Below are 72,089 nucleotides of genomic sequence, written 5' to 3' on the forward strand. Positions count from 1 at the left end.
CACACTGTCGTTTGCATTCATTATTATTGGTTTATATTGGGTATGACTTGACTGGATCTCTTTTACCATGAATTAGAATGTTTTGTCAGTCCTTGATCTTTAAAGGTGCTCTGCATTTATGTTTTGCGGTCTCAGAAAGGGCTAGCGAGATACCATTTTGTTATATCATGTTATGATTATTTTGAGAAAGTGTTGTCATTCGAGTTTTGCTATTATAGCTCGCTAGCTGATTATGCTATTGATATGAGTAATTGTGCGACCTATGTGTCATTGTGAGTACGGTTAGTTCATAATAATTGTTGAAACTTCAATGCTGGCTTTTCATGTTTACAACAACAAGAGCAAACAGAGTTTGTAAAAGTTTTTCTTTTTTCTCTTTCAGTTTGTCAACTGAATTGCTTGAGGACAAGCAAGGGTTTAAGCTTGGGGGAGTTGATACGTCTCCGTCGTATCTACTTTTCCAAACACTTTTGCCCTTGTTTTGGACTCTAACTTGTGTGATTTGAATGGAACTAACCCGGACTGACATTGTTTTCAGCAGAACTGCCATGGTGTTGTTTTTGTGCAGAAAATAAAACTTCTCGGAATGTCCTGAAACTCCACGAAACACCTTAGAAAAAATAAAGAAAAATCCTCGCAAAAGATGAAGACCAGGGGGCCCACACCGTGCTCACGAGGGTGGGGGGCGTGCCCCCCTACCTCGTGGGCCCCCTAGTGGCCCTCCGACACCAACTCCAACTCCATATATTGGCTTTCGGGGAGAAAAAATCAGAGAGAAGAAATCATCGCTGTCGGTGTCAAAGCCGGCGGATCTCGGGTAGGGGGTCCCGAACTGTGCGTCTAGGCGGATGGTAACAGGAGACAGGGGACACGATGTTTTTACCCAGGTTCGGGCCCTCTCGGTGGAGGTAAAACCCTACTCCTGCTTGATTAATATTGATGATATGGGTAGTACAAGAGTAGATCTACCACAAGATCAAGGAGGCTAAACCCTAGAAGCTAGCCTATGGTATGATTGTTGTATATGATCTATCGACTAGCCTGGCCTCGGTTTATATAATGCACCAAAGGCCTAGGATAACAAGAGTCCAAGCCGAATACGCCGGTGGGGGAGGAGTCCTTGTCTTGATCGCCAAGTCTTGCGGAATCTTCCTTGTATGCGACAGCTGTCCGGACTGGCCCATGAGTATACGGCCATGGGGGTCCTCGGCCCAATCTAACAGATCGGGAGATGACATGGTGAGTACGCCCTAGTCCAGGACACCGTCAGTAGCCCCCTGAACCGGTCTTCAAGTTAGGGACGCTCCTCGATTCTTCCGAACCGTTCTCCATCTTCAGTCGTCGGTCTTGAAAACTGGTTCAACAAATCTTCTCATCTTCGATCTTGAGGATCGCCGAAATGCATTCAACGAGTTTACACGTCGGGTATCCGAGGAGCCCCTTTAAGTTTCTGGCCTTTATCAATACCTTGTTATTTTTATGCCACACCTCGGGTTTGAAGTTGTTTCTGGGAGGCAGTGTCCTCTTGCGTCCAAGCTCCAACGCCGGACTGCATTCGAGGTATCTTTTGCAGCCGAGCACCAACGCCGGACCGCTTCCCAGCTCTAATGTCGGAATGTATCCGAGCTCCAACGCCGGACTATGTATCCGAGCTCCAACGCCGGACTGTATCCGAGCTCCAACGCCGGACTATGTATCCGTGCTCCAACGCCGGACTATATCCGAGGTGTCGTAAATCACCTTGGTTCAAAGAAGTTTGAAGGAGTTTAGCCGAGCTTAATGCCGGAAATGCCCTCTATGGAGCCAGCCACTAGCACCCGAGCTTTATGCTGGACTGCTTCCAGGGTGGTGCACTACCCTGAATGTGGGCCGATTTTTGTCAATATTTTTGATTGGAGCAATTTATTCTCTGCCTAGATACATAGTCAGTAGCCCTCAAGGTGAGTATCGGTCTAAAACCCGAAATGCACATGAAGGATGACATAAGACCGCTGATCCCCGTAGCCGTTGACACTCAGGTTGATTTGTAAAATCGGTCTGACGATCAAGTCCTAGCTCGGCAGAATACTTCGGGACACAAAAAGCGGCGTGCTCAGTCCTCGAGACTCAGGTTGGGTGCGGCCGACCAACCTGAGGATCAAAATCTCCTCGGAAACTGCATTGCACTTAAAATTTTCTGCATTGGACAGGCAATGCAGTAGCTCCCGAGACACTGGTCAGGTGGCAACACCAGATCAGGGGATTGATGTGCCCCTTTAATATTTGTAAATAATGAGCCCGAAGCCCAGTAGCCCCCGAGCCTTAATGCGGGCACGGGAGGCCGAGTTAAGGATCGATATCCATAGTAAAATCACAAATTATGTGTAATGACTCTATGTATTCAAGTACTTTACGTCATTAATGCTCGGATCCGCATTGTACAAAACTTTGTTGACCGACCATCGGCTTCCACCTCCTCGGCCAATAGCCGAGGAGTGTTTGTCCTACTTTGTAAAGCCTTTATGAGGGCAAAGATTTACAACAAACATGGCAATCTAGCCATACGGTTTTATAAACAAAGGTACGCGGTGAGACATGTTATATTACTGTTTAACAGAAGAAATGTCTTCCAAAGAAAATAGTCCCACTATCGGTTCCTTTCTTTGGGTTGTCATGCTAAGCATGATGACGAAATCTCAGCTCTAATGGAAGAGCAAAATATTGAGGATTTGGTTTGGGAGGCCAGTTACTAGCCCCCGGTAGTGTTCGGCGATAGTGGAGGTCAAGACATAAACACTTCGGCCAATGTTATGAACGGCCCATCATTTAATTTAGTCATCGGATCGCTGACCAGTTTACGCCTATTGTGATAGTCAGTTTTCTGCTTTCTCCACTGAGGTGCTTGACCGTGCGAGCTGGAAGCACAATCACAGTGGTTCTCTCTTGGCACACCTAGCCGAGCAAAGCGGAATGTAGGCGGCGAATACAGGAGCCGGGCAACCCAACTATTGACCGAAGACACAATTCGAAACCGATGCATATATAGCAATATCCTAGAATGTTTTTGCCGAATCTCTAAAGGTGTCCGGCGTTGCACTGCGAGAATTGTTCTGAAAACACACAAATAGTTTAAAAAGTTCCATAAGCTTGGAAAACCAAAAAACGTCAATAAAAACTTGACGTCCGAACGAGATCAAGTGTTCGGTGCCAATCCGAAAATTGGCCTTAGCAAAAGAAGTGCGTCTGTCGTGCTTTAACATGATACATCCTATCTCAAGACGTCAAGCGGGTCAGCCTACGGCTTCAACCTCCTGTCCCGAGGGCGGAGTACTTCTCATTAGGCCAGTTTTAGCGAACTAAACTCTAGCGGCTTTGAGAGAGAAATTAGGCTCCCCGGTTAGTGACCACACGCTCGTGTCGAAAAAAGGAGTGATAGATAATAATAATAATAATAATAAAACTTTGCAACGACTAAGAAGAAGAACACTTATCATAAAACGTCTCATATAAATTTGAGAGCCCCCAAGTGACTTGGGTAAAAGAATGATTGCATGTACCGAAGTACTTATATCATATCTATGTTCAACCGAACTTTAAACGCGTCATAACCGACCGTTGGCTTCTCCCTCTTCGGTTAAGGACCGAAAAGTGTTATGTACTTCATCTGTCGAGAATATTGACGGTGTTTCCAATAACCAGGCAATCAGGCCATAAGGCTGTAACAGACAAAAAGCGCTCAGGGAACTTATGCTATATTACTGCAAAGTGTAAGAAGCATCTTCGAAGAAAATAGTACCCCCACCGATACCTTTCTTTGGTGCTCATTGTTATTATGAGACTTGTGCAATAGATTTTTTGTACTCATGAGTTCCGTTGTGTGCCGACCATCATTGAAAACTATAAGAGCGCTAGCTTTCGGCTTCACCCAGTCTGAGGTCCGGCTCGGATGAACCGATCGTGACAATCGCAGAGGTGCTCCCTTTACTCCCTAGCCGAACAATCGGGAATGTAGGGGTAAACACAGGAGCAAGGCAACCCAGCTTGCAAATCGCTTAAGTCAATATGGTGCATATTGTGGCGTAATACACGAACAAGGAACGAAGCCATACAAGTATAATCATATGCAAGAGGAAAAGCTTCATGAAGGAAGTCCCCAAATGAATTGGGTGTTTGAATTTATGCGTCACAAACAAAGTTTGGACAAGAAATTTTTTACAAGCAACATTTTTCCAAAAAGGATAATGCTTGGTCGAACTGAACACAAGTTAGAAATTAAAGCTTTGAGCATGAAAGCGACTTAGCTGGTTAATGTGTTCAGTATTGATGACGCGGTCCGAGCTTGATACGGGACAAGGTTCCATCCCCCAAGCTGGTACCGAGGTGGCGGAGCGGAGAGCTCGACACGCCGAAGTGGTGACATAGCACGGTCAATGCAGACCGACAGAGTGATGCCGAAGTCCCGGGATCATTTTCCTGTGCACAAAAAATGGTGTAAACCGGAGATAATAGTAATAATGATAAAAAAATTGTTGCATAATAAATAATTTATGCAAAGTGAGTAATAAAAAAATATGGCCTGGCACCGAAGTCAATGTCGATGCAGGACGGCGACGTGATGCGGTAAAGGCATGACAAGGCCTGCATTCACAGGTCGGTTCGAGTTCCGGATGCGGCATTCGCCGGACTATGTACGGAAACTGACCGAACCACCGTGCGATCGTCGTTAATGCGACCACCATCTGATAGACCTGCGTACATATGATAGACATACCAGAGTAATAATTACTTTGGAAAAAATGAACCCAAACAAGCAAAAAATACTAGGATTAATAGCACCTGGTTTATTTGTTATAGCAATCTGAAGAAAGGTGATTTCCAAAATTGCGACTCGATCCGCACACCCATTGCCTCATGGGCGATAGAGCGACGGCATGGCAATGCTGGCAAAGGTAGGCTTGCCGAGGCAAAGCCCTCGGTCCAGCTAATCGTGACGAAGCTGGTCGGCCGGTGACGCCAAAGTCACCGGAGTAGGTTGATGAAGAGATGGCGAAGCCCCCAGTCTAGCCGAGACATCGAAGCCTCGATGTCAGCCGATGAGTCGAAGTACATCGGCGTGATGGACACCAGCTTGAAAAAGTAATAGTGCGGCCCTGCTGATGCAGGTCGTGATGTGGTCAACGTCGGCTTGATGAAGTGACCGTGCGTCAATGCCGATGTGCCCGCTCCATGTAATCCGTGGGGCGGCGATGTTGATGACGATTTATCCTTCGCGATGCTGAACTCTTGTTCGGCTTGCCGAGATGATGATCCAAAGAAGTTGAGCTCGGCTCAACAAAGTGACGACGTGTCTAGCGCAGGTCGGCAGCCGTGGAGCAATATTGCCGGACTGGTTAGACACCAGCATGATGTTGAAGATCATGTTCGAAAGATTTTAAAGTCAGTGGGATGTGTTCGGGAACAAAACACAATACTCCATACAAAACTTCCTTCAAAAAGGATGTCCGAAATCACGTTCGAAAAAAGACGAACTCGGGTCGGATTCGTTTTCGCACAGAAAATAGATCCGAAAAGTGATGCACTAATCGGAAGGTTCCCGGAGTATGGACGGTCGGATCGAGCTGAAATTTTGAAGGGGGGTAGATATAGGAATTCCGCAGCTGATCAACGGTTGGATCTTCCAAAGGACGTCCGAGCTAGAAGCTGGACACCACGCCCTAAACTCATCCAGATTCTCATCCAGATTCAATACGGCTCCGGTATAACGGAGATTGCCGGAGATTCCTCCATCGAAACTCGACCAAATTTTCCAGGGTTGTTGTAGACTTAATTCCACACTATTCCACCGAAGCAATCGTCGAACCGACGCTCGAGGAGGCGGTGACGGTGGATACAAGTTCGCTGTCTAGAGAAACAACACGGTCGCCCGAGGGCAATGTTGGGGTTGAGCTCCCGGGCTCCCTGGATAATTCCTCCACGATCTTGATAGAGATCAGAGTTGATGTTGATGAAGGCCCTCATCCGAACATGACGGTCGGAGGTAGGGCGCAGTCCTTGGTCGAACCAAGGTGACCAGTCGAGCTGGTGATGACGATGCCGAAGTCGCAGTTGATCTGCAGGCGAGCCATCGACCTTTTGCCGAACACACAGCGGGACTCTCAATGAAAGCACCAATGTCGGTCTCAAAACTGGCGGATCTCGGGTAGGGTGTCCCGAACTGTGCGTCTAGGCGGATGGTAACAGGAGACAGGGGACACGATGTTTTTACCCAGGTTCGGGCCCTCTCTGTGGAGGTAAAACCCTACTCCTGCTTGATTAATATTGATGATATGGGTAGTACAAGAGTAGATCTACCACGAGATCAAGGAGGCTAAACCCTAGAAGCTAGGCTATGGTATGATTGTTGTATATGATCTATCGACTAGCTTGGCCTCAGTTTATATAATGCACCAGAGGCCTAGAATAACAAGAGTCCTAGCCGAATACGCCGGTGGGGGAGGAGTCCTTGTCTTGATCGCCAAGTCTTGCGGAATCTTCCTTGTATGCAGCAGCTGTCCGGACTGGCCCATGAGTATACGGTCATGGGGGTCCTCGGCCCAATCTAACAGATCGGGAGATGACGTGGTGAGTACCCCCTAGTCCAGGAGACCGTCAATCACGTTTTACGATATGAAGCCGCCGCCAAGCCCTAATCTCTCTCGGGAGGGCTGATCTGGAGTCCGTTCGGGGCTCCAGAGAGGGGGATTCGTCGTTGTCATCATCATCAACCATCCTCCATCACCAATTTCAGGATGCTCACCGTCGTGCGTGAGTAATTGCATCGTAGGCTTGCTGGACGGTGATGGGTTGGATGAGATTTATCATGTAACCGAGTTAGTTTTGTTAGGGTTTGATCCCTAGTATCCATTATGTTCTGAGATTGATGTTGGTATGACTTTGCTATGCTTAATGCTTGTAACTAGGGCCCGAGTGCCATGATTTCAGATCTGAACCTATTATATTTTCATGAATATATGTGTGTTCTAGATCCTATCTTGCAAGTCTATAGTCACCTACTATGTGTTATGATCCGGCAACCCCGAAGTGACAATAATCAGGACCACTCCCGGTGATGACCATAGTTTGAGGAGTTCATGTATTCACTATGTGCTAATGCTTTGTTCCGGTTCTCTATTAAAAGGAGGCCTTAATATCCCTTAATTTCCAATAGGACCCCACTGCCACGGGAGGGTAGGACAAAAGATGTTATGCAAGTTCTTTTCCATAAGCACGTATGACTATATACGGAATACATGCCTACATTACATTGATGAACAGGAGCTAGTTCTGTGTCACCCTATGTTATGACTGCTACACGATGAACCACATCCGGCATAATTATCCGTCGCTAATCCGGTGCCTACGAGTTTTCCATATACTGGTTTACACTTATTTACTTTTCCATTGCTACTATTACAATCTCTACAAAATACCAAAAAAAATTACTTTTACTGTCTTACTTTTGTTACCGTTACCACCACTATCATATTACTTTGCTACTAAACACTTTGCTGCAGATACTAAGTTTCTAGGTGTGGTTGAATTGACAACTCAGCTGGTAATACTTGAGAATATTCTTTGGCTCCCCTTGTGTCGAATCAATAAATTTGGGTTAAATACTCTACCCTCGAAAACTGTTGCGATCCCCTATACTTGTGAGTCATCAACCGCTATCCAGCATGCATCTAGAGTATTAAGTTAAAGAACAGAGTAACGCCTTAAGCAAGATGACATGATGCAGAGGGATAAATTCATACAATATGATAAAAACCCCATCTTGTTATCCTTGATGGCAACAATACAATACGTGCCTTGCAACCCTTTCTGTCACTGGGTAAGGACACCGCAAGATTGAACCCAAAGCTAAGCACTTCTCCCATTGCAAGAACTACCAATCTAGTTGGCCAAACTAAAAAGGATAATTCGAAGAGACTTGCAAAGATAACTCAATCATACATAAAAGAATTCAGAGAAGAATCAAATATTTTCCATAGATAATACTGGATCATAAACCCACAATTCATCGGTCTCAACAAACACACCGCAAAAAGAAGATTACATCGAATAGATCTCCATGAGAGAGGGGGAGAACATTGTATTGAGATCCAAAAAGAGAGAAGAAGCCATCTAGCTACTAGCTATGGACCCGAAGGTCTGAAGTAAACTACTCACACTTCATCGGAGGGGCTATGGTGTTGATGTAGAAGCCCTCCATGGTGGATGCCCCCTCCGGCGGAGCTCCGGAACAGGCCCCAAGATGGGATCTCGTGGATACAGAAGGTTACGGCGATGGAATTAGGTTTTTTGCTCCTGTTCTGATCGTTCGGGGATACATAGGTCTATATAGGAGGAAGGAGTACGTCGGTGGAGCGTCAGGGGGCCCAGGAGGTAGGGGCGCACCAAGGGGGCGTGCCCTCAACCCTCGTGACCGCCTCTGGCACTGCTTAGAGTAGGGTCCAAGTCTCCTGGATCACGTTCGGTTGGAAAATCACGTTCCCGAAGGTTTCATTCCGTTTGGACTCCGTTTGATATTCCGTTTCTTCGAAACACTGAAATAGGCAAAAAAACAGCAATTCTGGGCTGGGCCTCCGGTTAATAGGTTAGTCCCAAAAGTAAAATAAAAGTGGAAAATAAAGCCCAATATAGTCCAAAACAGTAGATAAAGTAGCATGCAGCAATCAAAAATTATAGATACGTTGGAGACGTATCAACCACCGTTGGACTTGTGACGAGTTTTTGGTCCGGAGCGGTTCTTCCGCTGTATTAGCCGTGGTAGTACCGCTCTGGAGTGGTAGTAAAAAATTACATCCGCTCCTGTCCGCGGTAGTACCGCTGCAGCCTTTTTAGAACACGAAAACTGCCACAACTTCTGCAAACGGATTCCGAATTTGATGAAAACAAGTTTGTTGGAAAGCTAGCGACAAGGGCTAACACAATCTTGATATAAATGACAATAAGAAGGAAATTAGAAAAGTCCCAATAGAAAATGTGATAACCCTTCCTCGAATAAGACCGGTAAAACCTCCAACACTAAAAACAGAATAGAAGAGGCATATGAAATCCGTTTTCGAAGTACGAGAGCTTGTCACGAAGATAACCACAAGCTCTAAAACCTCAAAAGAAATACAAATAAGAATCAAGAAAGATGATGCAAGGATGCAATGGTTTGAGCTCTTGATGAATGATACGATCAAGCTACTCACTTGAGAGCCCCCCTTGCTAGTATGACTATCGATCCTATAACCCGGGCTCCAAACTATCACCATGAGACCGGTAAAATATAAAACCTACCAAGGGCAAACCTTTTCCTTGCACGAAATCCACTTGAGCTAGATGATGACAATCTTGACTCCCTCAAGTTGGACCACCTTTCTTGATGGTGTTCGCTCGATTAAGACTAGTTGATTGCTCCCCCATACTCCACTATGGGTGAGCCAATCTTTGGCACATCTTCACAAGTCCATTTATACCATAATGGACGGCAAGCTGCAAGCATGATTTCTTCGTGATGCTCCACTTGAACTTGCACAACACAACCTTGATTTGATGTCATCCTCCATGGGTTGTATGTGATCTTCCTCTTGACGCAAGCCCGTGGAAGCAAACCTAAACCCACATAGAACTCTCACAAAGACCATGGGTTAGTACACAAAGCACAATTGACAGTGCTTACCATACCATGAGATCACTTTATCCCACTTGGTGTATCTTCTACGCTTTGTGTGATGATCAACTTGAATCACTCTCTGTACTTAGTCTTGACCAACGTTGACTCTTTCCAACTCTCTTCATTTGGATGATGTCTTGAAGGTAAACATGAATGATCACACAATCTTCTTCTTCAAGACATACTTGCAATAAGCTCAATACTCACATGACCAATCTTTGGATAATTCCTTAATAGCACCTTGGTCAAGTCATAAACTCCTTGAAACCAACACATGTACTTCAAGAAATGCCTATGGACAAATCCTTCAAATATAACTCAATGCAACCATTAGTCCATAGAGAATGTCATCAATTACCAAAACCACACATGGGGGCACCGCATGTACTTTCATCATCCCTCTCTGCCATCGACACCAGACAGCATCGTCCTCTTGCACGAGTTCATCGCCACCCATTGGATGTCGAGTCTCCACTACACCACTACTAGGGAAAAGGCTAGCAGCAGCGCGGGTTTTAGATGTATCAGTAGCGCGGGGATAGGCGCAACTCATAAGGCGCTATAGCTAACTCATAGCAGTAGCGCGCGCCCACAGGCGCTACTGCTACACAAGTGTAGCAGCAGCGCGGTTAGAGGAAGCTCGCTACTGCTAGTAGCTCTAGCGCGCTTTGCCTGGACGCGCTACTGCTATCGCGGCGCTGCTGCTAACTTTTATACACTCGCTACTACTAATTTAAGTAGTTTTTTTTGGCATATTTGTTTTATATTTGAACAGGCTTTGTAGAAGGATCTTTAGCACATAGAAATGTCATCATGATACACATACAAATGCCTGCGAGACCACAAATGTAATCATAGCATGTACATACGAATAGTCTCATCATAATCATCATCCAACACAAAGTGATATCTTGTCATCATCTCGAAAATAGCGATACATGCAAGTCTCAAATACTTGCAACTACAACAATGTCATCCATCTAAACAAAGGTATATGCAAGAAGTGCTATCACTATGAGTGAGAGCGGAACTATGCAGTACATGAGGTGGCGGTTACGAGTCCTCTCTCGCACTAGCGTGAACCTCAAGTAACTAGCTTCTCCTTCTTGTCTGCTTTTGAAGCCTTTATGGCTAGCGCCCGTGAACCCATTCACTTGCGCCTGACACTCATGCCACTCGTTGTACACCCCCGGAACCTTCCCTTTGTACACGACATAGCAATTCCATCTCGCCATCAAGAAACTAGGTACCTGTTAGAGATGCATGTTCATGAAGAGGATGTACAATCATATATATGCAACAAAATATACTAGAGCAACACCGAAAAAGAAAGGGTTAGCAACTAGATGCAACATACAGTACGCAAATTAATTAACTAGAGGTACGCAGGTTATCGTACGCAAACTAACAAAGTAGCGTTACGCAAGTTCGGCAGGGACTGTGGACATCACAAAGTTTCATCGCTACAAAAAATATACAAGTTCAACCGACACATATCATCATCATCGGCATCATAAATCACTAGAAGTTCCATCCTTCCATATCATCGAAGACGAACCCTAGCTTCTTGAACAGCGTGAGGTCTAGACGTTGCATGCCTATGCGAGTTCGGACGTCAGCTCGCGATATAGGGCCGTGGTGGAACATCCCCTTCTCATCGACGACTTCTTTCATGATGATCGTCGCAATGTCGCTTTGGATGCGAAAGAAGTCATCTCTAAGTTTATAATCCGCTTCTCCATGAGATTCTAGCCACTTGTGGATATGATCATCATTTCTGCTATTAATGTGAAGCTTTTGGTGATCCGTGTTGAACTGAATCATGAGATGGACGATGTAGAATCCATCCTTCTTGCTTGGTTTTGGGACATGGATGCAGGAGAAGTTAGTTTTATACGCGAAACCCATCTTCTTGTTCCTTTGTTTCCTGATCTGCACGTGGCCACCTCTAAAGCTGAAGCCTTGGAGAGCATCATCTAGAATATTCATTATGTGGGTGTAGTCTTTTTTCTCGTAGTCTCTGGAAGGGTCAAAATACACGGTGTGGGAGACTTGCGGGTAAAGAACGATAAGGACGGCGCGCCCGTTGCTGCGGGGAAAAGACACCTCAAATTATTCCCCATATGAGAGAGAAGGAATGATTGAAATGTATGAAAGGGTTGTCCGGAACTGACTTACTTTGGATGATAAGGCATGAGGACAATTTCCCGGTCCTTATTCTGTACCATGAAGTTTTGGAGGTACTCCCTAGCAGTTTCACGCTCAAAGTCACCGAGACTCAAGAAAGACTCGTGCATGTAGTACGGATCCGCCACACAGATTTGCGAGACTTCTTCACTCTTCATGAAGGAGCTCATGTATATGTAGCGCAAAAAGGCAGACGATAGTAAAATCAAGCCGCCTTGTTAGAAACATCTCAAAGTTATGGTCAAACCGCAGGAAGAACACATCCACGGGCCGTGTGTCGACATAGCACTTCCCCTCAGGCACACGAGCCGCGTATGTAGGATATCCTGGATCCTTTGAGGCTAGTAGGCTTTTCTCAGTCGACAGCACATGGTCGTGCAGTCTCCTGAGATCCCCTGATAGTGCCTCCAGCGGTTTTGGCGGTAGCATCGGCTCGCCCGTGAGATGGAACATGACCGCACCTTTCACGGGTACACGCTCTTCAGAATGCATCATCTGGCTGTTATGTGCTTTGGCTTGTTTGGAGGCAGTTACCTTCCCCGATCTCTTCCTCTCCTTTTTCTTGGGCACACCTTCCAGACCCTTCCTTTACCCCTGCCTCAGTGTTCCCGGGCTAAGTACTGTACGACCCTCGCGCCCGGCTAGTTGAGCTTGTGTTGAGGCGGCATCTTCAAGCATGTCCTGTGAGGATTTCATGAAGAGAAACTTTTTGCAATCCATGGTACGACCCTGCCCGGGCATATCATCCATATCCTCATTAGCAAGCTGATAGCCCAATTCGTCATATGGTTGACTCATCATATCTATGTCATAGTCATACGCGTTTGTATTGAGGTAATCCATAGGGCCGACCTCCGTCTCATCATCCATTCTCTGTTCTACAGGAGAAATTACATCAGCCAGTACTATTGCACCCCCTTCATCATGTCGTCCGCCGCTCTCACCCGGCACTACAGGAGCTGGTAATTGCGTAGGTGGGGTGGTGGTCTCCGCACATGCTTGTTGATGTGTGGTAGTTATTGGTGTGCTCTCGGCCGGCTCCAGACGAATAAGATTCTTCGGCCATAGCAGCACCCAATTCTTGCAGCTTCCAATCCGCGGCGGGGTCTCGTCGTCCGCTCCCACATGCTGTACTGGAGGAGGCAAATCCTCGTGCCCCGATTTCACACTGGTCAAGCTAACCCTGAAGTGCCCAGCGGGGATCGGCTGGTTGTGGAACGTGCGTTGAGAGGGGTCCATTATCATCCCCTTTCCCACGTCCACCTTCTGGCCTTTAATCAAGTCTGTGGCGTAAAACAACCGAAAGGCAACAAAAATGGAATATTATATATATATATATATATATATATATATATGTGTGTGTGTGTGTGTGTGTGTGTGTGTGTGTGTGTGTGTGTTGGTGCGACATGTAATTACCGTCACGGCGTCGAGCTCAGCCAAAGACGAAGGCCCACCTAGCGCGCCTGAGACTGAGGACGGGCTGCTATGAGCAGGAGCGGCTGCGAGAGGAGGCCCGGTTGCTTGAGCAAGTGATGGTGCGATGGTGTTGTTGTTCATGGAGTTGCTCCCGACGAAACTGGGCATCGAGAAATCATGTACCGTCCTGTCTGGATTTTCCTTCGCCCAGTTGATGATAACTGGAACCAAGTTAGTAGCAAAATCATTTCTGCAGGCAATTACAGTTGCATTGACTGCCTGCTGTAGCAACTCATATTTGTCCTCGGCTGCTTTTTTCGCGTCCTCAGCTGCTTTTTTCTCGACCGCAAGCTTCACCTTCGCGTCGATGTCCGCCTGACTAAACTTCTTTTTCTGCTTCTTGGCCTCCGGGCCGTTGTTGTAAAACACCTTCCACGTGGCGCCGTCTCCAGCGCCGTGCACACGACCATATTGCGGCCGCTGGTCCAAAGGGAGTCCCTTAAGTTCGTTCAAGGCCCGGTTGAGAGGGGTGTCCCACTTGGGCCTCATCGGAGAAGTAGGGCTTTCGGCTGCAAGCCGGTGTTGCTTCTCCAGTAGTCTAATCAATTTCCTCGTGATCTTGTCCGTGTAAAAAACCTTTTTCTCCTTGTCCCACTTGTAGCGGGCCCTGATGAAGTCATGGGGTTGGTGAACTTCGCGAAGGGGTCTGGGAGACCCGCGGCTTCACGTTCCGCGTCCTCCTTATCCCATATGGGCCTTTTACCGAGGTAGCCACGGCTTCCGAGGCGATGCTTCCCTGTGTTCCTTTGCTGAAGGCTTTTGAATTTCGCAGCCTTAGCCTTGGCTGCCTCGGTAGCGCAAGTGTCCTTGAACTTTTCGAACTCCTCTTCCGTAAGTGTCGGATTTTCCTCCAGAATCTTGGACAGGGGTTCATCAGCCTCAATAGCTCGTTTCACCCTCCCTTTCCAGGAGGCCAAATCATTGTTGAACATGCCCATGGCGTGATTGTTAATCTTTTTCATCTTCGGATCATCCCACGGTTGTTCTATGTTATCATCCCGGTCGGGGAACTTGAATCTCTTGTGCAACTTCGTTAGGAGCAACTGCGTCAAATGTTCTTTACTCCTTAAGTCATCGTCATTGATGCTCGCGCATTCCCGTAGGATGCATCCTACTTGGTTCCCATAGCACTTGCGAGGTTCTTCCGGCTCTAACGGCTCAAACTTGCCAGGTGCCATCCTTGTGATCACAAGTCGTCCAATCCCTAGTTTGTTAGGTTTTCGTATCCTCTACTTCTTATGCTTCCTCTTTTCGGAAGCGGCATCGGGGCCGGTACCTTCCCTGCCGGTACCTTCCCCACCGGTCTCGGTGCCGCCATCGGTGCCGGCGCCGTCGGTGTCGATGTCGGCGTCAGTACCATCATCGAGGCCGACCTGCAAACCTTGCTTAGCATTCAAATAGTCGAGGTACTCTTGTTCACCCTCATAATCCATCTCGTCTGCATCTTGGTCAGAAGGCCCAGTTTCCTATGATTAAGTGTCCTCATTTATTTCTAAAAGTATGAATAAATGAGAAATGACATAAAAAGAAATCTATGTGCCAACACTCGATATGCCAACTATGTAGCACAAATCATGCCTTTATTCACGGGAAATTTTGGCATGACCTTTGCTAAAAAAATGGACATATCGAGCGCCTGAAATTCACCGCAACAGAAATGAATCAACATTCCGGCGTAACATAGGCCACTCGGATCATTTTCCAAACATGACATGTCCAAAACATGACATATGCACGTATCACATGTCCAGTTCAATTTTGCATATAAATTCAGCTAATTATGAAACCTAGCTAAATTCATAACTAAATAGATAACCTAATTAACATAACCGAAGAACCCTAGCAGAGAGAGAGGGGGGGTTTACAGAGGGTGTAGGGGCGAGGAGGCAGGCCCGACGACGGCCAGGAGGGGAGAGGAGGGAGGCGAGGGCCGACGGGTCGGGGGCGAGCGCGCCGGGGTCGGGGGCGAGGGCCGGGTCGGGGGCGAGCGCCGGGGTCGGGGTCTAGTGCCGGCACCGGGGTCGGGGTCGAGGGCCGGGTCGGGGGCGAGCGCCGGGGTCGGGGGCTAGCGCCGGCGCCGGAGTCGGGGGCGAGCGCCGGGGCCGGGTCAGGCGCGGCGGTGCGACGGGGGAAGAGAGTGGGAATTTGGGGGGGAAAGGCGGGATGAAGCAGGGCGAGTGAGAATTTTGGGTTAAGTGGACGTGCAGTAGCGCATTAGGTCAAAACGCGCTGCTACTAACTTCAGTAGCTATAGCGGTTTAAGCAAAATTCGCTACTACTAACTTCAGTAGCTGTAGCGGTTTATGCAAAACGCGCTGCTACTACCGTCGCTACTGCCAGTTTCCCTTTTTCTTTTCCTTTATTTTATCCCACTTTTATTTCCCGAGGGCAGTGAACGAAGGGAGGGCGATATATATTGCATCATTTGACGGTTAAATATGTATGCAAAATAGGAACATATATATTACACATCATTGGACCCATGCATAACAATGGCTAAGTGTGTATACAAAATAGGAACATATATATATATATATATATATATATATATATATATATATATATATATATATATATATATATTACACATCATTAGACCGATAACATACGTTTCCTCAGTGCTGACGTTTTCGTTTTTGAGTCAGCTTCTTTCCCTTCTTGTTCGTCGAAGAATAATTGAGCCCCTCATTGTGACTTTGCCTTTTCCATGGAGTATGATTTTTCTTAGGTAATGTAGTATTGATTCTTCTTTTGACGTATACTTCATCGTCATCGTCATCTTCCCTCATTGGGTTGCCGTACTGATCATAGTCTTCCTCGTTGGCGACTCCATCCATTCCAATGATGTTCCTTTTGCCTCTCCTCACGACAACACGGCTGGGATTGCGCGGGTCAGTTATGAAGAAGCATTGTGTCACGTGCTTAGCGTGTACCCATGGCTCGTTTTTTGCAATAGCGTTCACGCTAGCGCTCTTGGCGTCGGGTATAGTCATGGTAGTGAAAATCCGGCTTTCTCTTTCGACATTCTTAGCCCATCTGGCATGGAACATCGTCGTGTTGTGCAGTCCAGAGTAGTCAAGCTCCTAGATTTCCTCGACCCTTCCATAAAATCGTTCAGTTGCGCCGTTGTCGCTGCCGGTCATGCATTCCATCGTCACCCCTGAGTTCTGATCATCACTGTCCATATCTTTGGCCTCCGTGTAGAACGTGTATCCGTTGATATCATATGCCTGATAGGTTATGAGGTTGGGCGAGGGGCCATGTGCTAAGGCGTATATGAGCAATCCGTCCTTAGAGCCCTCCTCCGGGGGATTAGCAATAATATGCGCTTTGAACCAATGCAGGAAAGTGGAGTTGTGCTCTCTAGTAACTTCGGCGTCCGTCCTGCATACCCCCCGGTCACGATACTTCTTTGCGATAATTTCTTTGTGCAGTGCCACGAAAGGATCTACCTCGTCTAGGTGTTGTAGCACTACCAAGTTTGCTCTGTCAAAGTTTTTGCGTCGATCTGAGTATGCCACGTGCAGTTCCCTGCGACCGTTGCAGTGACCATCTCCTTCGAGCCTCCCATCGTGCTTGTTAACGGGCAAACCAACACTAACACCAGGCGGCTGGTCTGCGCCATATAGAAAATTCTCACAGAAAGAGATGCACTCTTGTGCCAAATAGCCCTGGACGATGCTTCCATCCGGACGGGACATGTTACGAACGAATCCTTTGATGATCCCATTCATCCTCTCAAACAACATCATGTTGTGCAGGAATGACGGCCCCAGGTCTATTATGTCATCCACAATATGGACACACAGATGCACCATCACGTCGAAGAACGCGGGCGGGAAGTACATCTCAAGCTCATTCAGTATCACAACGAGCTCTTCCTGTAGCCTTTGGAGCTGCTTCACACTGATCGACTTTCGAGAGATGACGTCGAAAAAGTTGCAGAGACCAATAAGCGTGTCACGGACGTGCTTGTCCATTATCCCTCTAAGGGCAACAGGTAGTATCTGCATCATCATCACATGACAGTCATGAGACTTCATCCCGCTGAACCTTTTCTTGTTCGTGTCTAGATATCTGCTTATCTTGCCACAGTAACCGGAACTAACTTTGACTCCGGTAAGGCACTTAAAGAATTGATTGATCTCAGCCTGACTTAAGGTGAAGCAAGAAGGGGGGGCAATAATCCTCTTTCTTTATTTTCTTGCCCTTCTTCTCCCGTGCCTCTGTCTCCGTCTCTGTCTCGTCTGACATTTTACGGGGCGGCATGTGCAGATCTTCCCTGATTTTCAAATCTTGCAAGTCTTTTCTTGCCTTCGGCCCATCCTTGGTCTTATCCGGCATGTTCATCAGTGTTGCGAGCAAGCTCTCAAGGACATTCTTACAGATATGCATTTGATCAAGGCAATGAGGTGTATCGAGTTTGTGCCAGTACTCCAAGTCCCAGAACACAGACCTCGTTTTCCATACCTTCAGCAGCGGCTCCGGCGCCTTTCTCATCGTCTTTCCCGGCGCGGGGCACTCCTTCCAGTTTTTCAACAGCTCATCGATTTCGGCACCGCTCCGCTTACGTGGAGGTCCTCGATGCTCAGCGTGACCATTGAATAGATCTCCACGGTTTTTCCATGGGTCGTCCTGTTCAAGCCATCTTCGATGCCCCATGTACACGATTTTCCCAGACCCGCCATCTTTCCTTGACGTTAGCTACTGAGACGTCGTATCATCCATGCACCGCGTGCATCCGCAATATCCATGGCACACCTGGCCTGCCACATATCCGTAACCTAGATAGTCCTGCACTGTCGTGATCAGCGCGGCTCTCATGTTGAAATACTCACTTTTGCTGGCGTCCCATGTCTTGGCCGGTGTTTTCCATAATGTGTCTAACTCCTCTTGAAGTAGCCCCAGATACAAATTAATATTATTTCCTGGTTGTTTTGGCCCTTGAATAAGCATGCTCATGTGAATGTACTTCGATTTCATGCACAACCAGGGGAGGAGGTTGTACATCCATACAAACACGGGCCATGTGCTATGGTTGGTGTTCTGGTTGCCAAACGGATTCATGCCATCGGTGCACGCACCGACAATGATGTTCTTTGCATCACATTCAAAATACCGATAGAAGCTGTTCAACGCTCTCCATTGGCTTCCATCCTTCACGTGTCTCAGCTTCGGATCATCTCCATCGTCGGGCTTATTCCTCTCCGCGTGCCAGTGCATTAGCTTAGCTTCCTTGGGATCTACAAAATACCTCTGGAGACGGGGAGTGATCGGTAAGTACCATACAACTTTCTGGGGACATTTCTTCCCGGCCTTCTTGTATCGAGAAGCATTGCACACCGGACAGCTTGTTTTTTCCGCGTGCTCCTTCCGATAAATTATGAAATCGTTGATGCATGCATGGTATCTAACGTGTGGCAGATCAAGAGGGCACACGATCTTCTTGTCCTCATCAACACTAGTAGGAAATAGATTACCCGCGGGAAGAACATCCTTTAGGTACTTGAGATGCTCATCGAGGCTAGTGTCGGTCCATTTGTTTTTAGCCTTCGTCTTCAGGAGTTGGAGCGTGAAACTCAAGCGGGTCACCTCAGGATTACAACCATCATACAATGGAGTGTTTGAGTCTACCACCAGTTGCTCCAGCTTAGCCTCCTCTCTAGAAGCAGCTCTCTCAGTACTCGTCTCCTTGCGAAGCAATGCTTGAACATGAGGGTCCTGCACAATTGAACTTAGTACCAACGAACTCTACTGCGTGGAGTCCATGTCGTTCTCTCTGCCGCCATGTCCGCCCCCTTCTCCTCCGCCATGTCCGACCCCTTCTCCGCCGCCATGTCCGGCCTCTTCCCCGCTGCCATTATCGATCATCTCTTCGTCTTGCCCCGTGTCATCATTGCCTGCCCTGTCGGCATCCTCAACATCGCCATCCTCATCTTCAATTATCCACCGAGTATAGCCATCCATGAAACCAGTCATGAGCAGGTGCGCTTCGACACGACCATCATCATGGGGGTCGAGCCAAACTATTCCTTTGCATTTTTGACACGGACATAAAACCTCTGTCCGGTTATTTTCTTTCATGTCCTGCACCGCCGACCGCAACCACCTGTCCACCATCATTCCATTGACCATCGTCAACTCTGCACGGTAATAATAAACAAATTGATTATAAAAATGCATGCATGCATCAAAGTCATAAAAAAATTGGCATGACCTTCCCTAAAAATAGGACATATATGGATCTAGAGTTTGCCCGGAATTCACCGAAACGGAAATAAATCGACATTTCGGCAAAACATAGGCAACTCAAAAGCACAATTTGGCGTCAACTCATGCCACACACACAATTTCCACAAACATATCACACACACATAAACATATTTCCATTTTGCAAACGCATGAAATTTTCATCACCTCTATCTCGATCGAGATCGAGCACACGGTGGAGATGATGTTGTAGGGAGATCAAAAGTGCACAAAGCTCTTCTTGACAAAGATAGATCTAGTTAGGGGGCAAATAGGTCACTTAACTAAATCCTACATCTACCTAGCTACCTAATTTGGGAGGAGACAACTTCAACTAATGGAGGGGGAAGGAAAAAGAGAAAGGAGATGCATTAATGGAGGTGGTGTAGTTAGGTAGGAGTAATGAAGAGAGAGAAAGGTGGATAGAAGAGAGAGAGTAATGGGGGAGAAGTATTGAGGAAGAAGAAGAGTGAGAGTGGGAGCATGTGGGGGAGGTAGGGGGAAGGGAAGAGAGGAGGGGAAGGGGGAGGTAGGGGGAAGGGAAAGAGAGGAGGGGGAGGGGAGGGACGGGCGGGGAAAAGGTGGTGGGTTGGTGCGGATTAGCAGTAGCGCGGGATCCAAAACGCGCTGCTGCTAAGGAATTAGCAGCAGCGCGCTTTGGGATATGGCGCTACTGCTAACTGGGACAAAAAAGTGTGGCAATTTGAAATTTAGCAGCAGTGATCTCAGAAAAAGCGCGCTACTACTACATCCTTAGCAGTAGCACGGTTCGCGTGACCGCGCTACTGCTAAATAGAGTTACGTGAACACCGCCGGTCGAAATTTGTAGCAGCGCGTTTTACGCCGAGCGAGCTACTGCTAAAAACTTATCAGCAACGAGTTTCCCGCACACGCGCTACTACTAGTTAGCAGCGCTCCTTTTTGAGCCGCGCTGCTGCTAAGATTCTGTGTATAGGCTTTTCCCTAGTAGTACACCACGACGCCGAGATCCACCGCCATCGATGTGTAGGATGAAGTACCGATCCACCGCCTACCGACGCCGAACCACTAAGCCGTCCACATGTTCGTCCAATCGATGAATATCTCCAAAGATGATGCCTCCATGGGGGTGACGGTGAAGACGTGGCCATCATACGATCCAGAAGGCCCATCAACGCCACCAACGAGGGCTACAACGCCCACAGGCGCGGCCGTCAATGGTAGTCTCCTCTTGATCTGAGGTTTCCCTCGGAAACAATGGAGCGAGGGACGCCCCACCATCGCCTCCAACGAGGGCTACAACGCCCACGGGTGCCGCCATAAATGGTCGCCTCCTCTAGATCTGAGGTTTCCCCGGAAAACAATTGTGTGAGGACGCCCTACCATCGCCTCCAACGAGGGCTACGACGCCCACGGGTGCTGCCGTCAATGGTAGACTCCTACGGATCTGAGGTTTCCCCTGGAAACTATGTAGCGAGGGATGCCCCACCATCGCCTCCAACAAGGAAAACGACACCCATGGGCGCAGCCGATGATGGTAGCCTCCTCCAGATCTGAGGTTTCCCCTGGAAACAATGGAGCGAGGTTCGCCCCACCATCGCCTCCAACTAGGAAAACAACACCCACGGGCTCCGCCGATGATGGTGGCATCCTCACCCACTTCCGCAGATAGGCGACCATCTCCTCCTCCAGTTGATCCGCCGCCGGGAAGCTACCGCGAGGCAACACCCATCCACCAGATCCCTTTGGTCCAATGATGAAGACAGCCAAAGGTAGAGGAGGTCACATCGCTGCGTGACCGGCGCCATGGCCACACACACGTTGTCCCAAGGCGTCCGCTGAAGATCCACTATCATAGCCACGCCTTCAAGCCGCATCAGAGGGACGCCCCGCTGCCGCCATAACCCCCCCTCTCCCCCCCCCCCCCGCTATGCCCAGCCGGGATCTGGCGACGGCGGGAGGGAAGGCAGAGATCGGGATCTGGACCGAAGGTTACCAAAGGGAGTTGATCGTAACAGGGAGTGGATCGTAACAGGGAGTTGTTCTACTTGAGCTCAGTAGCCCAGCACTGAACGTTCTGGACTCTGGACCATGGCGAACCAACCTGTGGTTGGATGGTTAGAGGAAATGTGGTATCCCCGGCCCACCAGTGTTCAAATCCTAGTGCTCTCATTTATTCCTGGATTTATTTCAGGATTTCCGGGGATGTTCGCATTTATTCCTAGATTTATTTCAAAATTTTCGAGGATGTGCATTCAGTGGGAGGAGACGTTCCCGTCGACGACGAGGTGCCTACAGTGACTTCGTAAATTTCAAGATGATATGCCGGCTCAGACTTTCGGATGTGCTCATAGGGGTAGGGTGTGTATGTATGCGTTCATAGGGGTGAGCGTATGCACATGTATATGAGTGCTTGTGTCTGTACTGATGTTCAAAAAAAAAAGACTCTGGATCATGATTTGCAGGTTGAACTAAGTTGCAACCTGTTGGTTCTTGTGCTTCTACGCACGAGAAGAGGCCGGCCATCCTGTTGAATATTGACCCAGATAGAAACTGCAGTCGGCCCGTAACCGCAAGCTCTCCCCGATGTGCCGGATGGCACGATCTGGAGGCATGACAAGCTGCATGCTATTGCCACCGTCATTCTTCAAGACAAGTTGCACTAATGTTTTGACATTGGCACCATTGTATGACTAAATCTTGCTAGTATTACAGGATATGTTCCTGTGCGTCTAGACTCTAGATTGTGCTATAAAAAGCAAATGCGTGGAATCTGACCGAAAAGCCCGCATGCAATGGTCACGAGGCTTGGCACAGAAAACAGAGGAAGCATCAAGCACGTGAAGGGGAAAAAAAGAATGCCAGAGTCATTTCTATATATGTAAACCAACAACCAGATGGTGAGGCCAACAAGATGCTTCAAAAGATTCCCGACGTAACTGCTTTGTTGTTAATAGCTGCAATCAAACTTGTACTCACGTCTGATGAGAAAACAATTGTAACCATTGTCTGATGAGAAAACTTGTACTTACGGCTTGAAAATAATCAGCATTGAAACTGGCGTAGGCCCACATGGAAACTGGCCTCGACCCACTTCAAAATCATGGCACCACACTGTTGGCTCTATTTCAGAAAAACAAACACATTTGGTTCGAAACAAGAAAAGATACCCGCCATGCTATTGACGTTGGCGTGGACCCACATTGAAACTCTAGCCGACCGCCCTGAAGCTGTTGAATTCTTATACTCCATGATAATGTTATCGTATTACTCCCTCCATTCCTAAATGTAAGTCTTTTAAGAGATTCCACTATACACTATATACAGAGCAAAATGAGTAAACCTATACTTTAAAAGACGTCTATATACATACGTATGTAGTCTCTATAGTGGTATCTATAAAAGGACTTATATTTAAAAACGAAGGGAGTACTTTTCATGACAAGTTGCATTAACTTACATAGAAACTGCAGCCTGTTGGACGGCGATTGCCATCCCTCCTTGACATGGCTGATGGCACGGCCTGGAGGCAGGCGCCACGTCAACCTGAGAGCATCTCTAGCAGATTCTTTAAGACGAGGCGACCCGCAAAAATCCGGTGACTATATGGGTTTCGTCCTTTTTGAGCCAGACCAGAGTCCATATAGTTGCCCGACTCCTAAATGTTTTTACAGTGGCCTGAAACCCCCCCCCCCCCCCCCCCGCCCCACCGTAGTATATGTACGGGTTTACGGCTGAAATACGGGTCGAAATCCTATCCGCGTGCCGCCGCAATTCCCAATCCCCCTCTCAATATCTCGCCGTCGGCAAGTTGAATTCTCCCTCTTCCCTCTTGAAATGTGGCGCGGAATGTGGTCAGCGGGCCACGGCACCGGTGGTGGCGACGACCTCGAGCCAGGGCGATGCGTCGCCGCCGACGCCGCGGTGAAAAGGGCTACGAGATGGTACACCAACCAAGGGCTCTCACCACCGTCGTCGCTCCTCCGCCGCGATACGGATGAGTACGGCCGCAGGGAGTCGCTCCTCCGCCGCGAGCAACTCCTCCGTCGGTGCCTCGAGATGGCGGACGCCGCTCATGCTGGTCAAGAGGGAGCCGGAGGAGCTCCCGCTGCTCTGCGTGGTGAAATGGAGCCGTAGCCGGAGCGGTGGGGCGGTGGCGTCAGCGGGCCTGAGGATATCCTCCCTTCGGCGAGGGCGGATGTCTTCGAGGCCGCCATCGTCGCAGGCAGTGCGCGGGAGGAGGAAGAGGCGGAGAGGTTGTCAGAATCGTGATTCTGTTATACGATTCTACGACTTTACGATCCAAACTAACCCCTCTGATTCTACGATTTTACTTCATAGAATCTACGTTTCTATGATCCTGATATCGAAGATTCTACGATTTACGATCCTACCATCGGAGCTCCGATCCGATTCAAAATCACGATTTTGACAACCTTGGGAGCAGCGCCCGCGACGGGAAGCAGACCACGACAACATCCTCCTCGAGCAGGGGCTCGCTAAGGTGCAGGAGTTCGACGAGAACTTGGCAGCATGGCGCTGCAAAGCCAAGCCGCAGGACGACATCTACATTGACCTCGGCTCCGACGACGAGGACTGTGCTCCTCCGCCACTGCACCCGGATGGCTCTGGTGAGGCAAATTTTGGCATTAGGGTTGGGTGGCTGTTGCACCTCTGATCTAGTATGTTAAACATCGACTATGTATGCCTTTTGTATGATGATCAAGTAACTATGAACGCTACTGGAGTTGTTCGATTTCTTGCGTGAAGTTTGATTTCAAAATTTACAGGTTCATTTTAAAGTTTTTGTTCTGACGCGGCTGTTTTCAGCCCGTATCCAAGCATGCCGCGAACTGTAAATGCATTTTTAAGAGCCACGATATAAAGGGTTTGCTAGAGATGCTCTAAGCAGTTGAATTCTTATATATGCTATTGTTTCTCTTATTTTTCATGACAAGATTCATGTTTTGACAGTGGTACGACGGTAAATCTTGGTAGTATTACATGGTATATTCTCGTGGCTCTAAATTGTGCTAAGAGAATACAGGGGACCTCGTTGAAAAGGCCACAGGCTTGAATGCTCACGAGACTAGGCAAAAAAACAGAGCAAGCATCAAGCACGTGAAGGAAATATTTGATGCCATTTCTATAGATGTTAACCAACAACCTGATGGCGAAGGCCCAAAAGACGTTCCAAAAGATTCCCTAGGAACTCTCTGCAAGTGCATTCTTCTCATCATCTGTAAACCAATATTTGCACTGAGCTCTAATAAAGAAAACAATGTATTAATCTCCATGCCCACTTAGAGCATCTATAGCCGGACTTCAAAATTCTTAGTCCCTCAAACACACGGAGACGTGGCCGGGCGCGTCCACGGGCACGTCTTAAATTTTAACAGTTGCTTCCGGACATCTCAAACTAGATTCTCAAATCTATATAAAGACATGCAAACTAAAATAAACCTACTTACTACGTCGATCACCTAGCTACTCCTTGTCGGAGATATTGACGATCTCCGTGCCCGGCTCCGGCAGCATGGGCGGCAGCTGCAGCTCCGCTCCGGCCTCCTCCGTCTCTATCTCCGCGTCGAGTTCAGTGAAGAGCGCGTCGGACGCTGCATGCTCCTGGCGAAGGAACGCCCGGTTGGCCTTCACATGTGCCTCATCTTGGATGGACTCCAGGATGGTCTGCTGCTCCGCCATCTTCTCTGGCTGGGCGACGGTGAACTCCGCCTCCGCCTGCTGCTCCAACAGCTCCGGCTCCTGCTGCTCCGCCTCCTCCACATCCATCAGAGTCATCTCCTCCTCCTCATCCTCCTCCGGCTCCGGCGAGTCCGGAGGAAGCCCGACAGCGATGCGGGCGACGCACGCGGCTTTTCTCGTCTGGTTCTCCTGCTGGATCTCGTAGCGGTGCTCCGTCATCAGCATTTGCCGTAGTAGGTGATCTTGCTCCGGACCATGGGGGAGCGCTGAATCGTGGGCAAAGCGCCAGAGCGGGGGAGGGAGGAGGTGGATGGGCTCGGACTGGCGGCGCGGAGAGGGGGGAGGTGGATGGGTTAGGGTTGCGGGAGGCCGACCGGCTTAAATAGCCAGATTTGGTCTCGGGCAGCCAGCCGGAGCAGTGCCACACGGGTTTCACAGCGCGGCGTCCGTCGGACCGCCAGGTTTCCAGGCGTTTTCCTGTGGGACCCCGCCGTACGACCGACGTGGCGGGCGTGCCCGGGCGCCCCCATTTCCGCCCCATATTTGCGCTAGATATGAAGGGTGGTGATCAGCCCGGGCGTTTGAGGCCCATTCGAGGGGTCTGATTGGGTCGAAAAATCGTGACCGATCGGTGATCGCCGGTTTGGGGTGACTGGCTGTAGATGCTCGTAAGGCATATCCAACGCTGACCCTCAACCGCTTGCAATCGTCCGGACCATCCTGACATCCAACACGGCCCTGCATCGGTCCGCAAGGCGAACGCACATTCTCCTGCAAACGGGAGACAAACTAGGAGGCTTTGCGGGCGTCCGGACAGCAGCCACACCTGCTTATGACCACCCTGGCCCAGCCCCCCCCCCCTCCTTGCCAGTGCGTGTTCCCGCCCAACGTCAGGTGTCCGCATTCATGCCGCTGTAGAGTTGCCGCTCCGTTTTGGCGTCGGCCCAGTGCAGACATGATCTCTCACTGGCTCCGCCATTGAAGCGGCGCGTCAGCCGAGAACGCCGCTCGTGACACGTCCTCGGTGTTCGCACATGTTCAATACTCCCTCCATTTCATAATGTAGTGCGCCCACGCTTTCCAAGATCTAAGTTTGACCATAAATTTAACCAACGAGACCTACTACAGCGGGAGCAAAATTATACCATTGAATTTGTACCGCCGCAGTTGGTCTCGTTGGTATCGAATTCAATGGTATAATTTTTGCTTCCGCCGCAGTCGGTCTCGTTGGTTAGATTTATGGTCAAATTTAAATCTTCGAAAACGTGGTCAAATTTAAATCTTCGAAAACGCGGATGCACTACATTATGGAATGAATGAAGTACCATCTACTCCCTCCGTTCCCAAATAGTTGTCTTTCTAGGCATTTCAAATGAACTCGACATACGGATGTATGTAGACATATTTTAGAGCGTAGATTCACTCGTTTTGCTCCGTATGTAGTCACTTGTTGAAACCTGTAGAAAGACAAGTATTTAGGAACGGAGAGAGTATAATCTATCATGCTTCCCTGCGTATGACAAACATTGCCACAACATTGCTCCCTTTACCTGCATCCGCCATTGCGGACATCTTGCAGTGCCGACACCCGCCTGCGGATCTCCCAGGGCTTCGCCCGTGGTCTCTTGTAAGTTGTAACCGGAAGTGTTCAATCAAGCCCGATCCCGTGCCTTTTTCCGGTGAGATGCTGCTGCAGTCTCCATGGGAGTCCTCGCTCCCATATCGGTCGGTATCGAGGCTGCGCGACATAATTATGGTTGTTGCAGTCATTCAGATTACTGCCTATAGAGCTCTAGTATGGCTGAACCCTGAACCCTGAAACATGCGACCAGCTATTTCCTCGTCATAGAACACTACAAGTAAGTTGCTCAATAAGAGGTATGAACCTAACCTTTCGCATAGCAACCCTCAAAGCAGATATATCATCTAAAGCCTTACCGTAAAAATGATCAATCGTAATAATGGTAGCAGGGTTATTTAAAACAACACGTAATGAAGAACTAAATCTTAAGGTACAACAATAGCAACGCTAGCAAGTGGTACAAATATAGAGGGGGGAAATACCAAGCATAGTGCGAAGGAATACATTTAACTTCTACAACAGCGATTGGCTTACAAGTGAAACGACTCAATATCATTTGAAAGAATCCCATTTCTTTCTTGGTTGGACTAACCCAAATGGTAATTTCCATCTTCCTGAATTGGGGACCAACTATGAAGAGGCGAGTCTCAGAGTAAATCCGGTAATCTTGAGTCGGTCTAGTAAGGAAAATTCCTTGTTTTGTGCTTGCCATTTGGCTTGTCTTCGGTAATAAGAAATACTAAGGGATGAAATTCATTGTCAAATCTGTTGGGCTGTTCGCATGGAAGGAGGCAAAATACTAATGCAGCGAAGATATTGAAGAACAGAAAGTGGTTCCTCTAGTGATTGGCTCGTCGTAATGCTTTGCACTGCACACAATAAAGAAGAACCTAACGTCGTTATTACATCTAATTGTATGCCGGCAGCAACAATTAGCCTGGAGAAGACTGAAGAAGAATACTAAATAGGAGGCGATGGACCCAAAAAAAACTGACCGTACATGATGATGCTTAGCAGAGGATTTGGACATAACTGGCATTACTGTATTCCAATGGACACAATACTGAGCTTGCGGTTATGGCCTACCGCAGCATCTTCCCATCCACGTTTGATGTCACCGTCAACTTGAGAGTGGAGTCCGACTTCATTGAGGTTTTGGAGCTTTCGGATCTGGATGCCGGGAAGAGCACCTAGAGCAGGACAGAGCAAGTGGAGTGAAACAAGCTTCCTCAGATCTTGAATAATTATTTCCTCAAGACTTTGCATGCCCACGAGACATATCCGTTCCAGGCTTACGAATGCATCCTTGTCTTGTATGGCAAGCCCCACAAGATTGTTCTCAACCAGCTTCAGAAATTTCAGTTGGCATCTCAAATTACTGAGGCCGATTTGGATTGCAGCTCCACTAAGATTAGTCCACGAGAGGCACAGCTCCTGTAGACTAACCAGCCTTGCAGCAACTGGACGGAAGCGCGTCAGATTGCCGCGCAGTTTGAGTGATGTAAGCATGCCAGGATCTTCCAGGCAATCCAGGAAGGATTGCGAAGACCCGCTGAAGTCAACAGAGAGTGAGTAATCAACGTTGGGTGTACGGATTCGGTGACTGGTGAATACCTTGATGCCTTCCTTAAGACCAGTCAAGTCTGTAGACTCATTTGTCATGGAATCACACCACATCTTCACCTTCCGCAGCTTCCCCATATCACTCAACAGTTGTGGAAATCCCATGCCGTTGCCGATGACGATTCCTGCTAGAGTCTCCAGGACACTGTTGTCCCTCAAGAAGTCCTTTAGCTTTGACAATTCATCCTTGAGCTTCAACACCTTCTTTACCTTCTTTGCGCCCTTCTTCATCATGCTTGGATTTTCATCTGGGCAGTCCACTCTAGATAGCCGAAACTTGCCAAGGAGGTGTTTCAATCTGGGCAACTTGAGTAGATTTGAGGACACCGTCACTACCGCACTTGTACTCATATCGAGTGTCTCTAACTGCTGCAGCCGCCTTATTTCACTCGGAACTTCTTTAATACTGCTCCCGAGGCTCAGATATTTCAGCAGCAACAGATCGCATATTTTTAAGACGTGATTGGCAGTCACATCAGCGCACTCTTTAAGATCCAACACCCGCAGTAGCTTATGATTATCAAAATTCAAGATAGCTCCATATTGGGCACCCGCAGTTGGAAAGACCACCATAGTATGGAGACAATGTACATCTGGCACATTGAGTCCGCCGTTGGCAGCAGCCATGTAAGGATGGAGAGAAAACCGGCGAACATATGCTTCTTGAAAGGTCTCATTCTGACTTGGGCCACACAGCAAGGTGTTAAAATTATCGATCACGGCCCTGGCGCAAATGTGGTTGAACACCATACCTGGAGGTTGGCATCTCGTCACCTTTCCATTGTTGCTCTTCTTAATGGACTTGACAATATTCTGGCCGATGAGAATGTCCAAATGCTCGGCCGCCACTTCCTGAGGAAAACGGTACACATTCTCAGGCACCTTCTGTATGGCATGGACAAGTAGTCCTTCAGCCAGCCATCGCCTTATTAGAGGATTCCTCCGAACATGATGATGAAGTGGGAACATGCTGAAATATAGCAACATGTCCTCGACAACAATCCTCTCATAGTCACTGCCAACAAAACATTGCATTCTTGCTACAGCTGCGTCACAAAGTGCAGAGCAGGTCTCTTTGTAAGACATCCCAGTGCCCACCTCTCCAACCAAAACCAGGCAAGATGTGATGCTATCTGGAACAAGCAGTGGTGGATCGTTATCACAGATGCAGGGTCTCACTGCTGACTGGATGTCCGTCGTCACGATGATTCTGCCGCCCACTCTGTTGGCCCAAGGGAAGGCACATATTTTATTGTACACCTCTTCTTTCGTGACATCATGAATTACAATCAAATACCTGTATAACACATAATTGACAAGAAATGAGGTAAATAAAACACAATCGATTCTCCTCTGCAGCCACAGGGTTATGAAAAATGGATGAAGTTGATACAATACCAGGAGAGTCCATGGTTCAAAAATAAAAAGAAATGAATAAGAGTATTAGTGGATTAGGAAGGTCACGAATAAGAGGACAACCCCCAATATGTTTTATTGCTTTGCCTGACTATCAGTGAGATGAATATCGCCTTTTAGGTTCTGAAATTAGTGGTTTTTTGCATTCATTTTAAGTTTCCCCAATAAGAACAGTTAGCCAAAATGTGCACACTCTGTTGAAAGCAGGGGAAAATGGACACTATTAGGCCCTGTTTGGAACAGAGGAAAAGCAGAGGAAATGGACACTCGGCTGAACTGAACATTGTTACTGAAAATGGGGGTAAAATTAGATATAGAACAGATTGGAGACACACCTTTCTTTGCTTAGCAGTGATCTGAGCTGATGATCGATGCCGGAGCTGGCGCCGGACCGGGATGCGACAGGCATCTCAGTGCCGAAAACCTTGAGAAGCAGTCCTTGGAGAAAACACAAGATGGAAAGGAGCCAGCTGAGGATGAGCATGCCCAGCCCAGGGCGCCGCTCAAGTTGCCTGAGTATCTCCGTCAGAACATCATCCACGGTTCTGCCCACCGCACTGACCCACGCCCGTTGACCAAATTGCCGACGGACTTCATTCTTCTCATAGACCCGCCTCGCAAGATCAGTGTTCTGGCCACCGAAGCCAATAGCGCAGATGACCTTGGCGTTCATCTCCGATTGGTTCTGTACGAGGGCAAGAAGATCTTCCTCTGCATCATTCGCCGTCGGATTTGGAGCAACTTTTCCGTTCCTCGGCTCCCCCTGGCCGGTATAACGGTGTAGCGTCTCGGATGAATCTTGTATTCTCTTCTTGAGGTCAGCGATCTCGTGGGCAAACTGTGTGGGAGAGGTCTTCTTGATCTGGAAGTTGTCGATGCAGTCTTGGATCTCATGCGCCAACCTTCTGAGTTGCAAGATCCAGGTTCTCCGCAAATCGCTGATTTCGTTGCCTCTCCAGCGAGAATCTCCGAAGGCAGCTTGCATAAACTCGAGCTCACTTTGAATGAATCGAACATCAGGCTCCAGCTGCTTGCATGTGTCACCTATCAGCTTAAACAGGTTCGGCAGGGTGGCCTTCAGCAAGGCGCCCACTATGGCAGCCTCCATCTCTCTTTCCTTGCTCGATGATACAACACTCCAATCTAGGTGGGAATGGTAGGGGGGAGGGGTGGGGGTTGACTTGGTTGATTTTGGGGACTTTTGATGTTAAGAGTTGGAGAGGACAGAGGAGGAAGAAACATTGGGGTAAAATTCAGATCGGTGTCTGTGCACTTTACATTTAGTCCCCATACTATCTCATAATTCTATAACACATAATACAGAAAATGAGGGAGCTCTCTTTTTTTTTAACAGAGGGAGGGCCGGGACGTGGAGTTTCTAATCTCAAGCTCAAATGCTCCTCGATTAACAGTAAATTAGAAAATAAAGTAGAAAAAAATCTGAATTATTTGTGGCAAACTTTAAGAAATTTTTGGAGTGCATGCAAAAATTCATCACGAAATCACATCGGTGCAAGGGCGATAAAAAAATCAAAAATGATGTTGTGAAAATGTTACTCTCAAACGCATTTTAGATCTCTTTTTTGTGTTTTTTCTGCCACGACTTCCTCCAATGTGATTTCGTGATGAAAATTTGCATGCACTTCAAACATTTCTTAAATTTTGCCAAAAAATCAGAATTTCTTTGTATTCTTTTTATTTTACTGTTCACTTCGGGAGCATTTGAGCTCGAGAAAAAGAAGGATACCCCCGAAGTGGCTATTCATTGAACTTTCAGACACATTCTTACATCATGGATACAAAATTCATAGCTTACAAAGTTGCTCAGAGCGAGCAATACTGGGCATTGCATACCCCTATGAGATGAGGTAATACAGTATGTGGTAGGGGATACAGTAGATGTTTTTCCAGCGACTCTTCTGCACAGTTATGAGCAACACCATTCAAATTTCTTTTGATGTGGTCTATCTTTAAAATAAGAGACCTGAAAACTTTAAAATATTCTGCTATCTGTGAACGGATTTTCCAATGTCCCGGGTTTGAATATATGTCGCCCGCGGCAGCACCCACATTGGACTAGGGTTAGGGTTAGGGGTAGGCCAGGGCTAGGAAATATACACAATAGATCGTAGATCATATTCGTGTTCATGTTCATATATCTTGTTCATAGATCATAGAACGTATTCGTGTTCATACAACGTGTTCATAGATCGTATTCGTGTTCATATTGTGTTTGTAGATCATAGTAGTGATCGTATTATTTGTTCATATTGAGTTCAATTTATAGAAACTTTTGTTGATATTCGTGTTCACAGATCGTATTATTGTGCACATTATTTGTTTTCATATTTACTTCAGTTTGTAGAAACTTTTTGTGTTCGCAGATCGTATTATCTGTTCATATTCGTGATCGTAGACCATATTATTGTGTACATTATTTGTGTTCATGTTGAGTTTAATTTGTAAAAACTTTTTGTTACAGGGATTCATAATAAGCGTTAATGTTTTGGCGAAACGTTGATTTATTTTCGTTTCATCAAATTTCTAGCACTTAATATGTCCATTTTTATGCAGAGGTCATGCCAAAAAAATCGGGTATTTCTAAACTTATGTATCTGCATCTTCTAGGGCATTGTTTTGTTTGTTGTTGATTGATATTGCGTTGTAGTAGATGTCTTCAAGTTTTTATAGGGATTCATTCTAAGCGCTAGAGTTTGGGCGAAGCGGATAGTTCACTACTGGAATCAGGATCTTTGCCGTCAGCCAGCTCTTTGCCGTCTGCTAGCTGACGGCAAAGAAGGTCTTTGCCATCAGCTTACAGAAAGCTGACGGCAAAGAAAGAGCGAACGGTAAAGAGGGCGTTTGCCGTCAACCTGCTCTTTGTCGTCTGCTAGCTGACAGCATAGAGGCTTTGCCGTCAACCTGCTCTTTGTCGTCTGCTAGCTGACGGCGTAGAAGCTTTACCGTCTGCTAGCGGACGGCAAAGAGGGTGGGTGGAGGACAAACGAGAACGACCTAACGGCCACTTTCTTTTGCCGTATGCTAGCGGGCGGCAATGCTTCTTTGCCGTCAGCCAGCAGACGGCAAAGAAAATGGCCGTTTTAACGGCCGTTTCCCCCCGGCCCACCCCACTAGATAGGCTTTTTGTCGTCTGCTAGCAGACGACAAAGAGCCTAGACCTAACTGAAAAGGGGCCGGTGCCCGCGCCCCACCTCTCTCTCTCTCTCTCTCTCTCTCTCTCTCTCTCTCTCTCTCTCTCTCTCTCTCTCTCTCTCTCTCTCTCTCTCTCTCCCGGCCCTCACCTCACTCGCGTCGCCGCCCCCGGGCTAGAGCCACCCCCGCCCCTGACCCCCACCGCCCTCGCCGCCCCATTGCCCCGCCCCACTGCCCCGGCGCGCGGCGCGCCGCCCCCGCCGCCCCAGCAAGTCTCTTTACTCATTTTGTAATGCATCATCTTGTAACTAACTCCTTAGTAACTTTGCTTGCAAACTTCTTGTGATGTGTATTACCAAGAGGGCCCAGAGATACCTCTCCGTCATACGGAGTGACAAATCACAATCTCGATTCACGCCAACTCAACAGACACCTTCGGAGATACCTGTAGAGCATCTTTGTGATCACCCAGTTATGTTGTGACGTTTGATAGCACGCAAGGTATTCCTCCAGAGTCTGGGAGTTCATTGATCTCATGGTGGAAGGAATATGTCTTTGACATTAAGAAAGTAGTAGCAATAAATTGAACGATCATATGCTAAGCTAACGGATGGGTCTTGACCATCACATAATTCTCCTAATGATGTGATCCCGTTATCAAATGACAACACATGTCTATGGTTAGGAAACCTTAACCATTTTTTGATCGACGAGCTAGTCTAGTAGAGGCTCACTAGAGACACGGTGTTGTCTATATATTCAGACATGTATCTGAGTTTCCGATTAATACAATTATAGCATGGATAATAGACGTTTATCATGAACAGGGAAATATGATAATAACCAATTTATTATTGTCTTTAGGGCATATTTCCAACACCCGCCACCCTAGTATAAGTGTGGGAGGAGGCAACATGACCAAATATAGTTGTGGCGAGCGACTGCCAGAACCCGCCACCCGCTATTTGAAAATATAAAAATGTTTGGCGCGTGGGTGCCCAAATATTGTTCTGGCGGGTTCAAAATGCCGCCCGCCACAGATGTGGAAGAGAACTGTGGCGGGCATCGATCTGCACCCGCCACAGTAGCTTGCCAGCTGGGCACAAATTAGAAAACGCATAGCTGTGGCGGGTTATCTCGGCCGCCCGCCATAGCTACTTGTGGCACTGGCGGGCAGGTTTTAGCGCTCGCCACTGTTCCTTTCAAAATTAGCAGTGGCGGGTGCCCTGCTTCGCCCACCACTCATTAGGGTTCACCTATAAGCCCTTTCCCAGTAGTGAGGGTGTGATAAGCCCCTTTGAAAGGACGGCCTCAAAAGAGAGGGTCTTAGCCCGAAAATTTCCCCGAGTTGGTAAGACAACCTCCAAAGAAAACTGAGGAAACTTGTTTTGAATACGATCCAACAATATTACTTTTATGAGATATCACTTGTATTTCACAGACTAAATCTACAGTCAATGTTTGCCCCAAAATACAAGAGACCAAATAAACAAACTTGGACGGGGAAGTATGAGCTCAAACCAACAACCTTTGCTTAAGCTCCAAGATGCAAAGATACAGCTAAGTTATTTATTGCCTCATTCTCTATTAAACAACTATTAATCTATAACCTATTCGAATGGTTGTATGATACCTTGTGGATTGCTGACATTGATATAAACTTACCAACACTTTTATATTGTACATGTTATAGGAGACGCTCTTAAGCACTCAGTGTCAAAAATTCTTATATTATGATAGCGATGAAGTACATACGATCACTGCAATTGTGTGTACTTCCGTGCAACACGTTGGCTAATAAATAATTGTAGGAGGATGACAAATGGACCGACGAGTCCATCCGCGGGTCAAGCCGGCTGTGATATTTTATTACAGTACTCCCTCCGATTTATATTAATATTTATCTTGGATTTGTCTAGATAGGGATCAGAGGGAGTATATATTTTTAAGAGATTAGGTCATGGATTTTTAAATTATGCATCGTGTAAATCTAGACTATGCTACCTTTTTTTATCAAAAGTTGACGTAAAGTATTTTAAGACTAGTTACAATGGGTAGTAACTTAGACTAGTAACATGCATATGTTACTAGTCTATGTTACTACCTCTATAGTGGGGAGTAACATATGTGTAGCGTCATGCAACACTTCATTTATTAGGTTGTAGACTCATCTTGTCTTGGTATGTGTGATGTTACAGTAACTAGCTATGTTACCATATGCCCATATTTCCTCATTTATTACTCGTCACATCATCTGTTTTGCTTAGAGATATGTACTGAAGCACCCCTACATCATATGTTTGTTTAATTATTGTTGTTTAAGTTTGCTGTTTAATTATTGTTGGTGAAGTTTGCTGTTTAATTATTGTTGAGGTGTGTAACTTTTAATGTTTCCTTCTAATTATTGTTGAGAAGTTGTGGAGCTTCTCGGTGCCTCCGCCCTCGCTGACAGCCCTGTGTTCTTTTCTGCGCGAGGTCGGAGCTGTGAGTGAGGGTGGTTGGAGCCAAATAAAGATCAGGAGAGATGGCAAGTGGAGCTTTGCTGACGGAGCGGAGACAAAGAAGGTGGGGTTAGATGCCACATGTGCCTGAAAGAAACAGCTTCGCTCTGGGACCGGTTGATGTCACCCCGGCCGGCCTGATTAGTGTAAGACAATCAGTAAAATATTGGCCTTGGGAGTTGCTTCTTTAATCATAAGTCTCCTTCCTCTGCCTCATCCCTTTTCACACAGCAGGATCTAGATCTCACCTCGCGTCCATGGAAGTCTCCTCTCCTATCCTCTTTCTTGGACAGCTTGAGAATTGATCCGGCAACCTAGCTCGGAAGAAATCATCACAAGCTTAATTTCCCCTTGACTAGGTTGCAGCTGCAGGGCCTCGATCGGCAGGTAATCACCTTGAAACGAGCTTCTCCTGAGTATTTTGACCCCGTATCTTCTCCAAATCTCATTTGTTCTAGTTGCATGCGCAATCACCGTATGGAGATATCTGTGTGTTTCTTCTGCTAATCGGAACTGCAACCAATATGTATCCAGTAATAATACAGACGACTGTTGTTCTGGACCTCTTTGAGTCCATGTTTGGATCCCATCTAGCTCGTCTTGGCTGGATGGGATTTTATTTCAAATTCCATGCCATCCGACAGAATAGGAGTGCGGCTATGCATCTTTTCGTTTTTCTATTGCAAAACACAGGAGTGCGTGATCGTAGAAAGAAAAAAAAAACTTTATGAATCGATGGAGCAGCTGGGCCTGGTACCTTCACAAATAATGCGCTTGCTCTTGTTGTAGGGGTTCCGTGACATCTAATTGCAAATGGAACGCCGATCTACTGTCACACGAATGGACCTGGAGTTCATGCTAATTGATGAAACGGCAGAGCCCATGGCTCTGCCACTGACACTTCTGCGTCATATCACCGATGATTTCTCTGCTGAGCATGAAATTGGCAGAGGTGGGTTTGCGGTGGTTTATAAGGTACAGCAACTCTGAGCTGATCCGGTCTGTAGGGAAAACTGTAGTTGTTGCTGACAAGGCAACTTCTCTCTGTAGGGAAAGCTTGGGAATAGGACTGTGGCAGTGAAGAGGATGTCCAATACGTTTGTAGATGAAAGCGAGTTCCACCGAGAAGTTCAATGTCTCATGATGGTTAAACACAAAAATATAGTACGGTTTCTGGGATATTATGCTGAAACACATTGGACTATGGTAACCCAGGAGGGAAAATTCGTTATGGCAGATGTAAACCAAAGATTGCTCTGCTTCGAGTATCTTCCTAATGGGAGCCTTGATAAGTATATCACTGGTAGGATAATGTGGCCCGCAAAGGTTCTTTTAACCTGTATTATCATCATTGAAGATCATCTATTTTCAGTTCACCATGTCGCATACTATCTATACATTTGAATAAGTACGTCAAATAATACGAAGCTGCCTTTATCATGTCCCCTTTGTAGATGCATCTTGTGGACTTCAGTGGAGAGACCGCTTCCAAATTATCACAGGAATTTGTCAGGGGCTACATTATCTTCATCAGAATAGCTTTATGCACTTAGATCTAAAGCCCACAAACATATTGTTGGATGATAATTTAGTACCAAAACTTGCTGATTTCGGTCTATCTAGATGCTTTGTTGAATCACAAAACTGGGCTAGTACTTCGATACGTGGAACAGCGTAAGTTTGCTAAGCCTCTTGAAAGTTCAATCTTTTTCCTTCTTCTATGATTTATACTAACACTACAACATCTTGCTCATTAACCGATCACATGGATTTCTTTTTTGCAGTGGATATATAGCACCCGAATATTATAACTATACTGAAGTCACACACCAGCTTTCGCCCCTTCTTGATATCTATAGTCTTGGTATAATAATAATAGAGATACTCACCGGCCGGAAGGGGAATATTGACGCTGATGAGGTAAGAACAACTAGGTCTTCTTTCAAAAATAAAGGTTGTACTTTAAAACTAATGCATTACTTGCTTATCTTTTTAGATGTAGCATAATATCTCTCTCTTTCATTTTTAGCAATAAATCCACCATGGACTACATATTTTGACTGAAAGCCTTAAAAAGATCCTGTGACATTATAAATATGAAAACTAGGATTTGAAATTTTGAACCTCTAGTTGATGGAAGGCACTCACAACCCTACCACACTTCAACAGGCGGTGGTTCAACTATATATGTAGAAAAGAAAGACATGTTGAACTACATCTGAAGTACTGTCACGTTGCACCGATATTTAGCACTTCAAAATCCCTCAAATTAGCATGTTGAACCAGATTGAAATCACGGTTTTAGGCTTTTAGCTATAACATTTAGTGCATTGTGTCGTAATTTTTTTAAACATGGTTCAACATGCCCGAATATACCTTTCCTTTCTAATGTTGCCTAATGTAGTTCTTGGTAACACATCGAATGGTGGAAAGAGAAAATTGAGTGCACAAGGATCTATAACATTTAGTGCTGTCATGTTGAACTACATCTGAAGTACTGTCATGTTGCACCGATATTTAGCACTTCAAAATCCCTCAAATTAGCATGTTGAACCAGATTGAAATCACGGTTTTAGGCTTTTAGCTATAACATTTAGTGCATTGTGTCGTAATTTTTTTAAACATGGTTCAACATGCCCGAATATACCTTTCCTTTCTAATGTTGCCTAATGTAGTTCTTGGTAACACATCGAATGGTGGAAAGAGAAAATTGAGTGCACAAGGATCTAACAACATTTCCTTTCGACTTTCAAAGCATCAGGATAACAACTAGATTTACAAATGGACCAAAAATGAGCATGCACTTAACGGAGACACTCGTAGCAGTAGTATAAATTGTTGAAAATGGAAATAAAATGAATCAAAATACATATGGTTGGATGAGTAGCAGTTTCCAGAAAAGAGTATATTATATTCATATTCGTTTTGATTAGGCGTAGATCGTAATGTCTATCTGGCGGTTGTCGGTCATGCTTTAGTCTTGAGTGACCGGTTATTCTGCCTGGTCTTGGGCTGATAAAGTTGGAAATCTTTTATTTCTATCAATTCATCTTGGCGCATGTTTTGTGTTTTCTTGAGAGAAAAAATCTCACCAACCATGTCCCAGTTATCTCCAACTGGAACTTTGGATGCATATTTCTTTTTAATTCAACTGATACCTGGTTTCTTCCGATATGTGAGAAGAAACTAGGGGCACACCCTAATTAAGTTCTTGAGAATTTTTCATTGTTAGCTTGAGGTCTTAGTTGATGTGGTTTTGCGTAAGCTGTTGACATCATGTATGGGGCTAGTATATAGTATTGCATACTTTAATTTCATATTTTAAGAGATGGTGCTTCTTTTCGTAACTCACAAATTCTATTCATAGGTAGTTGAAAGTTGGAGTAACATGGTGGAGAAATCACATAGCGACGTACAGATGGAACAGGTACGCATATGTGCTGAGATAGCAATAGAGTGCATCGACTTCAACCCGGCAAAGAGACCGGATACACAACATATAATCAGTAGACTCGATCAGATAAAAATCATGGACGGATATGTTAAAACTGGCATGATTACTTCACATCAGGTAAGATCACTCACATGCCATCCATGATATCCTTCCCACAATACTTAATCTTGAGAGCTCGTGTACACCTCCCTTTGGACTTTTGGTGTACGAGCTAGCAGATGAAGTGAAGTGTCCTTGATGGTTATTTTAATAGGCCAAAGATGCTCCAAATGAACTGCATCAAGATACGACTGACGCACCAGGAGAGACAAGCTTTAAGGTGAGCTCTCATCTGAAAGTACATGTAAATAGTGATATGTTCGTAAATTCAAGATACGTATATCTAGGGCCTGTTCGGATGCACTCCGCTCCGCAACTCCGCGCCCGGAGCGGGCGGAGTGGCACCGAACGCTGCCGCTCCTCGGAGTAGAAAGAGTGGAGCGGAGCTGCATGTAGTTCAATTCGGCGGAGTGGCTAATACCGAGCTCCGCGGGCGACTCCCTTTCTCGATCGATCGAAATTGCTTTCTCTCTCGCAGCGACCCCCCGACCATTGAGCCAAAGCATCATGCCGCCACCACCCACTAGCGTCGTTCCCTGGCGGGCTTGCCGTCCACGCCGCGATGCGCTCCCTGATGGCCGCGTCCGTGCGCGCCGCCACCGCGCGCTCCAGGGCCGCCGCCCCCGCCCGTGCCCGCTGTGCACCAGCAAGTCAGAAGAGCGTGCGGGCTCTGTGCTGACGGCGTGGATGCAGTTCCCGAAGTACTCCCCCGGCAGCGCCAGCCAGAGCCGCCCTCGGTTGTTGACGGCCACGCGGAACGCCGTCTCGTGGTCCGGGACCAGCCGCCGAGCGCGGGTGACACACCGCCGCATCAGCGAGCCCAAGGCCTGGAACCGCGTCACGGCGGCCGCACCTGCCGCGTCCCCGGCCGCCAGGAGCTCCTGCCTAGCCTGTTCCTTGAGCGCCGCCAGCGACTCCACTGAGAAGTACAGCACGCGCCCGCGCAGTAGCGTCCGCGCCGGCCTCTGGATGAGCTCCAATGGGTCTGCGCATGGCAGCACGACCGGTGCCTTGCTGCCGGGAGGGACGACGTCGGCGACCTCGACGCGGCCGGCGACGGCGTGGAGGAGCTCGACGGCCCCTGCACCCTTGTGATTGATTGTTCATGGACTATGGAGTGGAGTCAGTTGCCGAACATCTTATCAACTCTCGATTGGGTGGGAAGAGCCATCAGTCCAGGAGCTGGGAGTGGAGTGGAAGATTTGAAGGAGTGGAGTGCATCCGAACAGGCTCCTATTTGTTATCCCTGTGCCCTCATTATTGCTAACACTTGGCAAAATATTTTTGAAACTATTTTTTTGAAGCAAGAGGAACAATTTTCAAATGCCAATTTTTCGAAAAAGAATTATACATGTATATATTTACATCTTCGGCGAGCCTGTTAATTCTCATGAACGAAAGATAATTTTTGCACCTGCGTTGCAAAAATATTGTTTCTATGGAGTCACTATTTGTGGTAGTTTTGAAAAATACGAAAAATGTTCCTCCATTCACCATTTGCGTTGATGATATTTTTGAGATATGCCCAACAAAATCGGAAAGGAGGGAGTATATCAGATGGATGAGAACACAACTTCCTACTTGTTTTTCTTCAAATTATCATGGAGGGAGCCTCAAATTAGTAAACATAATATTTTATTTTGGCAAAGTCCGTACCGATTCTATGGAGTCACTAATACTAAATTATTTTTTCCCATTTGGTCATTTTGTTCTACCAATGATTTTTGATATGATATGTGACTGGCATACTCATTTGAGATTTTGCCTCTTGCAGGTGTTAAAGATTGGCGTCGGTGCTATCTCAAAACGGAACTTGAAGAAAAGAAAGATTCGGGCGGCCATGGAAAACAATCCTCACCATTCTGCTTGGCTTGAGGGGACGAGAGAGATGGAGGAGGACCCAGTTACTGTTTCGCTCGGCCCCTCGGGCCCTCTCTTCCAGAAGCTCCGTTCTGTCATTGCTTCGCAAGACAGTCGGCTGAAGAGGGTTAAGGTTGAGATCTTGTTTCTCGGCCAAGGACTCAAGGGATTGTGCAACGGATTTAGCAAGGATCTATTTGAGGCGCCGCAGGATAGCATTACCAGGTGCTGGATGAGGCAGGTCCGGGATCTGTGCTATGATACAACAGACTACCTCGACCAGGTCATGCACTTCATCCAATACTCCGGTACTGGTAGGGGTAAGATCCGTATTTTTTGGGGGAAACGTCTTGGATCCAAGATCTTTCGGGTTTCCCGTAGGCTCACCTGGGTTTCGTTGCCAAAAGTGAAAAGGTTGAAGCGAGGCCTCATGATTGCAAAATTATTAGCATTGCTAGCTCGTGTCGAGGATGCAGATGAAAGACGCGAAAGATTCAAGATTTCTCCACCGGAAGCCAGCAAACATGACTATTCACAAGCCGCCAGAGCCGGTATCAGCCACCCCATGGCCCGACTTCCCATCCAACTCCATGTCGACAAGCTCATCAAGCTGCTGGCCTTCGAGCACGACGACAATTTGATAGAAAAAGAACTCAAGGTGGTAAGTATCTTTGGATCTGCAAGTTCTGACAAGACAGCAGTTGCGAAGACCTTATATCACCGGTATGGAGGGAAGTTCCAGTACCGGGCTTTTCTACGGGTGTCTCGAGATCCAGATATGAGGAGGCTTCTCACCGACATGCTCACACAATTCAAGGCCCCACCAACCCATACAGTTTCTGATGTCCAAGGACTTATTGAAAGTATCACCAAACATCTGCAAGGAAAAAGGTATTTCCTATCAATTAATTAAACAAAACGTGCTGTGCTATTAATAAAATGAACCTAATGGCAACTAGCATAATTCTGCGTTACTCCATCTTTGCTTTGGGGCTGTCTGGATAAAGCCCCAAATAAAGGCCAAAATAAATCTTAGTTAACCCATTTTTTTTATTAAAGAAGAGTAAACTAGTAAAACTAAAAGCAAGGGGGATACCTCTGTGATACTAGTTGTCGGTGTACTAAAGTAGGGGTACCTTAGTATCCCGAACTTGTGCACGGGCAGTTGCAGCGCCCCGCGGCAAGGCTTGTCGGGTGACCGCCCAGGTCCTCCGTGGTTCCTTTGGAGCCATTCAAGAACAAAGTATTCAAGTCAAAGAAACAAGTACCCGGCAAGATGAGCTTGCCGGGGAGGACAGCCAAGGACCCGACAAGAGGAGCTTGCCGGGAAGGACAACCAAGGCCCCGGCAAGAGGAGCTTGCCGGGAAGGACAGCCAAGGCCCCGGCAAGAGGAGCTTGCCGGGAAGGACAGCCAAAGCCCCGGCAAGAGGAGCTTGCCGGGCGCGACAAGTCAACGACCGCGGCAAGGCGCTTGCCGCGGCAAGCAACCACTCTGTACCCGCGCTCCAGCTCACCCACCAACGTGTCGCTCTGGGACCTTTCCAGGCGCACGTGGCGGGAGGCTGTGCAGCCAGGGGTACGCGGTGGCACGCGGCGATGACAAGAGCGCCATCGTGGCGAGCGGTGACATCCCTGACGGTGCCTTTCTGCACTGTTCGGGCGACACAGACGGGCATTTAATGCCCTTGTCCCCTGCCGTCAGGGTTAGGTATGATACACTGTACGAGTAGCTGCACCAACTACATCGCTTTTACACTTTTGCCCTTGCCTACGTTGCCACCTGTCGGTGACCCCTTTGAGCATATAAAAGGAGGCCCATGTGCAACGTAGAGGAGGGTTAGACATTCCAGAGCTCTCACGCTCGGTCTTGTTAGCGGCTGGTACGTACTGTAGCTCCAGCGCTCCCGAGCAAGAATACAATACAATCCACAAAGCAGCAGTAGGGTTTTACGCATCCGTGCGGCCCGAAGCTGGGTAAACTGCTCGTGTGCCTCGCCTCGATCTGCTCTTCGTGCGATCTCCGCCCCCGCCGAACCGAAAGGGGCCTCCGGTCCCATAGGTGTTCGAGGAGCCAGTTTCCCCCGACACTAGTTGAAAGATTAGGTCTATCAACTAAGGGGAAAAAATAGGAGATTTTTCAGCCAGATCTTTGTATGTGATACATATTTTGTGCGTAATTTTGTCCTGCCTTCTGTATCTTGTTCTGTTTATCTCTTGTCTTTTGTGTAAAATAGTAATATATTTCGGTTGGCCAAAAAAAATCTGCAGGTACTTAATTATAATAGATGATCTATGGTCCACGTCAGCCTGGGATATTATTATCCGAGCTCTTCCTGATGGTGATTATTGCAGAATAATAACAACAACACAGGTTGAGAATGTAGCACTGGCATGCTGCAGTTACCAGTTAAAGCATATGTATAAGATTACTCCTCTTAATGATGATCAATCAGGAAAATCTGAGGGTGGTTGTATTACATATCCTAGTTCCGAAGGGATGAAAGAAGCTCTAAACCTTGTGTATGATAATCTTCCACCCCATTTGAAGGCATGCTTGTTATATATGAATATGTATCCAGAAGGATACACGACCAAGAAGGATGAATTGGTGAAGCAGTGGGTTGCTGAAGATTTTATCGGCTCAGTACAAGGACAAGACAGAGAGAACACCGCGGGATGTTATTTTGATGCTCTCGTCAGTAGTGGACTGGTCCAGTCCGTAGATACCGATCATAATGGTGATGTGTTGTCATGTACGCTTCACCACATGGTGCTGGATCTTATCAGACAAAAATCCATGGAGGAAAACTTTGTCACTGTTGTGAACTATTTTCAAACAATTCTAGGACTTCCTGACAAGGTCCGTAGACTGTCTGTCCAGTTGGGAGGTGCAAAAGGTGCAAATACTATACCAGACAATATGAGAACATCCCAAGTTAGATCACTACTATTTTCTGGATTCTTCAAAGGTGTACCCTCCATTGTAGAATATGGGCTTCTTCAAGTTTTGATTCTTCATATTTGGTCTGATCAAGACAAGACTTTTGACCTCACTTCAATTGGTGAACTATATCGACTGAGATATCTGAAGATTGTGTGTAATATCACTGTCAAGCTTCCAGGCAAGATTCGAAGGCTGCGGCACTTGGGTACTCTGCAGGTAGATGCAAGATTAGCGGTTGTTCCATCTGATATTATTCATCTGGATAAGTTGCTGCACCTCCGCCTTCGGAGTGAGTCTATTTTGCCTCATGGGGTTGGCCATATGACATCTCTTCGTACTCTGGGTTATTTTGATCTCAACAGTAACCCAAAGATCAATTTGATGGATCTGCACAAGCTGACAAATCTGCAGAATCTTCAGCTCACCTGTTCTACAGTACCACCAGCTAAATGCCTTGAAAAGAATATGCAACTCCTGAGCTCAGTCCTTAACAAACTTAGCATCCTGCAGTCTGTAACTCTTGTACCTGCTACAGGCTCCTCCAATGTAAATACTTTACAGGCTGATAATGATACTGGTGCTTCAGGCATGATCATTTCATTTGATGGCTTCAGCAGTGTGTCCCCTGCCCCAGCCCATCTTCGGAGACTCGAGTTGTCGCGTCGTTGCTGCATCTTCTCCAGACTCCCAAAATGGCATGGTGAACTTGCGCAACTCTGCGTTCTTAAGATTGCAGTCAAGGAGCTATCGAACGAAGATACTGATATACTGAAAGGGTTACCTGCCCTCACTGTTCTGTCGTTGCATGTCATGACAACGTCTGCAGAAATGATTGTCTTTGGCAAGGGAGGGTTCTCAGTTCTCATATACTTCAAGTTCACGTGCACTGTGCCTTGGCTGAAATTTGAAGAGAATGCAATGCCTAACCTCCAGAAGCTCAGGCTAGGTTTCAACGCAACAGCAGTGGATAAACAAGGGATCATTATTGAGCACTTGTCATGCATTAAAGAGATATCTGCAATAGTTGGTTGTGTGAACGTTGGTGCAGGGTCTGCCTGCCAGAAAGCTATTATGAACGATCCAAGAAATCCTAAGGTGCAATGGATGGGCTCCATTTATGTTGGTGACGAAGGTACAGGACACCTGGTGACACATGAAGCCCAGGAATATTACAGAGCTCAAGGTAAGGTTTCAGGGGGAGGTGAAATCATGGATGAAACTGATGGAATTCAAGATGAGAACAATGAAGCCGCTAATAAAAACAATCCAAGAAATCAAATGGTGCAATCGATGGGTTCGATTTATTATGGTCTCAAAGGTACAGAAATGGTGACGATAAGACCCAGAAACCAACCAGGGCAGTTGCTGATGACTGTGCTGGGCAGGTTGCTGAGACCCATTATCCCCACACTTCTGGCCAGCATATTGTGCTACGTATTGGGATGGTTGCTCTCGAGCATCATCCGCTCGGTCCCTTTGAAGCAGCGTTCCATGGCCACGCCCACTAGCTGGGATGTTGGCACAGCTGGCTGGGTCATTGTGCTGGGCTGGTTGCTTTCGCCCATTATCGCCTTTCTCTTGCCCAAGACCCTTTCCTGTCTGGGCTTCGACACATCCAAGAAGCTCCTGGAACTGGAGAACTGCATCATCCCAGAACTGCAGCAGGCGATGCGGGCAGTGGATCAAGAGAGGATGACGCAGAGAGTGGAGAAACTGAAACCTGATGTAGCCACGCTGGACAAGATGGCCGCCATGCTGAGGCATTCCCAGGAGGAAGCGGAAGACATCTTTGATGATGCTAAGCAAAAGATCGTCAGTGGTGACATCGTCTATGATGCCGTGCAGACCTGCAGTGACTACTTCTACAGGAGTTCTCTGGGGATTACAGGCATCCTCCGGAGAGGATCGTGTCAGTTACTGCAGTGGGCACAGAGCATCTCCACCTTGTTTCAGTGGTTCCCACGCATGCATGCATATATGTTCTTTACCATATGTTATGAGACTGCAGCCTCAAATTTCTCGGGGAGATGGTTCTGTTGCTTGTGCAACTCCTTTGGCTTGTTCATCAACTGTTGTAGGTCCATGTTCTACTCGATAGTTCATGCGATTGAGTTGGCCTGCTTGTATCGAGACTGGTCCTATGACGTGGTTGGCATCATAGGTTACCAGGTACACACCCAACCTCACCTATATACTACTCCCTCCGTCTCATAATGTAAGACGTTTTTTGTCACTAGTGTAGTGTCAAAAAACGTCTTACATTATGGGACAGAGGGAGTATCAGTTTAAAGTTTAAACTAGTCCTATGTAAAACTTTGTGAGTATATGCATGTAGGTATAAACCGTAAACACATGGCAGGAATATTCTTTTTTTATCCAAGTTGTCATGTAATGTGGTAAGAGAAAAGAATCTCAAATGTGAGAAATTTGTAGAAATACTTGATACACTCCACGTTTAAAGTTTCTCTTTCAAACTTGCTATATAAAAGTTTATACGGGCCAACATTCCATGACCAGTTGGTGGCTAAGATCCAATACATCCAAGTATAGTATGTATGTGTATGCATGATTAATTTGTTACCATCTGAACCAAACCTGTTCGCACGAAGAGTTCTTCAAAATATAGATATATTATGATATTATTTTTAATCTGCAAAAAAATGGATATTATTTTTAATCATTTCACATCTTTATTTTTCCTCATGGTCAGTTTCGCCCTACCAATGTATTTTGTATTTTCTTTTTCAACACATTTTTTCCAATATTGATATCTAATCTTATCAGCACTATAATGACCTATCTCTAATGTAGAATATATATGATTGCCATGCTCATTTGGAAATCTGCTTCTTGCAGGAGAATGCCACTGTGTTAAGTTTTTTCCTTACAGCAATCTCAAAACAGAACTTGAAGAAAAGAATAGAGAAGGTACAAAGCACCATTAATGAAGTTAAGAAGTCACAACTCTTGTGTGTAGTCAGCAAGAACACGCCGGATGATATTGCCAACAGGAACAGGTGCAGAATTAGAACTGCTAGCAAGCTTAAGGTATTTGGTCGAGAGGTGTTGCGTGATAATATCATGGCAAAGCTCCGTGAGACACGACATTGTGATGCACCAAGCTCGAGTGCTTGTCCATGTTATTCTGTGGTTGGCATATATGGTCTTGCGGGGTCAGGGAAGACTACCTTTGCACAATATACTCGAGATTTCATAGAAGGGTGTGAGGAGAAACTTTTTGACACCATTATGTGCATTCATCTTTCGGAAACTTTCAGCGTGGATGATATATTTCATCAAATGCTGAAGGATATTACCAAAGATTGGCATTCCAGTTTTTCGGATCGTGGGGAGCTGGAAGAGAAGTTGAAGGAATCGTTGAGTGACAAACGTTTCTTCTTGATATTGGATGATCTCTGGGTGAAGAACAAGAGCGACCTACAGCTGCAGGAACTACTCTCTCCGCTCAATGTTGGGAAGAAAGGAAGCAAAATCCTAGTGACGGCTCAAGCAAAAGATGCAGCTAGAGCTCTGTGTGCTGATGAACCTATTAAAATGCCTGATTTGGATGAGGACCAATACTTTTCTATGTTTATGCATTATGCACTTGGTGGTACAAGTGTTGTTGATGAAGAATTCATACGAGTTGGGAGGCTGATTGCTGAAAAGCTACACCGATCGCCTATTGCAGCAGTAACAGTGGCAGAAAAGCTTGAGACAAATGCAGATATCCATTTCTGGAAAAACACTGCAAACAATGACATGCTGAATGACACCATGTATGCTCTTTGGTGGAGCTATCAACGGCTTGATCCGGACATCAGGCGCTGCTTTGAATTCTGCAATATTTTTCCTCGAAGATCCAAGCTGAGAAGGGGCGAATTAGTTCGCCTGTGGATAGCACAGGGGTTTGTAAAGACCAGTTCTGCAAACATGGAAGCTGTAGCTGAGTGCTACCTTCAAGAGTTGGTGTCATACTCATTTCTGCAACCAGAAGGAACTAGTTCTGAATCTTCTGATACGGATTGCTTTACAATTCATGGTCTGCTGTATGATTTATTAGACAAGGTCTGTGGAAGTGACTACTACAGAATCGAGAATGCAAGGAGCCAGAGAGGAGAAAGCTGGAAAGGGGATATCCCTGAAGATGTCCGCCATCTTTTTGTTGAGAATTGTGATGGAAAAATGATTGAGAAGATCCTTGGATTGAAAAAATTACGCACTCTCATTATTTATATTGTTGAATGGGATACACCAGTTGAGGAAAAATTCATCAACGGTATATGCAAGAGGCTTCTTAAGTTACGGGCATTACACGTTGCTTTGAGACACGCATATGATCCAATCAATGCACCCAATAAGTTCTCCGTCCCAGAATCTATTAGTCAATTAAAGCATCTACGGTATCTTGCTTTCAGGATAAACCACCAATGCACTGTTCTTCTACCAGGCGCTCTAAATAAGCTTCAGCATATCCAGCAGCTAGATTTTGGTTCTTGCAATATTTTGGGATCTACCTCTCTTGATCTTCTCAACTTGCAGCACATAATCTGCGGGGCCATGAAATTTCCTAACATAGGCAAGCTGACTTCACTCCAAACGATCCCAGGCTTCACAGCAAGTAATGAACAAGGTTGTGAGTTAAAGCAGTTGAGGGATCTTAACAAGCTTCATGGAAGCCTGCGGATTGTTGGACTTGAAAATGTTAAAAGCAAGGAGGAAGCTCTTGAAGCCAATCTAGCTGCCAAGGAAAGGCTCGCGGAACTTAAATTGCACTGGGAAGGTGATGATGATACAGGGTGCAGTCCAGAAGTTGAAGCAGAGGTACTTGAGGGCCTGTGCCCTCATGTGGGGCTTAAAACACTTCACATCTACAGCTACGAAGGTTCGAGGTGCCCAAATTGGATGGTGGGTAAGCAGAATGTTGGCCTGCAAGAACTTCTATTATATGGATGGAATCAACTTGGACCTGCTCCGGAAATTGCGGTCTTCCCTTGTCTTCGTATACTCTGTCTTTGCGACTCCAGCTGGGAGGCGTTACCAGATGATATGGAGCACCTCATGTTGCTCAAGGAACTGGATATCATTAGATGCGAGAACATCCGATCTCTTCCCACACTTCCCAGGTCTCTTGAGTGGTTTTATCTTGCTTCCTGCAATGTGGAATTCATGAGCTCTTGTAAAACAGTCGGACATCCAAACTGGCAGAAGATTCAGCACATCCCCGTCAAGGGAGTTGATATCCCAACACCAACACGTAAGACTGTAATCCCCTTTGTTCCCTTGTTTTTACATTTTGGATGTGTAGACATGCCTCCATAGTCTGTTACTAACTCTGCTTATGTTTTCTGTTGACCCATTTGCTAGCTAGCCTCAGAAGAAGAAGCTGACTCTGATGGGATATTGGGATTACATCAGAAGGCTTTAGGCCTTGCAATGCAGTCAGGCTGTTAAGGGAATGTGCAGCCAGCAGGAAGGTGATTTACAACTTGAGATACCAAGAGAAAGCACAACCAGGCCAGGCCACTCGATGTGTGAGATTTTTTCTTTCTTTCCTTGTCTTGTTCATCTTGATATTTGTTTGTTTGTGCACTGTGATTTCCAGAGTAAACCAGACGTATATTACCGTACTACAGTTTAATTTGATTATTACAGTGAACCTGGCGTGTATTGCTGTGGACCAGAGTAATCTACTTCCACCTATATCACTACTAAAGTTGTGTCATGCATGGATTACTACTGTGGCTGGGGTGCATTAGTTGACAGTAAATCTGCTTTCATAGTAATGTTTGTCAGTACTAGTGCCATTTATTTAGTGTGCTATATATGTATGCCAAGGACTTGGATGCTCTGATCTTTCGTTTATTATTATCGTGATGTCTGTCACGTTCTGTTTTTATTCTTGGCTCTTGTCGTCGTCCAGAAAATCTTGCAATTTCATTTGAAGAAGCTAAACTAATTCACAAGATCCAGATGCTTCAGGATTGGTTGTTGATGAACTTACATAGTCCTGTTATTTCAGTCTATTAAGCAACCTGAGAAAAATCAGGCCAGAAGTTATCAAAAGGCACCATATTAGGTTCACAAATTATGGTCTAGTATTACAGTCTTCTGCTAGAGTGAGTTTATATTCTAGCTTCAGCAGCAACTGTTACTACATTTATAAGAGTAGATTGTCCACCAGCAGTTTCTGTGGAATAGTTTAACTCACTAGATTCGGGGCGTGGCTTGCCATGCGTCACCCTTTCAGATGGATAAGTCGCTGGATAAACCGTTATGTAGATCACTGAAAACAAATAGCTCTACGGACTTAGACAAAGGCCATCAAACAGTAACAACCATTACTATGCCAACATTACAGTTATGTTACTATTAACGGAGGGAGCTATAAGTTTAAGTTGTAATAAGTCATCTGATATATGCACATATTTCGACCTTATTAGCTATCATAACGTGTGTGTTGTCATGCTTATGTAACGTCGTTAGCTCATTGTGATACTTATACATAAACTGTAATAATTGCTCAATTCTTAGCGTTAATTGCTACTATCATTAGAAGGGAGATGCAGTAATCCTCTCAAATTAAGGTCAGTATCATCATGCAGAATGCATCTCATGTCAGCAATCTATCCTGATTCCCTGCCACTCAAACTAACACCATAGCCCTGCCCCTATCGTCGCTGCCTGCACGTTGTGGTGCAGACGCCTACTTGTGGATCTCCCATTACCCGAGCCGCTATCTCCCCTAACAGTATCATCGTTCCTCCCACAACAGAAAGATGCCCTTGGATTCCTGACCTCTTCCTCCATGTATTCCTCACCCTCCTCGGATCAAAACAGAGCTCCAACCCTGTAACAATTTTCTGATAGCCAAAGATGACCATTTTGTCCGAGTTATGCTGGCTAAGCGTTAATTGGTTGTAACAGGACGTTACTCTACTTTACTTAAAATAATATATATTTCAACAAACAAACAAACAAACACAGCTTGATTTTGTTTTACTGTAGTGCCTCGTTTTGTTCTCTGACCCGGTTCAGAGATTCGAGACCTTGGAATCATTCTGATGGAATGTTGACCCATTTGTCATAGTAGCTTATGTGCTTGTGTTTTGGACTGAGTTCCGGGATTGCTGGGACGTATTCCCGGTCTCCATTTCAGTAACAAAATACTTAATTAGCACGAGTTGTTTCGGTACCTGACCTGACACAAATCTTGGCTGAGCTCCACAGCTGAAGAATAGGAGTGCCCTCTCTGTTCCGCCACATCCAAAAACAACTGCAGAAATTAAATTAGTCAGACACGATATTGATTCAGTGGGTTGCAGCAAGAAGCACCTTGTTCAATCTGAAACCGACGGGCGGGTCGATGAGACGAGGTGAAATATCTGTACGGAAACACAGGCGAAATATTTGTAACACAGGCAAGAACTCTTTTTTGACTGTTCCATTTTAAACTACTTCAAAATCTTGTCAAGGTATGTAATCATTGAAAAAACTTATCAAGCGTCTTGATCTATCTTTATAGATCTTGATGCTCAATATGTAAGCAGTTTTACCGAGGTCCTTCTTTGAAAAACTCTTTTCAAATACTCCTTTATGCTTTGCAGAATAATTCTACATTATTTCCGATCAACAGTATGTCATTTACATATACTTACCAGAAATGCTGTAGTGCTCCTACTCACCTTTTTGTAAATACAGGCTTCACCGCAAGTCTGTACAAAACTATATGCTTTGATCAACTTATCAAAGCGTATATTCCAACTCCGAGATGCTTGCACCAGTCCATAGATGGATCGCTGGAGCTTGCATATTTTGTTAGCACCTTTAGGATTGACAAAACCTTCTGGTTGCATCATATACAACTCTTCTTCAATAACTCCATTAGGGAATGCAGTTTTGTTTATCCATTTGCCAGATTTCATAAAATGCGGCAATTGCTAACATGATTCGGACAGACTTAAGCATAGATACGAGTGAGAAACTCTCATCGTAGTCAACACCTTGAACTTGTCGAAAACCTTTTGCGACAATTCTAGCTTTGTAGATAGTAACACTACTATCATCGTCCGTCTTCCTCTTGAAGATCCATTTATTTTCTATGGCTTGCCGATCATCGGGCAAATCCATCAAAGTCCATACTTTGTTCTCATACATGGATCATATCTCAGATTTCATGGCCTCAAACCATTTCGCGGAATTTGGGCTCATCATCGCTTCCTCATAGTTCGTAGGTTCGTCATGATCAAGTAACATGACCTCCAGAACAGGATTACCGTACCACTCTGGCGCGGATCTCACTCTGGTTTACCTACGAGGTTCGGTAGTAACTTGATCTGAAGTTACATGATCATCATCATTAGCTTCCTCACTAATTGGTGTAGTAGTCACAGGAACAGATTTCTGTGATGAACTACTTTCCAATAAGGGAGAAGGTACAATTACCTTATCAAGTTTTCTACTTTCCTCCCACTCACTTCTTTCGAGAGAAACTCCTTCTCTGGAAAGGATCCATTCTCAGCAATGATTTTGCCTTCGGATCTGTGATAGAAGGTGTACCCAACAGTCTCCTTTGGGTATCCTATGAAGACATATTTCTTCGATTTGGGTTTGAGCTTATTAGGATGAAACCTTTTCATATAAGCATCACAATCCCAAACTTTAAGAAACGACAACTTTGGTTTCTTGCCAAACCACAGTACATATTGTGTAGTCTCAACGGACTTTAGATGGTGCCCCTTTTTTTAACGTGAATGCAGCTGTCTCTAATGCATAACCCCAAAACTATAGTGGTAAATCGGTAAGAAACATCATAGATTGCACTATATCCAATAAAGTACGGTTATGATGTTCGGACACACCATTATGCTGGTGAGAGAGAGAGAAACTCAGTGATGGACTCTGATGGTGATGGTGAGCGTGTTGGCTGGACCGTTACGAGGTGCATTAGATTTTCCGGCCCATTTAGCATGTTTTTTTCTCCAAGTTTGTCTGGATTTAGCCCACATAGGCGGGAGCTCCTATCTGCCGCTCTTTGCGGCAGATTGTCGGCTGAACGCACAGGCTACTTACAACTTTAGCAATGCAAAAATATATATTGCTCCCCCGACGGATCAAATCTAAGACGTCTCGCAAAAGATGATGACCTGCCGGGCAAGTTAACTAGCTCGCACTGTTGACCATACAGCAGCGGAGAGCCTTAATGACCAACTACAACGCAGATCCGATTGTCTTTGAAATTTCGTCGGACCAACATTTTTTTAACAAAAAATTGAAAGCTACATGAAACGCGGACACTTTTCATATTCATGAACAAAAAATTAAAACGTCAGAACATTTTTTAGGACGCGAACATTTTTCTAAAATTGATCGATTTTTGTGGATATGAACCTTTTTTTACAATCACGATTTTTTTTCAAAACGTGAACCTTTTTATAATCCAGAAAATAATTCTTAGCGCAAACATTCGTTTCAAAACAGGAATTTTTTTTAAATTCCTAACAAAAAATAGAACACAACAATTTATGGAACCTGATATTTTCTGAAAGTCAGAACAAAATTTGGAAACACAAACAAAAAATGCAATCAATTTACGGAACTACTGACCAAAACTTGAAACACAAAGAATTTTTCAAAAATGAACAATTTTTGGAAAAGCGAACATTTTTTAAATATAGAAAAAAATTGAGAACACGAACATTCTTATTGAAAATTAATTTTCTTAACAAAAGTAAAGAAGAAAAACAAACTAAAATTAAAAATAGAAAATGAAAGAAACTAAAAGAAAAAAAGTAACTAAAAAAGAAAAAGGAAAAGGAAAAGTAAAAACCGGTTCAAGAACCTAGAAGGTTCTCAAAACCAGGAAAAACCGGTTCGAAAACTCTAGAAGATTCGCAAAACCGAAAAACGCTGCAACACGTTAACAGGCCCGCCAGTGTCACCCCTCGATCGCCAGCTCGTGTGCGAAAGGTCAACAATTTAACCCATAATGCGTCAAATAGGATATTCCCACGTAGGCCACTCTTTTTCTATAGGAAAAAACTACGTTTATTTTAACTCAAAAAACACAATTCTCAAAATAAGATAAAACATCAGAAGCAAGATAATAAAGTGTGGAGAATTCAGAAGATAATTATGACGACAAACAGGAAGAAAACATTACGCCTTAGCTAAATTGTGTGCATCTCCTTTCAACTTGTGGCAAAATAGGACCTCACCGAGTTCTGCTTCTTGACACAAATCTCCCGCAGGAGAGAGATAATAAACTTATTTTGAGGGGTAGATAGTAAACTTTCTTAAGTTTGGAGACCTCATACTATTGATAACTTGTAAACAATACGTAAATAACCTTGTACTAATTTGCAAATCCATCTCTAAGGAGTTGTCTCTAGAATCACCATATATAAATCAAAAGGAACCTACGTATTACACTTTGATTGTATACCATAAAATCCTCCCCAGTGATAATGATGCACGTATTATTGATTAATTATTGGTACTCGGAAACATTATTTTATATCAGTATGTTTTGAATAGCCAGCCAAATAAAAATATGTATCCGAATATGTGCCATATACACCACTAGCATTATACTAATAACTATCATGATCATTGATCATCTTAGTATTGTCAAAATACATCAAGGAAGGAGCAGAGTGTGGAAGTAAAGAAAAAAATACTCGATTTATTTAGCTCATTTGTGTACCAACGTGGCATTCAGTCTAAGTATAACACTTCAATGTGTGTCATTTTGTCAAAGTCACTAAAAAAATGTTTATGGTTCCAACTATTGTAAAAAAAATATTTTTAGAGGAGATATATATTGTGCGTGAACTCCTAAAGGTTTTACTACTTGGCAGCAGAAAATGGAAAATTGCCTGCCAAAATTGGTGGCCAACTGGTATTTAAGGTGAAGCATGATCAATCTTGTAGTGTCCACTGCAATGGGGTCATCTGCCATAAATGTAGTGGTAACTAATAATTTAGTGAATGATTTTATTCCTGTTAACTTTAACTAACAAAGTGTGGAGCATTCATATGATAATTATGATGACAAGCAGGAAGAAAACATTACCGCCTCAGCTAAATTGTGTGCATCTCCGTTTGACTTCTGGCAAAACAGGACCTCACAGAGTTCTATTTCTTGACTTGAATCTCCCGCAGGACAGAGATAATAAACTTTATTAAACTTTATTAAGTTTGGAGATCTCATACTATTGATAACTTGTAAACAATACTAAGTAATAACCTTGTAACTTGCAAATCCATCTCTAAGGAGTTGCCTCTAGAATCACCATATATATATATAAGAGGTAATATCATTGGCGGTCATAAAACTTGTGCTGGATGTTCAGTTTGATACTAAAACTTGTAAAATACGGATTTTTGGTAATCTAACTTGTTTTGTGGTGCAAATACGGTGCTTTCTACCATATCCGAGCGTACACCTTGCCTGTGTGACAATGGCCCACATGTCAGTGACTTGAAGTAATTTTTTTATGTAACTCCGCAATTTTTTAATCATGTAGAAAAGCCCAGGTGAGACCCATATGTCAGTGAACAGTATAAGAGAAAAAAATGATAAATATCAATCAGACGGGCCGGCATTCGAACTCGCAACCTACAGAACTACAAGGATAACTATATCTTATATCCTTACCTTAAAGCACGTTGGCCTGTCACCTCAAATGGTCTATGATCAGTGCAGCCCATTTTGCACTTTTCATTTTTTTAGAAATTTGTCGGTACTATGTAAATTATGATCTCGGTTAGAAAAATAAAGTTTAAATATTCTTGTTATAAAAAAATAACTTACTTTCTAAACTGTACATGTATTATTTTAAAAACTTATATATTTTAAACAATATTTATGTATTTCGAAAATCTTCATATAATTTAAAATAATACAAATATTTGTAAAATTAGAATTTCCAAATATTATTTTAATTATACAAAATTTTCAATAATTATATGCACATTTCTATCCTTCAATTTCAATGTAATTACATATTCATCATTTAAAATTTATATTGTTGATATGAATATTCAGTTGTGTCTAATATAATACATAGGTTTATATTTAAATGTTTCATGCACTAATCATCGTTTGTATGTATAATACTTGTAACACGCAAATGTTTGAACATAATGTTATTACTTACGTTGTACTAAATATTTTTTTATATAATACTCAAGCTAATATTGAATTTTTTGATTGACTAATCATCTTCAGTATGTATAGGTAATAGAGCGTGAAGGGTGTCTTTCGTCACGGCCTCGTGGGTTCGAAACCTAGTGGCTTCCTTATTTTATATCAAAAATTTGCTGATCTATGAGCAATACAATTTTGTGTAATATCTTTTAGTTGTAATTTTACAAAAAAAATTGGATTACTTTAAGTTATACAAATATTTTTGTATTCCATAAATATATTTTGATTACTGAGATCATAATTTACATACATTTTAAAAAAAATCAAAGGTGCAAAATGGGCTCCACTAGCCCATTTAAGCTAGCTGGCCCAGGGATTGGCGACCCTGCGACAGTCCGGGAGCTCCGCGATCTCGTGGAGGCGTGTGCACCGATGGTGCTTTGTATTGTGGAGACACAACTGGCGAAGTACCGGGCGGATGGTTTGGCGGGTACTTTAGGGTTTTCAGGTCGGTTTGGAGTAGATAGTAGTGGTAGGAGTGGAGGTTTATGTTTGTTTTGGAAGAACGATGTTAATATTGAAATAAAAACTTATTCTCGCCATCATATTGATTCTGTGGTGAAAGTGGTGGGGAAGGACCCGTGGCGTTTGACTTGTTTCTATGGTGCGGCAGACAGAAGCATGAGATACAAGACATGGAACATAATGAAAATATTGCGTGGGGAGAATGCACTTCCATGGGTCTGCATGGGAGACTTTAATGAAATTTTGAGGCCAGAGGAGCAAATGGGACCAAATGAGCGAGACAGTGCTCAAATAGAAGGTTTCAGGGAGGCAGTTGATGTATGTGAGTTAGCGGATCTCAGGTATAAAGGACTGGATTGGACGTTCGAGAAGAAAATAGTGGGAGGGGGTATTGCAGGGTAAGGATGGACCGAGCATTGGCCACAGCCAATTGGTCAGCTCTGTTCCCGTATGCAACGGTTGAACACCTTACTGCAGCGAAATCTGATCATAGTCTGATCTTACTGATTAACGAGATGGAGGCAAGAAATCAAAGAATAGCGCTGAAGAAGCCGTTTCGTTATGAATGTATGTGGGAATGTGATACCAGGTTTGGAGGCACGCTTGAGCAGGCTTGGGATCGGGAGCAGCCGGCGGCAACACTGGCTGAGCTAGCGGACAAGCTGTCCTCGGTTGGGACTGCTTTGAAACACTGGAGCAAGATGTCGTTTGGGTCAGTGAGACAAGAGCTGCAAAGGTTTCGGCAGAGACTGACTGTGCTCAGAGAAGAACCGACCCGTGTTGGGCCGGGAGTGGAAGAGAAGCAGGTCTTGGACCAGATTGTTGAGTTGTCTTCTCGAGAAGAGATAATGATGAGGCAGAGATCACACATGGATTGGCTAGCAGTTGGTGACAGTTACACACAATATTTTCAGAGGAAAGCGAGTGCTAGGAGGGCCAAGAACACCATAACACATCTTCTGAAGCCGGATGGGACGGTCACATCTAAGTTGGAGGAAATGGCCGAGATGAAGACCGGGTTTTATGGTAATCTGTACAAATCCGAAGGGTGTGTTGGCATAGAGGAAGTGTTGTCACACATACCTGTCAGGGTAGATGGTGATATGAATGGCAGGCTGAATGCTCCGTACACAAAGGAAGAAGTTAAAGAGGCACTCTTTCAAATGTTCCCAACAAAAGCATTGGGCCTGACGGTTACTCGACGCATATCTTTCAGAGACATTGGGAGCTTTGTGGTGAAGAGGTAACCAGCGTGATCATTCGATTGCTCAATGGAGAGGACTCACCGGAGGATATCAATCGCACGTTCATCGTTCTTATTCCCAAGATAGAAAGTCCAAAAATCTTAGGACAATTTCGGCCTATAAGCCTTTGCAACGTGATCTATAAGATTGCGTCAAAGGTCTTAGCCAACAGGCTCAAAATTATTCTCCCCGAGGTAATTTCTGAGGAGCAGTACGCTTTTGTGCCTGGTCATCTTATCACGGATAATTTTATAATGGCATACGAGTGTCTACATTATATGAAGACAAGGAGAGTTAAAACAAACCGTTTTGTGGCTCTGAAGTTAGACATGATGAAAGCTTGTGATAGGCTTGAATGGCCTTATTTGAAAGCAGTGATGTTGAAGATGGGCATTAGCCCTCGATTCACCGAGACGGTTATGAGGTGCGTGTCATCAGTCATGTTTTCGGTTCTATTTAATGGTGGTAGTTTACATGATTTCAGGCCAACAAGGGGGATGAGACAAGGGGACCCCATATCCCCGTATTTATTTCTGTTAGCAGCTGAAGGTCTCTCGTGCCTTCTAAAGGCCCAAGGTTTTGGGATCCGAGGGTTGTCCGTGGCAAATTCCGCCCCAGCTATCAACCATTAACTTTTTGCAGATGATAGTCTTTTGTTCTTTGAAGCTAATATTGAGAGTGCTACACAAGTTCAGGAGGTTCTGCGAATGTATTGTGATGCCTCGGGACATCACATTAATACCAACAAATCATCGATCTTTTTCAGTAAGGGTGTGCCAAAGACCACACGAGAGGAGATAAAAGATGTTTTGGATGTTCACAGTGAATCATTGTCAGGAAAGTATTTGGGGCTACCGTCGGACGTAGGGAGAAACAAGGAGGGAACTTTCAAATATTTGAAGGATAGAATCTAGAAACATATCCAAGGATGGATGAAGAAATGCCTTTCAGCTGAGGGTAAAGAACTGCTTATCAAATTTGTAGCACAATCCATCCCGACTTACTCAATGTCATGTTTCAAGTAGCCCTGAGGCCTAATCGAACACTTAAACAACCTTCTCCGGAAGTTTTGGTGGGGCAGTAAAAGGGGCCTGAGAAAGCCAGCTTGGGTTTCCTGGAAGACCATGTGCAAACCAAAAAATTGAAGGAAATATGCCCTAGAGGCAATAATAAAGTTATTATTTATTTCCTTATTTCATGATAAATGTTTATTATTCATGCTAGAATTGTATTAACCGGAAACATAATACATGTGTGAATACATAGACAAACAGACTGTCACTAGTATGCCTCTACTTGACTAGCTCATTAATCAAAGATGGGTTATGTTTCCTAACCATGAACAAAGAGTTGTTATTTGATTAATGGGATCACATCATTAGATGAATGATCTGATTGACATGACCCATTCCATTAGCTTAGCACCCGATCGTTTAGTATGTTGCTATTGCTTTCTTCATGACTTATACATGTTCCTATGACTATGAGATTATGCAACTCCCGTTTGCCGGAGGAACACTTTGTGTGCTACCAAACGTCACAACGTAACTGGGTGATTATAAAGGAGCTCTACAGGTGTCTCCAAAGGTAGATATTGGGTTGGCGTATTTCAAGATTAGGATTTGTCACTCCAATTGTCGGAGAGGTATCTCTGGGACCTCTCGGTAATACACATCACATAAGCCTTGCAAGCATTGCAACTAATAAGTTAGTTGCGAGATGATGTATTACAGAACGAGTAAAGAGACTTGCCGGTAACGAGATTGAACTAGGTATTGAGATACCGACGATCGAATCTCGGGCAAGTAACATACCGATGACAAAGGGAGCAACGTATGTTGTTATGCGGTCTGACCGATAAAGATCTTCGTAGAATATGTAGGAACCAATATGGGCATCCAGGTCCCGCTATTGGTTATTGACCGGAGACGTGTCTCGGTCATGTCTACATTGTTCTCGAACCGTAGGGTCCGCACGCTTGACGTTACGATGACAGTTTCATTATGAGTTTATGTATTTTGATGTACCGAAGGTTGTTCGGAGTCCTGGATGTGATCATGGACATGACGAGGAGTCTCGAAATGGTCGAGACATAAAGATTGATATATTGGACGGCTATATTCGGACACCGGAATTGTTCCGGGTGATTTCGGAGAAAACCGGAGTGCCGGAGGGTTACCGGAACCCCCCCGGGAGAAGTAATGGGCCTTATGGGCCTTAGTGGAGAGAGGCAGGGGCGGCCAGGGTGGGCCGCGCGCCCCCTCCCCCTCTGGTCCGAATTGGACTAGGAGAGGGGGGGCGGCGCCCCCCTTTCCTTCTCCCTCTCCCCCTTCCTTTCCCCCTCCTAGTAGGAGTAGGAAAGAGGGGAATTCTCCTCCTACTAGGAGGAGGATTCCTCCTCCCTGGCGCGCCACAAGGGCCGGCCGGCCTCCCCCCTTGCTCGTTTATATACGGGAGCAGGGGGCACCCTAGAACACACAAGTTGATCTTCGTGATCGTTCCTTAGCCGTGTGCGGTGCCCCCCTCCACCATATTCCACCTCGGTCATATTGTAGCAGTGCTTAGGCGAAGCCCTGCGACGGTAGAACATCAAGATCTTCACCACGCCGTCGTGCTGACAGAACTCCTCCCCGAAGCTTTGCTGGATCGGAGCCCGGGGAACGTCATCGAGCTGAACGTGTGCCAAGAACTCGGAGGTGCCGGAGTAACGGTGCTTGGATCGGTTGGACCGGGAAGACGTACGACTACTTCCTTTACGTTGCGTCAACGCTTCCGCTTCGGTCTACGAGGGTACGTAGACAACACTCTCCCCTCTTGTTGCTATGCATCACCATGATCTTGCGTGTGCGTAGGAATTTTTTTGAAATTACTACGTTCCCCAACAGTGGCATCCGAGCCTAGGTTTTTATGGTTTGATGTTATATGCACGAGTAGAACACAAGTGAGTTGTGGGCGATATAAGTCATACTGCCTACTAGCATGTCATACTTTGGTTCGGCGGTATTGTTGGATGAAGCGGCCCGTACCGACATTACGCGTACGCTTACGCGAGACTGGTTCTACCGCCGTGGTTTGCACACAGGTGGCTGGCGGGTGTCAGATTCTCCAACTTTAGTTGAACCGAGTGTGGCTACGCCCGATCGTTGTGAAGGTTAAGACGGCATCAACTTGACAAACTATCATTGTGGTTTTTGCGTAGGTAAGATTGGTTCTTGCTAAAGCCTGTAGCAGCCACATAAAACATGCAACAAGAAAGTAGAGGACGTCTAACTTGTTTTTGCAGGGCATGTTGTGATGTGATATGGTCAAGACATGATGCTAAATTTTATTGTACGAGATGATCATGTTTTGTAACAAAGTTATCGGCAACTGGCAGGAGCCATATGGTTGTCGCTTTATTGTATGCAATGCAATTGCCCTGTAATGCTTTACTTTATCACTAAGCGGTAGCGATAGTCGTAGTAGCATTAGATTGGCGAGACGACAACGATGCTACGATGGAGATCAAGGTGTCGCGCCGGTAACGATGGTGATCATGATGGTGCTTCGAAGATGGAGATCACAAGCACAAGATGATGATGGCCATATCATATCACTTATATTGATTGCATGTGATGTTTATCTTTTATGCATCTTATCTTGCGTTGATTGACGGTAGCATTTTAAGATGATCTCTAACTAAATTATCATAGTAAAAGTGTTCTCCCTGAGTATGCACCGTTGCGAAAGTTCTTCGTGCTGAGACACCATGTGATGATCGGGTGTGATAGGCTCTACATTCAAATACAACGAGTGCAAAACAGTTGCACACGCGGAATACTCAGGTTTAACTTGACGAGCCTAGCATATAACAGATATGGCCTCGGAACATGGAGACCAAAAGGTCGAGCGTGAATCATATAGTAGATATGATCAACATAATGATGTTCACCATTGAAACTACTCCATCTCACGTGATGATCGGACATGGTTTAGTTGATATGGATCACGTGATCACTTAGAGGATTAGAGGGATGTCTATCTAAGTGGGAGTTCTTTAATAATATGATTAATTGAACTTAAATTTATCATGAACTTAGTCCCTGATAGTATCTTGATTGTTTATGTTTGATTGTAGATAGATGGCCCGTGCTGTTGTTCCGTTGAATTTTAATGTGTTCCTTGAGAAAGCAAAGTTGAAAGATGATGGTAGCAATTACACGGACTGGGTCCGTAACTTGAGGATTATCCTCATTGCTGCACAGAAGAGCTACGTCCTGGAAGCACCGCTGGGTGCCAGGCCTGCTGCTGATGCATCTGACGACGTTAAGAACGTTTGGCAGAGCAAAGCTGATGACTACTCGATAGTTCAATGTGCCATGCTTTACGGCGTAGAATCGGGACTTCAACGACGTTTTGAACGTCATGGAGCATATGAGATGTTCCAGGAGTTGGAGTTAATATTTCAAGAAAATGCCCGAATTGAGAGATATGAAGTCTCCAATAAGTTCTACAGCTGCAAGATGGAGGAGAACAGTTCTGTCAGTGAGCATATACTCAAAATGTCTGGGTATAATAATCACTTGATTCAATTGGGAGTTAATCTTCCGGATGATTGCGTCATTGACAAAATTCTCCAATCACTTCCACCTAGCTACAAGAGCTTCGTGATGAACTATAACATGCAAGGGATGGATAAGACAATTCCCGAGCTCTTCGCAATGCTAAAAGCTGCGGAGGTAGAAATCAAGAAGGAGCATCATGTGTTGATGGTCAATAAGACCACTAGTTTCAAGAAAAAGGGCAAAGGGAAGAAGAAGGGGAACTTCAAGAAGAACAGCAAGCAAGTTGCTGCTCAGGAGAAGAAACCCAAATCTGGACCTAAGCCTGAAACTGAGTGCTTCTACTGCAAGCAGACTGGTCACTGGAAGTGGAACTGCCCCAAGTATTTGGCGGATAAGAAGGATGGCAAGGTGAACAAAGGTATATGTGATATACATGTTATTGATGTGTACCTTACTAATGCTCGCAGTAGCACCTGTGTATTTGATACTGGTTCTGTTGCTAATATTTGCAACTCGAAACAGGGACTACGGATCAAGCGAAGATTGGTTAAGGACGAGGTGACAATGCGCGTGGGCAATGGTTCCAAAGTCGATGTGATCGCAGTCGGCACGCTACCTCTACATCTACCTTCGGGATTAGTATTAGACCTAAATAATTGTTATTTGGTGCCAGCGTTGAGCATGAACATTATATCTGGATCTTGTTTGATGCGAGACGGTTATTCATTTAAATTAGAGAATAATGGTTGTTCTATTTATATGAGTAATATCTTTTATGGTCATGCACCCTTGAAGAGTGGTCTATTTTTGATGAATCTCGATAGTAGTTATACACATATTCATAATGTTGAAGCAAAAAGATGCAGAGTTAATAATGATAGTGCAACTTATTTTTGGCACTGCCGTTTAGGTCATATCGGTGTAAAGCGCATGAAGAAACTCCATACTGGTGGACTTTTGGAGCCACTTGATTATGAATCACTTGGTACTTGCGAACCGTGCCTTATGGGCAAGATGACTAAAACACCGTTCTCCGGTACTATGGAGAGAGCAACAGATTTGTTAGAAATCATACATACAGATGTATGTGGTCCAATGAATGTTGAGGCTCGTGGCGGATATCGTTATTTTCTCACCTTCACAGATGATTTAAGCAGATATGGGTATATCTACTTAATGAAACATAAGTCTGAAACATTTGAAAAGTTCAAAGAATTTCAGAGTGAAGTTGAAAATCATCGTAACAAGAAATTAAAGTTCCTACGATCTGATCATGGAGGAGAATATTTGAGTTACGAGTTTGGTCTACATTTGAAACAATGCGGAATAGTTTCGCAACTCACGCCACCCGGAACACCACAACGCAATGGTGTGTCCGAACGCCGTAATCGTACTTTACTAGATATGGTTTAAGCAGATATGGGTATATCTACTTAATGAAACATAAGTCTGAAACATTTGAAAAGTTCAAAGAATTTCAGAGTGAAGTTGAAAATCATCGTAACAAGAAATTAAAGTTCCTACGATCTGATCATGGAGGAGAATATTTGAGTTACGAGTTTGGTCTACATTTGAAACAATGCGGAATAGTTTCGCAACTCACGCCACCCGGAACACCACAACGCAATGGTGTGTCCGAACGCCGTAATCGTACTTTACTAGATATGGTGCGATCTATGATGTCTCTTACAGATTTACCGCTATCGTTTTGGGGTTATGCTCTAGAGACGGCCGCATTCACGTTAAATAGGACACTGTCGAAATCCGTTGAGACGACGCCTTATGAACTATGGTTTGGCAAGAAACCAAAGTTGTCGTTTCTTAAAGTTTGGGGTTGTGATGCTTATGTGAAAAACTTCAACCTGATAAGCTCGAACACAAATCGGAGAAATGTGTCTTCATAGGATATCCAAAGGAGACTGTTGGATACACCATCTATCACAGATCCGAAGGCAAGACTTTTGTTGCTAAATTTGGAGTCTTTCTAGAGAAGGAATTTCTCTCGAAAGAAGTGAGTGGGAGGAAAGTAGAACTTGATGAGGTAACTGTACCTGCTCCCTTATTGGAAAGTAGTCCATCATAGAACCGGTTTCTGTGACATCTACACCAATCAGAGAAGAAGTTAATGATGATGATCATGAAACTTCAGATCAAGTCACTACTGAACCTCGTAGATCAACCAGAGTAAGATCCGCACCAGAGTGGTACGGTAATCCTGTTCTGGAAGTCATGCTACTAGATCATGATGAACCTACGAACTATGAAGAAGCGATGGTGAGCCCAGATTCCGCAAAATGGCTTGAAGCCATGAAATCTGAGATGGGATCCATGTATGAGAACAAAGTGTGGACTTTGGTTGACTTGCCCGATGATCGGCAAGCAGTTGAGAATAAATGGATCTTCAAGAAGAAGACTGACGCTGACGGTAATGTTACTGTCTATAAAGCTCGACTTGTCGCAAAAGGTTTTCGACAAGTTCAAGGGATTGGCTATGATGAGACCTTCTCACCCGTAGCGATGCTTAAGTCTGTCCGAATCATGTTAGCAATTGCCGCATTTTATGATTATGAAATTTGGCAAATGGATGTCAAAACTGCATTCCTGAATGGATTTCTGGAAGAAGAGTTGTATATGATGCAACCAGAAGGTTTTGTCGATCCAAAGGGAGCTAACAAAGTGTGCAAGCTCCAGCGATCCATTTATGGACTAGTGCAAGCCTCTCGGAGTTGGAATAAACGCTTTGATAGTGTGATCAAAGCATTTGGGTTTATACAGACTTTTGGAGAAGCCTGTATTTACAAGAAAGTGAGTGGGAGCTCTGTAGCATTTCTGATATTATATGTGGATGACATATTATTAATCGGAAATGATATAGAATTTCTGGGTAGCATAAAAGGATACTTGAATAAGAGTTTTTCAATGAAAGACCTCGGTGAAGCTGCTTACATATTGGGCATTAAGATCTATAGAGATAGATCAAAATGCTTAATTGGACTTTCACAAAGCACTTACCTTGACAAAGTTTTGAAGAAGTTCAAAATGGATCAGGCTAAGAAAGGATTCTTGCCTGTGTTACAAGGTGTGAAGTTGAGTAAGCCTCAAAGCCCGACTACTGCAGAAGATAGAGAGAAAATGAAAGATGTTCCCTATACTTCAGCCATAGGCTCTATCATGTATGCAATGCTGTGTACCAGACCTGATGTGTGTCTTGCTATAAGTCTAGCAGGGAGGTACCAAAGTAATCCAGGAGTGGATCACTGGACAGCGGTCAAGAACATCCTGAAATACCTAAAAAGGACTAAGGATATGTTTCTCGTGTATGGAGGTGACAAAGAGCTCATCGTAAATGGTTACGTTGATGCAAGCTTTGACACTGATCCGGACAATTCTAAATCGCAAACCGGATACGTGTTTAGATTGAACGGTGGAGGTGTCAGTTGGTGCAGTTCAAAACAAAGCGTCGTGGCGGGATCTACATGTGAAGCGGAGTACATAGTGTTGGCGAACGTAGTAATTTCAAAAAATTTCCTACGCACACGCAAGATCATGGTGATGCATAGCAACGAGAGGGGAGAGTGTTGTCTACGTACCCTCTGTTGGGGAACGTTGCAGAAAACAGAAATTTTCCTATGGTTTCACCAAGATCCTTCTATGAGTTCATCTGGCAACGAGTATTCAGATTCGTCTACATACCTTTGTAGATGCGCGCGGAAGCGTTCAAGGAACGGGGATGAGGTAGTCGTACACGACGTGATCCAAATCACCGGAGATCCTAGCGCCGAACGGACGGCACCTCCGCGTTCAACACACGTACGGTCAGCGTAACGTCTCCTTCTTCTTGATCCAGCAAGGCAAAGGAGAGGTTGAGGAAGATGGCTCCAGCAGCAGCACGACGGCGTGGTGATGATGGAGCTGCAGTACTCCGGCAGGGCTTCGCCGAGCTCTACGGAGGAGGAGGAGGTGTTGGAGAGGGAGAGGGAGGCGCCAAGGTCAAGGGTGCGGCTGCCCCCCTCCCCTCCCCTTTTTATATAGGCCTCTTGGGGGGGGCGCCGGCCCTGGGAGATCTGATCTCCCAAGGGGGCGGCGGCCAGGGAGGATTTCCTCCCCCGCAAGGCACCTAGGAGGTGCCTTCCACTAGTGGGACTCTTCCCCTTTGGAACCCTAGGCGCATGGGCCTCTTGGGGCTGGTTCCCCTTGGCCCATGTAGGCCAAGGCGCACCCCCTACAGCCCATGTGGCCCCCCGGGGCAGGTGGCCCCACCCGGTGGACCCCCCGGGACCCTCCGGTGGTCCCGTTACAATACCGATAACCCCGAAACTTGTTCCGATGGCCGAAACAACACTTCCTATATATAATTCTTTACCTCCGGACCATTCCGAAACTCCTCGTGATGTCCAGGATCTCATCCGGGACTCCGAACAACATTCGGGTTACTGCATATACATATCCCTACAACCCTAGCGTCACCGAACCTTAAGTGTGTAGACCCTACGGGTTCGGGAGACATGCAGACATGACCGAGACGGCTCTCGGGCAATAACCAACAGCGGGATCTGGATACCCATGTTGGCTCCCACATGCTCCACGATGATCTCATCGGATGAACCACGATGTCGAGGATTCAATTAATCCCGTATACGATTCCCTTTGTCAATCGGTATTTTACTTGCCCGAGATTCGATCGTCGGTATCCCAATACCTCGTTCAATCTGGTTACCGGCAAGTCACTTTACTCGTACCGTAATGCATGATCCCGTGATCAAAAACTTTGATCATATTGAGCTCATTATGATGATGCATTACCGAGTGGGCCCGGTGATACCTCTCCATCAAGCGGAGTGACAAATCCCAGTCTCGATCTGTGTCAACCCAACAGACACTTTCGGAGATACCCGTAGTATGCCTTTATAGTCACCCAGTTACGTTGTGACGTTTGGCACACCCAAAGCACTCCTACGGTATCCGGGAGTTACACGATCTCATGGTCTAAGGAAAGGATACTTGACATTGGAAAACTCCAGCAAACGAACTATGCGATCTTATGCTATGTTTAGGATTGGGTCTCGTCCATCACATCATTCTCCTAATGATGTGATCTCGTTATCATTGACATCCAATGCCCATAGTCAGGAAACCATGACTATCTATTGATCAACGATCTAGTCAACTAGAGGCTTACAGGGACATGTTGTTGTCTGTTATTCACACATGTATTACGATTTCCGGATAACAAAATTATAGCACGAATAAAGACAATTATCATGAACAAGGAAATATAATAATGCTTTTATTATTGCATCTAGGTCATATTTCCAACAGTCTCCCACTTGCACTAGAGTCAATAATCTAGTTACATTGTGATGAATCGAACACCCATAGAGTTCTGGTGCTGATCATGTTTTGCCTTAGGGAGAGGTTTAGTCAACGGATCTGCGACATTCAGATCCGTGTGCACTTTACAAATTTCTATGTCTCCATCTTGAACATTTTCACGAATGGAGTTGAAGCGACGCTTGATGTGCCTGGTCTTCTTGTGAAACCTGGGCTCCTTGGCAAGTGCAATAGCTCCAGTGTTGTCACAGAAGAGCTTGATTGGCCCCGACGCATTGGGTATGACTCCGAGGTCGGTGATGAACTCCTTCACCCAAATTGCTTCATGTGCTGCCTCCGAGGCTGCCATGTACTCCGCTTCACATGTAGATCCCGCCACGACGCTCTGCTTGCAACTGCACCAGCTTACTGCCCCACCATTCAAAATATACACGTATCCGGTTTGTGACTTAGAGTCATCCAGATCTGTGTCGAAGCTAGCATCAACGTAACCCTTTACGACGAGCTCTTCGTCACCTCCATAAACGAGAAACATTTCCTTAGTCCTTTTCAGGTACTTCAGGATATTCTTGACCGCTGTCCAGTGTTCCTTGCCGGGATTACTTTGGTACCTTCCTACCAAACTTACGGCAAGGTTTACATCAGGTCTGGTACACAGCATGGCATACATAATAGAACCTATGGCTGAGGCATAGGGGATGACACTCATCTCTTCTATATCTGCTGCCGTGGTCGGACATTGAGCTGAGCTCAATTTCACACCTTGTAACACGGGTAAGAACCCCTTCTTAGATTGATCCATATTGAACTTCTTCAATATCTTATCAAGGTATGTGCTTTGTCAAAGACCTATGAGGCGTCTTGATCTATCTCTATAGATCTTGATGCCTAATATATAAGCAGCTTCTCCAAGGTCCTTCATTGAAAAACTCTTATTCAAGTAGGCCTTAATGCTGTCCAAGAGTTCTATATCATTTCCCATCAAAAGTATGTCATCTACATATAGTATGAGAAATGCTATAGAGCTCCCACTCACTTTCTTGTAAACACAGGCTTCTCCATAAGTCTGCGTAAATCCAAACGCTTTGATCATCTCATCAAAGCGAATGTTCCAACTCCGAGATGCTTGCACTAGCCCATAAATCGAGCGTTGGAGCTTTCACACCTTGTCAGCATTCTTAGGATCGACAAAACCTTCCGGCTGCATCATATACAATTCTTCCTTAAGGAAACCATTAAGGAATGCCGTTTTGACGTCCATTTGCCATATTTCATAATCGTAGAATGCGGCAATTGCTAACATGATTCGGACGGACTTCAGCTTTGCCACCGGTGAGAAAGTCTCATCGTAGTCAACCCCTTGAACTTGTCGATAACCCTTAGCGACAAGCCGAGCTTTATAGATGGTCACATTACCATCCGCGTCTGTCTTCTTCTTAAAGATCCATTTATTTTCTATGGCTCGCCGCTCTACGGGCAAGTCAGTCAAAGTCCATACTTCGTTTTCATACATGGATCCTATCTCGGATTTCATGGCTTCTAGCCATTTGTCAGAATCCGGGCCCGCCATTGCTTCTTCATAGTTCGAAGGTTCACCGTTGTCTAACAACATGATTTCCAAGACAGGGTTGCCGTACCACTCGGGTGCGGAACACGTCCTTGTGGACCTACGAATTTCAGTAGGAACTTGATCAGAAGCATCTTGATCATCATCATTAATTTCCTCTCTAGTCGGTGCAGGCACCTCAGAAACGTTTTCTTGAGTTGCGCCCTTTTCCGGTTCAAGAGGTAACACTTCATCAAGTTCTACTTTCCTCCCACTTACTTCTTTCGAGAGAAACTCCTTCTCTAGAAAGGATCCATTCTTGGCAACAAAGATCTTGCCTTCGGATCTGAGGTAGAAGGTATACCCAATAGTTTCTTTAGGGTATCCTATGAAGACGCATTTTTCCGACTTGGGTTCGAGCTTTTCAGGTTGAAGTTTCTTGACATAAGCATCGCATCCCCAAACTTTTAGAAACGACAGCTTAGGTTTCTTCCCAAACCATAATTCATATGGTGTCGTCTCAACGGATTTCGACGGAGCCCTATTTAAAGTGAATGCGGCAGTCTCTAAAGCATAGCCCCAAAAAGATAGTGGTAAATCGGTAAGAGACATCATAGATCGCACCATATCTAATAGAGTGCGATTACGACGTTCGGACACACCATTACGTTGAGGTGTTCCAGGCGGCGTGAGTTGTGAAATTATTCCACATTTTCTTAAGTGTGTGCCAAATTCGTGACTCAAGTATTCTCCTCCACGATCTGATCGTAGAAACTTGATTTTTCTGTCACGTTGATTTTCAACCTCACTCTGAAATTCCTTGAACTTTTCAAAGGTCTCAGACTTGTGTTTCATTAAGTAGATATACCCGTATCTACTCAGGTCATCATTGAGGGTGAGAACATAACGATAGCCACCGCAAGCCTCAACACTCATTGGACCGCACACATCGGTATGTATAAGTTGGTTGCTCGTTCCATTGTTCCTGAGAACGGAGTCTTGGTCATTTTACCCATGAGGCATGGTTCGCACGTGTCAAATGATTCATAATCAAGAGACTCTAAAAGTCCATCTGCATGGAGCTTCTTCATGCGTTTGACACCTATGTGACCAAGGCGGCAGTGCCACAAATATGTGGGACTATTGTTATCAACTTTAACTCTTTTGGTATTCACACTATGAATATGTGTATCATCACGTACGAGATTCATTATGAATAAACCATTAACCATCGGAGCATGACCATAAAACATATCTCTCATATAAATAGAACAACCATTATTCTCGGATTTAAATGAGTAGCCATCTCGAATTAAACGAGATCTAGACACAATGTTCATGCTCAAACTTGGCACTAAATAACAATTATTGAGGTTTAAAACTAATCCCATAGGTAAATGTAGAGGTAGCGTGCCGACGGCGATCACATCGACCTTGGAACCATTCCCGACGCGCATCGTCACCTCGTCCTTTGCCAGTCTCCGTTTATTCCGCAGCTCCTGCTTTGAGTTACAAATGTGAGCAACTGCACCGGTATCAAATACCCAAGAGCTACTACGAGTACTGGTAAGGTACACATCAATTACATGTATATCACATATACCTTTTGTTTTGCCGGCCTTTTTGTCCGCTAAGTATTTGGGGCAGTTCCGCTTCCAGTGACCACTTCCCTTGCAATAAAAACACTCAGTCTCGGGCTTGGGTCCATTCTTTGGCTTCTTCCCGGCAACTTGCTTACCGGGCGCGGCAACTTCCTTGCCGTCCTTCTTGAAGTTCTTTTTACCCTTGCCCTTCTTGAACTTAGTGGTTTTATTCACCATCAACACTTGATGCTCCTTCTTGATTTCTACCTCTGCTGATTTCAGCATAGCATATACCTCAGGAATGGTCTTTACCATCCCCTGCATGTTGTAGTTCATCACAAAGCTCTTGTAGCTAGGTGGAAGCGACTGGAGGATTCTGTCAATGACCGCTTCATCCGGCAGATTAACTTCCAGTTGAGTCAAGCGGTTGTGCAACCCAGACATCTTGAGTATGTGTTCACTGACAGAGCTATTTTCCTCCATCTTACAGCTAAAGAATTTGTCGGAGACTTCATATCTCTCGACCCGGGCATGAGCTTGGAAAACCATTTTCAGCTCTTCGAACATCTCATATGCTCCATGCCTCTCAAAACGCTTTTGGAGCCCCGGCTCTAAGCTGTAAAGCATGCCGCACTGAACGAGGGAGTAATCATCGGAACCGACTGCCAAGCGTTCATAACGTCTTGTTCTGCAGGGAGAACATGTGCGTCACCCATCGGTGCTTGTAGGACATAATCTTTCTTGGCAGCTATGAGGATGATCCTCAGGTTCCGGGCCCAGTCCGTATCGTTGCTGCCATCGTCTTTCAGCTTGGTTTTCTCTAGGAACGCGTTGAAGTTGAGGACTACGTTGGCCATTTGATCTACAAGACATATTGTAAATAATTTAGACTAAGTTCATGATAATTAAGTTCATCTAATCAAATTATTAATGAACTCCCACTTAGATAGACATCCCTCTTCCAGTCATCTAAGTATAACATGATCCGAGTCAACTAGGCCGTGTCCGATCATCATGTGAGACGGACTAGTCAACATCGGTGAACATCATCATGTTGATCGCATCTTCTATACGACTCATGCTCGACCTTTCAGTCTTCTGTGTTCCGAGGCCATGTCTGTACATGCTAGGCTCGTCAAGTCAACCTAAGTGTTTGCATGTGTAAATCTGTCTTACACCCGTTGTATGTGAACGTTAGAATCTATCACACCCGATCATCACGTGGTGCTTCGAAACAACGAACCGTCGCAACGGTG

The 72,089-nt window shown here is 45.3% G+C and overlaps 2 protein-coding genes across 9 annotated transcripts; one reads left to right on the plus strand and one right to left on the minus strand.

Annotated features, from left to right (window-relative positions):
- Positions 1-27,196: 27,196 nt before the first annotated feature.
- Positions 27,197-31,097, minus strand: LOC123072641 (disease resistance protein RGA4). Of its 2 annotated transcripts, none has more exons than XM_044496240.1 (3): positions 30,233-31,097; positions 27,859-29,778; positions 27,197-27,727 (listed from the first exon to the last, which is right to left on the minus strand). In XM_044496240.1, the coding sequence occupies exons 1-2, from the start codon at positions 31,003-31,005 to the stop codon at positions 27,897-27,899; spliced, it is 2,655 nt and encodes an 884-aa protein (XP_044352175.1). In that variant the 5' UTR covers positions 31,006-31,097; the 3' UTR covers positions 27,197-27,727; positions 27,859-27,896. The 2 variants fall into 2 exon arrangements, with proteins under 2 accessions (XP_044352175.1, XP_044352176.1); XM_044496241.1 differs by having other exon boundaries at positions 27,854-29,778.
- Positions 31,098-35,694: 4,597 nt separating this feature from the next.
- On the plus strand, positions 35,695-51,176 carry LOC123072642 (uncharacterized). 7 transcript variants are annotated; one of them, XR_006435295.1, is made up of 12 exons: positions 35,695-35,938; positions 36,341-36,526; positions 36,602-36,854; positions 37,006-37,225; positions 37,336-37,471; positions 38,919-39,122; positions 39,259-39,324; positions 40,879-41,855; positions 43,234-46,078; positions 46,766-49,166; positions 49,281-49,443; positions 51,140-51,176. XR_006435295.1 is itself a non-coding variant. In XM_044496242.1 (11 exons), exons 2-11 carry the CDS (start codon positions 36,365-36,367, stop codon positions 49,361-49,363), a joined length of 7,347 nt encoding a protein of 2,448 aa, XP_044352177.1. In that variant the 5' UTR covers positions 35,696-35,938; positions 36,341-36,364; the 3' UTR covers positions 49,364-51,176. The 7 variants fall into 7 exon arrangements, 5 of the variants coding, with proteins under 5 accessions (XP_044352177.1, XP_044352179.1, XP_044352180.1 ...); XR_006435296.1 differs by having other exon boundaries at positions 35,701-35,938; positions 49,277-49,443; XM_044496242.1 differs by having other exon boundaries at positions 35,696-35,938; positions 49,281-51,176.
- The last annotated feature ends 20,913 nt before the right edge of the window (positions 51,177-72,089 follow it).

This window comes from Triticum aestivum, chromosome 3B, assembly GCF_018294505.1.
Source record: "Triticum aestivum cultivar Chinese Spring chromosome 3B, IWGSC CS RefSeq v2.1, whole genome shotgun sequence".
In the NCBI taxonomy this organism is placed as follows: domain Eukaryota; kingdom Viridiplantae; phylum Streptophyta; class Magnoliopsida; order Poales; family Poaceae; genus Triticum; species Triticum aestivum.

Bases quoted from the DNA above. Each gene is read 5' to 3' on its own strand.
- LOC123072642 (XM_044496242.1), top strand. From the start codon at position 36,365: ATGGAACGCCGATCTACTGTCACACGAATGGACCTGGAGTTCATGCTA. The intron at 37,472-38,918 runs GTAAGAACAACT...TTCTATTCATAG, and splicing joins GGAATATTGACGCTGATGAG to GTAGTTGAAAGTTGGAGTAA. The intron at 39,123-39,258 runs GTAAGATCACTC...TTATTTTAATAG, and splicing joins GCATGATTACTTCACATCAG to GCCAAAGATGCTCCAAATGA.
- LOC123072641 (XM_044496240.1), bottom strand. From the start codon at position 31,005: ATGGAGGCTGCCATAGTGGGCGCCTTGCTGAAGGCCACCCTGCCGAAC. The intron at 29,779-30,232 runs GTGTGTCTCCAA...TGTGTTATACAG, and splicing joins TCACTGCTAAGCAAAGAAAG to GTATTTGATTGTAATTCATG.